Source organism: Nicotiana sylvestris, chromosome 1 (assembly GCF_000393655.2).
Source record: "Nicotiana sylvestris chromosome 1, ASM39365v2, whole genome shotgun sequence".
Taxonomy (NCBI): Eukaryota; Viridiplantae; Streptophyta; class Magnoliopsida; order Solanales; family Solanaceae; genus Nicotiana; species Nicotiana sylvestris.
In genome coordinates this window covers 50,415,193-50,487,281 of record NC_091057.1, presented here as the reverse complement: position 1 = coordinate 50,487,281, position 72,089 = coordinate 50,415,193, and the positions used below count along the sequence as shown (strand labels likewise).

Sequence of the window (72,089 nt, the reverse complement as noted above, 5' to 3'; positions counted from 1 at the left end):
TTATGTGATTTTGTTTTCTTGCTTCATATCAATTCTGTTAGCAACTAAAAAAGTAAAAAAAATCTCCGTATGTGTTGTTTGCTGGATTAAGTGAGAAAATAACAAAGTTAGTAGAATGAGATTGATGGTTGAAGCGTTTGTGTTTGATTTTTCTAAAATTAGTATTAGGGGAGGAATAACTTAACTCTTCATATTTTGGGTTGAGAATTGGATTCTCTGCAAACTAGAAATTGTGATTACTTGAATTACTTTGACTATTAAGTGGCCATCGAGTTGAATTAGGCAAAAAGTTTTAGCTTGTGAGGTTTTAATTTTAGATAATGGGCCAAATGTATTATTTTCGTTTGATTCAATCCAATAAGAACTATAATGTTGTCAACTTCTTACAAACCCATTAATTGTTAAGTTAAGTTTGAACATTAGCCTAAAGTAATTATAATTCTTTTAAGCCTTCTTTAATTAATTAGACTCTTAAAATTGGCTTGAGGTGTGCCATATCAAGTGAGTTATAATTTATGGCCCTCAACAACTAAGTTTAGAAAATACTTTTAATAGAATAATTTGAGGCGTGCCATGCCAAATAAAATCTCAAGACTCATGACCCTCACTTAATTAATTTTAATCCTTAGAAATCGAGGCGTGCCATTTAGTTGAATTTTCTACGGCCCTCGCAAACTTGAAAGTGCGTAGTTGCTTTAGGCACGTAATTTAAATGAATTTCCTTAAACTCGGGTGTGCATTTATGTGACCCAAATCCAAATCTCAACAGTGTTAGATAAAACGCGTCGTGGACCGCGAGTGCATTTATGTGACGTGGTCCAAGATGTGTTTTAGACGACGTTGAATCTTTCTAAAAAATATCTAAATAAAAGCGGCTATAAAGTTAAAATGCACATAGGTTTAAACATGTATTAAAATCAGATAATAGGCCAATAATAACAGTTGAGCGACCGTGCTAGAACCACAGAATCCGGGAATGCCTAACACCTTCTCCCGGGTTAACAGAATTCCTTACCCGGATTTCTGTGTTCGCGGACTATAGAACAGAGTCAATCTTTCCTCGATTTGGGATTCTAAACCGGTGACTTGGGACACCATAAATTATCCCAAGTGGCGACTCTGAATCTAATATATAATCCCGTTTCGATTGTCACTTAAATTGGAAAAAAAACTCCATTATACCCTTCCGGGGGGTAGGAAAAAGGAGGTGTGACAATGGCTTCCAACTCCAAATCATGAACCAGATAGTTCTTCTCATAAATCTTCAACTGCCGCGAAGCATAGGCAATGACCTTGCCATCCTGCATCAATACTGCACCAAACCCTATACGTGATGCATCACAATATACTATATAAGGCCCTAAACCTGTGTGCAAAACCAACATCAGTGTCATAGTCAGAGCTGTCTTGAGCTTCTGAAAGCTTGCCTCACACTCCTCCGACCACCTAAACTGGGCACCCTTCTGGGTCAACCTGGTCATCGGGGCTGTGATAGATGAAAACCCCTATACGAACCGGAGATAGTAGCCTGCCAATCCCAAGAAACTCCGAATCTCTGTGGCTAATGTTGGTCTAGGCCAGTTCTTGACCGCCTCAATCTTCTTCAGATCAACCTGAATACCCTCTGCTGATACAACATGACCTAGGAATGCAACTGAACTCAACTAGAACTCACACCTCGAGAACTTAGCATATAACTGACTAACTCTCAAGGTCTGAAGAACCATTCTAAGATGCTGCTCATGCTGCTCATGCTCCTCCCAACTGCGGAAATAAATCAAAATATCATCAATGAAGACTATCACGAACGAATCCAGATAAGGCCTGAACACTTGGTTCATTAGATCCATAAAAGTTGTTGGGGCATTTGTCAACCCGAATGACATCACCAAGAACACATAATGCCTGTACTGAGTGCAGAAAGTTGTCTTAGGGACATCGGATTCCCTAATCCTCAATTGATGGTAGCCAGATCTTAAGTCAATCTTCAAAAATATCTTGGCACCCTGAAGCTGATCAAACAAATCATCAATCCTCGGCAATGGATACTTATTCTTGATTGTAACCTTATTCAATTGCCGGTAATCAATGCACATTCTCATCGATCTGTCCTTCTTCTTAACAAGCAACATCGGCGCACCCCAAGGTGAAACACTTGTCCCAATGAAACCCTTCTCAATAAAGTCTTGCAACTGATCCTTCAACTATTTCAACTCAGGCGGGGCCATACGATACGACAAAATAGAAATGGGCTGAGTGCCCCGAACCAAATCAATGCAAAAGTCAATATCCCTGTCGGGTGGCATACCCGGCAGGTCTGAAGAAAAAACCTCAGAAAACTCACGAACAACGGGCACATAATCAATAGAAGGAACCTCGGCACTAGAATCACGAACATATGCCAAATAGGTCAAACACCCTTCTCGACCATATGCCGAGCCTTTACATAATAGATAACACTACGGGTAGAATGATCAGGAGTCCCTCTCCACTCTAAATAGGGTAAACTCGGCAAGGCTAAGGTCCCTCTCCACCATATGGGGTCTCTTGTCCGACCCCTGACCACCTCTCTGCGACAGAACCATCTCCACCCTCCTGGCCACATTGGTCGCCTCCTGGAAAGTAATCTCACTCCCAGTCTCCCTAGCCATCTGAAGATGAATCGGCTGAATAAGTCCATCAATGAACCTCCTCACCCTCTCTCTCTCCTTGGGGAATATGACAAGAGCATGACGAACCAAGTCAATGAATCTGGTCTCATACTGGGTAACAGTCATGGAACCTTGCTGGAGACGCTCAAACTGCCTCTGATAGGCCTCTCTCTGAGTGATGGGGAGAAACTTCTCCAGAAATAGCTGAGTAAACTGCTCCCATGTTAAAGCTGGCAATCCGACTGGTCTAGCCAAATAGAAATCCCTCCACCAAATCTTGGCGGATCCTGACAAGCAAAAAGTAGCAAAATCGACCCCATTCGTCTCAACTATCCACATGTTCCTGAGAACCTCATAGAAGCTGTCTAGATAATCCTGGGGATCTTCAGTAGATGCACCACTGAAAGTAGTAGTAAAGAGCTTGGTGAACCTATCCAGCCTCCACAAAGCATCGGCAGACATAGACACCCCATCACTGGTCTAAGCTACCACACCCGGCTCAACTGCTCCAACTGGCTGAACTGCTGGGTCTAGAACTGAGGAGCTACCTGCTCCGAAGTGCGAGTAGCAGGAGTCCGGGCTCTTCCTCCAGCCTGAGAGACGGCTGGTGCTATAGGAAGCAAGCTTGCTTGGGTGACACTCTCCATAAGGCCCACTAGACGGACCAGAGCATCCTAAAGAACTGGGGTAGCAATAAACCCCTCTGGGACCTGAGCTGGGCCCACCAGAACTGCTAGGTCCGGAACCTCATCATCAAAGTCAACCTAAGGCTCCGCTGCGGGTGTTGTTGCCCTGGACTAAGCTCTGCCCCTACCTCGGCCTCTAGCACAGCCTCGGCCTTGCCCTCTAGCACAACCTCGGCCTCGCCCTCTTCCCCTCATGGGAGCTGCTACTGGGGGCTCGGGTTGCTGATCAGTGGATGAGGAAGCGCGTGTTCTCACTATCTACGAATGAACAGAGTAGAAATTCAATTAGCATTGAGAAACCAAACCGCACGACAAAAAAAACAAATGTGAAGTTTTTCCTAGCTTTGTAGCCTTTGGTGGATAAATACAGACGTCTCCGTACTGATCCCTTGGACTCTACTAAGCTTGTCTGTGAATTGTGAGACTTATGTAACCTAGAGCTCTGATACCAACTTGTCACAACCCGAATTTTTTCACCCTCAGGAATCGTGGTGGCGCCTACTCGTAGAAGCTAGGCAAGCCACGAAATATAGAAATTCTAACTCATTCATTTTAATACTTTTTAACCGTTTGAATTAGTAGGTAATCAACATTTTAAATATTAACAATAAACGGAATAAGTGGAAGACTTAAACAGCTAAAAATAACCAAGCCAGTACTACAAGGCCAATATACTCCTCTACCCGGAATCTGGTGTCACAATATTCACGGACTATCTATGAGTACTACATACACTTGTCTGCAAAAAAATACAATCTGTCTCGAAATCTAATGAAAACAGAGTACATAATAATGTAGAAGAGAACGCCAGGCCTGCAAACGCCTGCAGGACTACCTCGGGATCTCTGGATGGACTGAAGGCAAGCTCCCCGAGTGCTACTGTCCAAAAGTTGCTCCGGAATCTGCACATAGTGCAGAGTGTAGCATCAGCACAACCGGCCCCATGTGCTGGTAAGTGCCTGGCCTAACCCCAGCGAGGTAGTGACGAGGCTAGGACCAGACTTCAAATAAATCTGTGCAGTTATATAATATACAACAGAAAAATAATACAGGAAATAAACAAATAAAGGTGGGAGGGGGTACATGCTGCGGGGAAAATATCAAGTCCAGCAGTAATTTAAGAGAGATATGAGGGGACAATTCAAGATCTACAACAAAACAATAATAACACTGTTGCGGCACGCAACCTGATCCCTATCATTTAACGTTGTTGCGGCGTGCAACCCGATCCACTTATATCACTGTTGCGGCATGCAACCCGATCCTTTTATATCACTAATGTTGTGTGCAACCTGATCAATTTATATCACTGTTGCGGCATGCAACCCGATCCATTTATATCACTATTACAGTGTGCAACCCGATCCAATATAACATTGTTGTGGTGTGCAACCCGTTCTATAAGTAGTATTGTTGCGGCGTGCAACCCGATCCATATATTTGTATACTTTTAGCAACAACCATACCAAGAGTCCCGGCAAGGGATCAACAATAAACTACACTATCCCAGCAAGGGATTTGACAGTAAAAGTAAATACGTTCCGACAAGGGAGAAACATCTATAACCAATCTTAACCCAACTTCTACTCATCTAAACTAACACCAATACTCAATCATAAGTAATTTCCACGAAAACAAACTTAATCCTTGCTCAATATTGAGAATCATCAATTAAAGCATCCATAGTATCATTTTAGAACACAACAAATTTCAATTTAAGACTCACGGTCATGCTCAACACCAACGTATAAATACTCGTCACCATGCCTATACATCGTACTCAATAAGAAGAAAATATCAAATAGGACAAAACTCCTAATCCCTCAAGCTAAGGTTAGACCAAACACTTGCCTCAAACTTCCACGGCCAACTCAAGCCTCAAACATCGCCTTTCCTTTCGAATTCGGCTCCAAATCAATTGTATCTAGACATAATCGACTTAATAACATCAATAAACGCTAAACAATCCAATTTCAATGCTTAATTATAGCTTTCCCATCATTCTTCCCAAAATGTCAAAAATTGACCTCGGGCCCGCTCGGTCAAAACACGAGGTTCGGACCAAAACCCGATCACCCATTCATCCACGAGCCCGAATATATAATTTATTTTGAAATCTAACCCCAAAACAAGGTCAAATCCCATTTTTGGTTCTGTTTTAAAATTACTGGACAGGCCTTCATCGTGTTTGCGATAGGCCTATTGCGTTCGCGATGAAACCAACTTAAGTGTCCTTCGCATTCGCGCTAAACGGCTCGTGTTCGTGGAGCTTCAGCTCCCAGATCTTTCGCGTTCGTTTCCATGTGGTCGCGTTTGCGCAGGGTATCGTACCCCTCCCCCTGCCCAGGCTATAAGCCTTCGCGTTTGCGATACCAGGCCCCCGTTTGCGAAGGGAAGACCCCCCAATGCTTCGCATTCGCAACCTGGTTCTCGCGTTCGCATAGAAGGAATTTTCCTTCAACATGAATAGCTCATCGTGCTCGCGAGGGTCCTCCCGCGAACGCGAAGAAGAAAATATTAGCACACCAGGACTGAAAAACCTACAACTTTTTGAGCTCTAAAAACCTTCCGAAACACACCCGAGCCCTCGGGGCTCAAAACCAAACATACGTACTAACTCAAAAACACCATATGAACTTATTCGTGTGATCAAATAGCCAAAATAACATCGTTAACATCGAATTAAACCTCAAAACCACTGAATTATTTCAAAACTTCTTAAAACATCAAATTTTGCATTTAAGGTCCGAATCACATCAAACGGATTCCGTTTCTTACCAAATTTCACAGGATTATCTTAAATCACATATAAGACCTGTACCGGGGGCCAGACCCAAAAATACAGGCCTGATACCAACATATTCTAATCAAAATTCACTTCCAAATCCTTTAAACAATTTCAGAAAATAATTTTCTTCAAAAATTCATTTCTCGGGCTTGGGGCCTCGGAATTCGATTCTGGGCATATACGCCCAAGTCCCATATTTTACTACGGACCCTCCGGGACTATCAATTTACGGGTCCGGGTCCATTTACCCAAAATATTGACCGAAATCAAATTAATTCATTTTATAGTCAAAACTTATCATTTTCATAGATTTTCACATATAAGATTTCTGGCTATGTGCCCGAACTGCGCACGCAAATCGAGGTGATGCTAAAAGAGATTTTTAAAGCCTCCGAATGTAGAGTTTCATTTAAAATGACCAAATTTTAACTTGTTAGTATATGATATCGGATTGGAATATTTATGATTTGGATAGCTCTGTTAGGTGATTTGGGACTTAGGAGCGTGATCAGAATGTATTTTGGAGGTTCGTGGAAGGTTTAGGCTTGAATTGGCGAAATTAGGATTTTGGCGGTTACCGATTGATAGGTGAGATGTGATATTGGGGTTGGAATGGAATTCTAGAAGTTGGAGTAGGTCCATGGTATCATTTTTGATGTGCCTGCAAAATTTCAGGTCATTCGGACGAGGTTTGATAGACTTTTTGATCAAATTCAGAATTCGAAAGTTTTTGGGATTCTTAAGCTTGGATCGGATGATGATTTGATGTTTTGATTTTGTTTTGAGCGTTACGAAGGTTGGAACAAGTTTGAATGATGATATGGAATATGTTGGCATGTTTGGTTGAGGTCCCGAGGGCCTCGAGTGAGTTTCGGGTGGTACACGGATCAATTTTTGAACTTTGGACTTGGTAGTTTTACTGGTTTTTGTTGCAGACATTATTGTTCATCGCGTTCGCGGAGGTGCATCGCGTTCGCGAAGGGTATTTTGTATGATTATGATTTTAGTTCTACGCATTCGCGAGGGGAGATACGCATTCACGAAGGGGAACTAGAAGCAAGAGAGGATTTGTGCTCCGTGTTCGCGAAGTGAGAGCCGCGATCGCGAATGTCCGTTTAGTGGTGCATCGCGTTCGCGAGATGGTCCTCGCGTCTGCATAAGAGGATCTTTGGTCAGTAGCTAATTATGCTACACGAACGCGAGTGTGTGGCCGCGTTCGCGAAGGGTTAAACCTGGGAAGTCAGATTATATTTTAAAAATGAGAGTTTAAGTCCAAAATCACAAAAAGTCATTAGAGAGCTCGGGAGGAGGTGAAACTTGAGGATTTTTTCAGAGAAGCAATTGGGGTAAGTATTCTTCACTCATATTTGGTTTAATTCCATGATTTAGTCTTGAATTTCATCATTTAATTTGAGAAATTAGAGTGGAAATTAGGGAAAAATGGAGGAAAAGTTTGAGAATTCTTTTAGGGATTTGAATGGGCAATTGAGGTCGGATTTTGAGGAATTTGTTATGGGCATACTCGTGAGAGTGTAAGGATTCTATTGATATGATTTTTATCGGATTTAGAGACGTGGTCCCGGGGCCGGGTTTGGCCAATTTCAGGATTTTTTGTATAAATTGGATATTTTCGAGTGGGCTTTGTTCCCTTAGCACATTTTGATGGTATAAATCTGATTTTGGTTAGATTTGGATGCAACTGGAGGCCGATTCGAGGGGAAAAGGTATCACGGGCTAGAGTTTGAGCCGGATAGAGGTAAGTAATGATGTCAAATGTTGTCCTAAGGGTTTGAAACCCCAGATTTCACATCGTTGTGCTATTTTGGGGTAACACACACGCTAGATGATGAGTGTGGGGTCGTGCACCATTGGGGATTGTGACTTAGTCCGTCCCGTATGACTATTTAGCTGCATATTTGATAGGAATCTATTTGTTATAATTGTGTTTTGGGCTAAATGCTATGTTTGGGCCTCGTGCCGACTGTTTTGGACCCTTATGAGACTTTCACTACCTTTCCTCACTGTTTTAACTTAATAATTGTATTCAGTCATGCAACATGTTTTTGTAATTTCCTAACTCAGCCTTATTTACTAAATTTTGACACTATAAATGATATTTGTGCTGAACGGCCTGTTTTACTGATAGTCCGAGTGACTTGTGAGGTTGATGACTGTGAGAGGTCAAAGGTCTGATAGTGAGATTGATGACTGAGATAGACCGAGGGTCTGATTGTGAGGATAATGACTGAGAGAGGCCGAGGGCCTGGTTGTGAGGATTATATATTTATGGATCGGGTTGCACGCCACATCAATATATATATATATATATATGGATCGAGCTTCACGCTGCAGCGGTTATTATATGGTACCTATTGAGCGTGAGTGCTGAGTGTGCGCACTGATTGATAAGAGTTGAGTCATGAGTGACTTAGAGGCTTTCCCGAGGAGCTATATATTCATGCATACGAGTGATGCTTTGCTTGAGGGGCCTGTTTATGAACTTCCTGGTTTCACTCTTCCTTAAAGTGAGTTTTTATTGAATATGTTGATTTAATTACTGGTTTCACTCATCTTTAGACCGAGCCTCTATTGAAAATGTTGAACAAATGCTTTAAACAACTCTCATTTAAACTGATTTTTTTTAAGTTATGAAATGGTTATGAATTTCTGTTTTGCCGAGGGGTTGTATACGAACTATGTTTTTGCTCGAGGGGCCGATTATGATTTTCATCACTTTCACTATATATATATTTCATTAAACCTCTATTTAAAAGGAGAGAAAGATATTTTCCAAAGGATTTTACTGAAGTTGGAAGTTTAACGAAATGATTTGATTTGTATCCTGTTTTTTTTTGGAAATATGCGGTATTCTCTATGGTGCTATGATGTGGTTTACGTGATTTCTTACTGCTCAGACCTTATTTACTTTTATTACTTACTAAGTTGGAGTACTCACATTACTCCCTGCACCTTGTGTGCAGATTCATGTATTTCTGAACCCGGTAGCGGGTGTTGATCGCTTAGAGGCAGAGTCATCGGAGTTTAGCAAGGTAGCTACCCGGCGTTTGCAACACAGCTTTTCTCCCACTTTTTTCATTAGACTGTAATTAGTACATTTTCAAACTTTTTGTTGTATTCAGATTTTAGTAGATGCTCATGACTAGTGATACCCTGATGTCGGGCTTGTGCATTTATTCTACACTATTCTTTTAAATTTACATCATGGTATTATTGATTAATAAATGGTATAAAAATAATTTTTATTAAATAATTGTTGATTCAGGAGTTGTGTCGGCTAGCCTAGTTTCATGATAAGGCCGTCACAACCGGGTCAGTTTTTGGGTTGTGACAAGTTGGTATCAGAGCCTAGGTTATATAGGTCTCACGAGTCATGAGCAGGTTTAGTAGAGTCTAGCGGATCGGTACGGAGACATCTGTACTTATCCTCGGGAGGATGCAGAACCTTTAGGAAAAACTTTTCATTCTTGAATTCTTATCGTGCGTCCTTGATTCAGCTTGAAATGTAACTCTTGAAATTTTTTCCATGCCTTCGTATGTGCGCATGAACGCTCAGTATCAGATGTGCCTCGATGGCTTGTGATTATCTGATCAAGGGGCGAAATGTGATTTCTGTGCGTTGATGTTGGGCCAGTTTGGAGGTCTTGAGGCCGGGTTTTGCCTGTAGCTTGAGCATCGAGGTGCTGATTATGTCAGCACGTGTTTTTGAACATATATGTTCGGTAGTGTCCCTATTAGTAGAAGTGATGGCTGGATGGCTATGTGATGAGTATGTTATGACTGCGAGATGTATTCATACAATTTGGAAGTGACGAGAAGGGTCTGCTGGAGATAGAAGAACTATTAACTGCTTGATTTCCATCTTGATCTGAGGTATAGCCCCGAGTTATGGGTGTGTGAAGAATCTTTTCATGTTTTCTAGTTGGGAAGTGAAGTAGATTTCATGTGGTGATATGAGTTCAGACTCAGGAAGATTAAGTGACTGCATAATGTTTATGCCGGTGGAAGGGTATGAAGATATGCTAGTTTGAGGCGAAAAATGTGGGTTATCTCCTGCAGATTGTTCTGAAGTTTGCGTGATCCTTATGTAGTTTATTGGAAGATCTCTATTACCAGCGAAAGATATGTGTTAAAATTTGAATTTGGTTGCTTAAAAGAGTGGGCTTGACTGTTATGAGGGTGAATGCGAGATTTGCAAAAGATTTAAAGTAATAGATGGTCTGTGTTTTCTGTGTTTCATGAGCTTATGAAGGATTGAGTTTAATCTCACTATGGTATTATGGCAGTAATAGAGTATGTGCGTTAGGAGTTATTGTGTGTTTTGATTTATGGCTTTGAGACAAATGGGAGAGTATGCTATTGATTAATTGATTGCACGGTTATGTGCTATGTTGGTTCCAGTTTGGGGCATATTGGTGAATCAGTTATGACTTACGGAGGTTGAGATCGAGGATGACCCAAATAAAGGTAATTTTGGATAGGGGTCATTTTGTGCTTTATGGGCGTATTAGAATCTAGGGAATGACTTGAGTTGTTATTGGTAAAGGATGTAATGTACATGAAGCAGGAATTTATTTGGATGCATTAAGGTGGGGTTACTTTCTGCAGTACTGGAGTGCTAATGGAGCACAGGTCATCTGGTTTGATTGATCAGTCTAAGTGAGGGTTGAACATAGTGGATGACTCTCGAGAATGGGTCTAATGAGTTCAAGATTTTTACATGTAATCATTAGAGATTTTCAGGTTCTATATTTGGCTAGAAACTGAGGTTTGCATTGGGAGAGTGTCAAGACTCGTGATATTTTTATATCATTGTGGATTCTACACATCAGTATCAGGAAGGTGAAGGTATTGACTTTAGATTTGCAGAAGGTCTTCTCAGAGTGGGTATCTCAACTGTGGTACTTTTGGGGGTGCTTTGGAGGAATGCGAGAGTTTATGATCCTTAGGGTGATGTTATTTTAAGCTAAAGTTTGTGTGGCAAGTTTGTTAAGGATAGTGGTGTACTAGCAAGGAAACATATCAATTTGAGGGTAATTCAGAAGGAACTCGGAGAATTTGGACAGCTTAGTAGTAGGTTGATCAGTAGGGTAACAGATATGATTGGTTCTTGGGTGCTTATGATGCACTGGGTTTCTACAGGTGTTTCGTGGCAATGCTCTTAGGTTTTGATGGTCTGCGTAGCTGGGTTGAGTTAGAGGGATTTAGTTTTGACGATTTGGTATTGTGCAACTGCAATTCGGAGAGTTCTTGATGGTTTCTACCACGGTTAGAGATGTATATTTTCTACTGGCGCGAAGAGTCTGAGATGTATAGTAATTTTCTCCTAGATGGGATTAAATGGAAAGTCTTGGCTAGTTGAGTACATGGTAGTTTGTAATTCGGAGTGGATTATGAAGTTCTCATATTTATCATAGGATGGTATGGTATATGCGGTATGTTGTGTGGGGTTGAGATTGGCAAGTGTAAGGACACGGTTCAGTCTTGAAAGAAAGGTCACAAATTCTTAGATAGCATGGACAGTTTCAAATGACTAGATAAATGATATCACTGATTGGTGTGGCTTGATGAGGGTATACATTTCATAAAGGGTGATGTGTTTGGGTTACAGATGCTTTATTAGTATTACGGTACTATCTTGTCTGATCGACTATTGATATTCAAGGTTTTCTTGGTGGTACATGAGAATTTTTAGAAGTACCCTTTGGGGGATGATCGAGTAGTAGGTATGTGTCAGATATTCGGGCGGTGGAGTTGGGATCAGATATGTGATTCATGTGCTTTATGGATTTGGAGACTGGGAGTTCTCGTGAACAGGTTATTTCACGGTTGTGGACTGTAAAGATGTGGGTAAGCTAGTCAGATGGTAGTATGTGCTATGACTCAGTCATTGTGAACCTTTGGAGGGTTATTTATCTGTTGCGGGTGACCATAGTTAACGTGTGGTTCATTAGTAGGCCCAACATGGATGCGTGCTCTGCACCGGGTCGGGATTGTTGACTCCGAACTGTTATTGTTGAGAGATGTCCCATTCGATTGTTGTTGAGCTTATCTGTATTCTGGAGTGATATATGAGTTACTCTTCTATGTTACGAGGGGTTGTGATTTGTTGGTTATATGCGCATATGGTGCGATTTCATTTGAGCTTTATAGCGGAATTTGAGCGAGACGGGTAATTGGGCGTTGCATGAGTTGTTGCGCATTGGGTATGTTCTTTTGGACTATTATGGCATTGCATCATTTGCTTCTCCATGGTTATGATGATTCACTTTTGGGTGTTAGGTATCAAAGTGTGCTCAGTTGATGATTTTGAGCATGGTGATTTGAGGTGTCTCATGGGAACCAGTGTTTGGATAGGGTTGCGCATTGCGACAAAGTTATGTCGAGCTATGATCCTTCGGGTTGGATTCACGTGTTATGTTCTACGACGTGTGATGGGTTCTCAACATTATGTTGTGGTGGTACTGTCGAGCTTGCGGTACAACTCTCTCATTTGAATCATTCTCATGATTTGAGTATGTTCGGGCTCTTGCTTATTGGTGCGCGGATTGCACGAGTTGTGGTTTTAGATGGTATTGATGTGTCATGTCACTAGTGTAGTTGTGTTGGATTAGATGAGATCGTTGGGGATCTATAATGAATACAAATAGATTCAGTTTCAGCGTGTTGGAAGGATACTATCGATGTTCGGCTCAGAAGTTTGCTATGGTCCTTGCCAAAGGAGAAGGGCTTCACGGATGGTTGATCTGAGGAATGGTTATGACTTTTTACATGTTTCATTTATCATTTACTATATACAGAAGTGTTGGAATGGGGCTATATTTGATAAAATGCTTATTATCGAAATTCGGATGTTTTGAGCAACAACTGTGATTAGAAGTTATCGTTACAAGTGCTTGAGTTATGTGGCATCTCACGTAATTTCACCTGAGGTTGTAGGAATGGGTTATTACAGCTGGTTCGGGCTTATTCAGAGTATAGATGTGAGATTCTGATCTTGTAGATGGTTTCAGAAGTGGAAATGTGTTCTAAGGTTTATGGGCTAGGTTGGATTGGGAAATTTCAGTTACATTGTGTTATCAGACCTATATGAGATAGGGTGACGTGGGATCACCCCCGGGTATGTGTATGTAAGGTTACACAGCGATTTGATGGTTTTCGGAACAACTCTGGGCATGTTCGAGGACGAGCATATTTTTAAGTGGGGGAGGATGTAACGACCCGACCAGCCGTTTTGAGTTTTTGCTTGTTGCTTTCCAGTTTTCAGGCACGACTAGCCCCATGTGATATATTATGACCTATGTAAATCGTCGGTTTTGGTTTTTAGGGTAATTAGAATGAATTTTGAAGAACAATTCTTAGTTTGAAGCATAAAAATTGAAAGGTTTGACCAAGTTTTGACTTGTTAGTATATGATCTCGGATTGAAATTTTTATGATTTGGATAGCTCCGTTAGGTGATTTAGGACTTAGGAGCATGATCGGATGTATTTTGGAGGTCCGCGGAAGGTTTAGGCTTGAATTGGCGAAATTGGGATTTTGGCGGTTTCCGGTTGATAGGTGAGATTTTGATATCGGGGTCAGAATGGAATTCTGGAAGTTGGAGTAGGTCCATGGTATCATTGTGATGTGCTTGCAAAATTTTAGGTCATTCGGACGAGGTTTGATAGACTTTTTGATCGAATTCGAAATTCGAAAATTTTTGGGATTCTTAGGCTTGGATCCGATGATGATTTGATGTTTTGATGTTGTTTTGAGCATTCCAAAGGTTGGAACAAGTTTGAATGACGATATGGGATATGTTGGCATGTTTGGTTGAGGTCCCGAGGGCCTCGGGTGAGTTTCGGGTGGTAAACAAATCAATTTTTGGACTTTGGACTTGGCAGTTTTGCTGGTTTTTGTTGTAGACATCTTTGTTCATCGCGTTTGCGGAGGTGCATCACATTCGCGAAGGGTATTTTGTGTGGTGATGATTTTCGTTCTATGCTTTTGCGAGGGGAGATACGTGTTCGCGAAGGGGAACTGGAGGCAAGGGAGGATTTGTGCTCCGCGTTCACGAAGTGGGAGCCGCGATCGCGAAGGTCCGTTCATTGGTGCATCGCGTTCGCGAGATGGTCCTCGTGTCCGCGTAAGAGGATCTTTGGTCAGTATCTAATTATGCTACGCGGACGCGAGTGTGTGGCCGTGTTCGCGAAGGGTTAAACCTGGGCAGTCAGATTATATTTTAAAAATGAGGGTTTAAGTCCAAAATCACAAAAAACCATTGGAGAGCTCGGGAGGAGGTGAAACTTGAGGAGATTTTTAGTGGAGCAATTGGGGTAAGTATTCTTCACTCATATTTGGTTTAATTTCATGTTTAGTCTTAAATTTCATCATTTAATTTGAGAAATTAGAGTAGAAATTGGGGGGAAATAGAGGAAAAGTTTGGGAATTCTTTTGGAGGTTTGAATGGGCAATTGAGGTCGAATTTTGAGGAATTTGTTATGGGTAGACTCGTGAGAGTATAAGGATTCTATTGATGTGATTTTTATCGTATTTCGAGACGTGGTCCCGGGGGTCGGGTTTGGCTAATTTCGGGATTTTTGGTATAAATTGAATATTTTCGAGTGGGCTTTGTTCCCTTAGCACATTTTGATGGTATAAATCTGATTTTGGTTAGATTTGGATGCAACTGGAGGCCGATTCGAGGGGCAAAGGTATCGTGGGCTAGAGTTTGGACCGGATAGAGGTATGTAATGATTGTAAATGTTGTCCTGAGGGTTTGAAACCCCGAATTTCACATCGTTGTGCTACTTTGAGGTGGCGCACACGCTAGATGACAAGCGTGGCGTTGTGCACCGTTGGGGATTGTGACTTAGTCTGTCCCGTATGACTGTTTAGCTGCGTATTTGATTGAAAACTATTTGTTGTTATCGTGTTTTGGGCTAAATGCTATGTTTGGGCCTCGTGGCGACTATTTTAGACCCTTAGGGGATTTTTACTGATATTTCCTCACTGTTCTAACTTTATACTTGTACTCAGTCATTCTATATTTTACTATTTTCATAACTCAACCATGTTTACTCTGTTTAAACACATTAAATGATATTCTAAATTGATAATTTAGGCTGAGCATCATGTTTTACTGTTGCCCGAGTGGCCTTACTCAGTCAGAATCTCATAAGCCACTCGGGCAACAGTAAAACATGATGCTCAGCCCAAATTATCATTTTAGAATATCATTTAATGTGTTTAAACAGAATAAACGTGGTTGAGTTATGAAAACATTAAAATATAGAATGACTGAGTACAAGTATAAAGTCAGAACAGTGAGGAAATATCAGTAAAAATTCCCTAAGGGTCCAAATAATTGGCACAAGGCCCAAATATGGCATACAACCCAAAACATGATGATAGCAAATAGTTTTCAATCAAATACGCGGTAAAACAGTCATTCGGGATGGACTAAGTAACAATCCCCAATGGTGCACGAACCCACGCTCATCACCTAGCGTGTGTCACCTCAATATAGCACAATGATGTGCAATCCGAAGTTTTATACCCTCAGAACAACATTTATAATCATTACTCACCTCTACCCGACCCAAATCTCTAGCTAGCGATGCCTTTGCCCCTCAAATCGGCCTCCGGATGCTCCAAATCTAACCAAAATCAGTGCAAAATCATCAAAATATGCCAAAGGAACAAAGCCCACTTGAAAGAAATTAAATTACAACGCAAATCTTGAAAATGGCCAAACCCGACCCCCTGGCTCATGTCTCGGATTCCGATAAAATTTACATCAATAGACTCCTTATCACTCCCCGAGTTCATTCATATCAAAAACATCAAAATCCAACCACAAACGACCCCTAAAATCCCAAATTTTAGGTCTCCAATTACAAGCCCTAGTTCTTCAATATTATGCTTAAATTCCATGATTATTTAGGTAGAATTCACATTACAATCGAGTATTAAGTCCATAGATCTTACCTCCAAGTGTTCCCCTTGAATCCCTCTTCAATCCTCTTCAAAAAGCTCCAAAATCGCTCAAAAATGGTGGAAGTTAGCCCCAAAATCGCGGACAAATGGCTATTCGAACATTCTACCCAGGCATTCAATCCTTCTTCGCAAACGCGGTCAAATCCTCGTGTTCGCGAAGCACAAATTGACGTTGACCAAAATTTCCTCCTTCGCGAACGCGTCTGACCTCTCGTGAACGCGATGCTTCCAAACTCCAATCCTTCACGAATGCGGCTCCCCTTCTCGCGAACGCGATGCTCAATGGACCAGTCCTTAGCAAACGCGGGACCTCCCTCACGAATGCGAAGGCCAAATCTTCAGCCTGATCTGCTAACCCTTCGCGAACGCGAAGGCCAATTGTCTACAACATCCAACAATAGTTTTCTGCAGTTTTTCACAACATGAAATGGTCCGATTCACCACCCGAAACTCACCCAAGGCCCCCAGGACCTCAACCAAACATGCCAACATATCCCATAACATCATTCAAACTTGTCTCAATCTTCGAAACGTTCAAAACAACATCAAAACACCAAATTCGCATCGGATTCAAGCCTAAGAATTCCAAAATCTTCTAAATTACGCTTTTGATCAAAAAGTCTACCAAACCACGTCCGAATGACCTGAAACTTTGCACACACATCCCAAATAACACAACGAAACTACTTCAACTCTCAGAATTCTATTTTAACCCCTATATCAAAATCTCACCTATCAACCGGAAAACACCTAAATTCCAATTTCGCCAATTCAAGCCTAAATCTACTCCGGACCTCTAAAACATATTCCGATCACGCTCCTAAGTCCCAAATCACCTCCCGAAGCTATCCAAACCATCAGAACTCACATCCAAGCCCTTTAACATACAAGCCAACATCCGGTTAACTTTTTCAACTTAAGCTTCCTCAAAAGAGACTAAGTGTCTCAAACCTTACCAAACCTCTCTGAACTCGAGCCAACCAACCAGGTAACACAAAAATACAGCTGAACAAGTCAATAAGAAGCAGAAATAGGGAAAATAGAGTGGTAACTCATGAAACGACTGTCTGGGTCGTTACAAGAGCAAAGTAAAAGAGAGCAGCAATTCCACCACTGACACCCATTAAAAAGCTTTGAAGCTTTGAATTCGAATTTGGTTTTTCGAAAAATATTATTTGTTTAAATTGGGTGTTGTTGCAAACAATTGGGAATTCTCTCTAAGTCTCTCTCTATCTCTCAATCCCTAATTCTAGTAATGTAAATCAAAGGAAAAGAGAGCAGCAATTCCATTATTGACAGCCATTAAAAACCTTTGAAGCTTTGAATTCGAATTTGGGTTTTCAAAAACCATTATTTGTTTGGATTGAGTGTTGTTGCAAATAATTAGGAATATTGTTTGGAGTTTATATCTCAATTTTGAGGGTGTTTGGTGAAGATTAGACTTGATTTTGGCTGAATTTCAGATTGAAACTTGAAGAAGAAGAAGAAGAAGAAGAAGAAGAAGAAGAAGAAGAAGAAGAAGAAGAAGAAGAAGAAGAAGAAGAAGAAGAAGAAGAAGAAGAAGAAGAAGAAGAAGAAGAAGACATGATATACATTATACTGCAAAAATTATAGTAAAGTTATAGTAAATTTAAAGAAAAATTGTATTATGTTGTTTAGATATATATTTTTTATTTAAATATTGTATGAAAGTTGAACAATATTTGTATAAAAATTATATTTAGGTTGTATGATATTGTAGTTGTATATAACTAGGTAGAAATAATGTACAAAAGTTGTAGATAAGGTGTATAATTGTAACGACCCGGCCGGTCGTTTTAAGAATTAACACCCCGATCCCCTATTAACTGCTTTCCCCATGTTTGTTTCTACTATTTTGATTTGCCGGGATGCTTGGTTTTGAGTTTCAAAGAGTTTTGGGACACTTAGTCCCTAAATGAGAGCTTAAGCTTTAGAATTTGGACCGTAGTCAGAGCGGTGTGAAGACAGCCTCGGAATGGAATTTTGATGATTCCGTTAGCTCCGCTGGGTGATTTTGGGCTTAGGGGCATGTTCGAATTGTGTTTTGGAGGTCCATAGCTTATTTAGGCTTGAAATGCCGAAAGTTGAATTTTTGAAATTTACGGTTCCATAGTAAGATCTTGATATCGGTGTCGGAATGAAATTCCGGAAGTTGGAGTAGCTCCGTAGTGTTGAATGTGACGTGCTTGCAAAATTTCAGGTCATTCAGACGAGGTTTGATAGACGTTTTGATCGAAAGCGTAATTTGAGAGTTTTTGGAGTTCTTAGGCTTGAATCCGATGTTAATTTGGTGTTTTGATGTTGCTTTGAGTGTTCCGAAGGTTGGAACAAGTTTGAATGATGTTATGGGATATGTTGGCATGTTTGGTTGAGGTCCCAAGGGCCTCAGGTGAGTTTCGGATGGTTAAACGGACCAAATTCTTGTTTTGAAAGTTGCATATTTCTTTAGTTCTGTGTTGTAGAGATTTGGCCTTCGCGTTCGCGAGAGGACACTCGCGTTCACGAAGGGATGTGGCGTGAGGCAGGAGAAATTGCCCTTCGACATTCACAATATTGATCCCGCGTTCGCGAAGGGTATGGCATAGTGTGCATCGCGAACGCGAGTCAGGTCCCGCATTCGCTTAGAGTATTTGGGGCAGCTGGGATCCCAAGATCTTCGTGCTTCGTGTTTGCGTAGGCGGAGTCGAGTTTGCAAAGTCTTGGAGAGTTTGAGCATTATGTTCGCAAGGAGGTGTCCGCTTTCGCGAAACAGGAGTTGAATTGGTCGGTGCTTTTGTGCTTCGCGAACGCGAGGTAGTGGCCGCGTTTGCGAAAGAGGAAATGTCTATGCAGAAACTTTAAGTTAAAAAACGAGGGTTTATTCCATATTTTCATAAAATCATCGAAGAGCTCGGGAAGAGGTGAATTTGGAGAGGAATTTCAAAGGAGTAATTGGGGTAAGTATTCTTCACTTGTCTTGGGTTAAATTCCATAATCTAGTCTTGCTTCTTATCATTTAATTTGAGAGTTTGGGGTAAAATTGGGAAAAAATTGGAGAGTAAATTTTGGTGATTTGGAGGGTCATTTGACGTCGGATTTGGATGAATTTGATATGGGTAGACTCGAGATGATTGGGCTTTCTAGTTTTGTGAATTTTACCCGATTCCGAGACGTGGACCCGAGGGGCATTTTGGTCATTTTACCTAATTTCGCGTATTAGCTTAGAATTTGTTCGTAGAATCAGTTACTTGAAGTGTTATTTACATTATGCAATTGAATTGAATAGATTTGGGCCAATTGGAATCAAGTACTCGTGGTAAGAACGTGGTTTCGGGTTGATTTTGAGCCAGTTCGAGGTAAGTGGCTTGTCTAACCTTGTGTGGGGGAAACTCCCCTTAGGATTTGGTATTGTTGATATTTAAAATGCCTTGCATGTGAGGTGACGGATGCATACTTGTCTTAATTGTTGAAAAATCCAATTTTCTTTAAGTAATTTTAATTGTGTTCTTTTCCTGTTTATATTACTTGTAATTTAAGCATGTTGTTAGCTTAGGGAAGCATGTCTAATTGCCTTAATTGCTTTGCTTGCTTAAACTGCCTTATTTGGATTATGTGCAACATGCTAGGCTAGAACCACATGTTTTACCTTGGTATGGAATTTGAATTTAATTATGTATTCTTCGTGTTGTTGTTGTGTGTTTACTTTGGGACTACGGGACGGTATCCCGGTAGATCCCCCCTGCATATTTACTTTGGGAATATGGACGGTATCCCGGTAGATCCCCTCCTGCAAATTTACTTTGGGACTACGGGACGGTATCCCGGTAGATCCCCTCCCCCTTGTATTGAGTATTTATATTTGGGACTACGGATCAGATTTCCGGTAGATCCCCGTGCATTATGAGTTGGACTACGGGACTGCACCCAGAAGATCCACTGGATATTTATATTTAGGGACTATAGGACGGTATCCTGGGAGATCCCCGATTGTTATCTCTGTGTTGAGCTGTACTCCTTTCCGTGATTATTTTGTCTCTATTATAGTTGTTGTTGTTCTTTCTATTCTATGTTATTTCTTACTGTTGTACTTAATTATACTGTCTTATTCTATACCATTATACATTGTATTTTATTTAATCTCAGTAGGGCCCTGACTTTCCTCGTCACTACCCGACCGAGGTTAGGCTTGGCACTTACTGAGTACCGTTGTGGTGGACTAATACTTTTTCTGCGCATGTTTTTTATGTGCAGATCCAAGTACTTCTACTCAATCTTATCATCCTTAAGGTGAGGCGCTTCTGTAGAGATTTCGAGGTATATCCGCCGCGTCCGTAGACCGAAGAGTCCCTTTCTATCTTTCTGTAATAGTATATCCCTTCAGTATTTTCCTTTTGTTAGACATTTCTGGAGTTAGAGCTTCTTATGTATCTCTTAGCTTGTGATTCATGGGGTTCCAGATTTTGGGAGTGCTAGGTTTAGATTTTGTACTGTTATGTGCCAGGAGGCATCTTAAAGACTATTTTATTTTGTTATTTCGGTTTTATTTTTCGCAATTTTTTCCTTTTTCGCATTTGCTAGGCTTACCTAGTCGTAGAAATTAGGTGGCGTCACGATAGTTCATGGAGGGCGAACTGAGGTCGTAACAATAATATATAATTAGTTGTATGAAATTTATTTTTACTATATATAAATCAAATACAGAATACACAAAAGACATATTGTATAAAATTTGTATAAAAATTATATTTAAGTTGTGTGATATTGTAGTTGTATATAACTGGGAAGAAATAATATATGAAAGTTGTAGATAAGTTGTATAATATATATCAAGACATAGTGAGTTCGATAAAGTTACCCGTTATTACACTAAATTTTATTGAATTTAACTTATGTACACACTGATAGTCTAACAGTTTTTTACCTTCCATTGCAATTTAACTTGTTGAAACAAGTTAGCTGTTATAGCTTCCAGGTAACTAGTTTACTTGTTTTATGCCTTTACCTATAATTATCTCTTTTACACCGTCGGTGTATATTAGTAAAATTTGTTTCTCTGATCAGGTCTATATTTTATTAGTAGTAAGAATAAACACTTACACGATCTAGCTTGTTAGTAAGGTTGGTGATTTCTGCATTCTGCTTAGCGAGCTCATCGTGAATGCTTCTGCAACCGGTTGCAACTTAGAGTGAGCCACGTCTAATCATTGATTTATTATGGAGTTAAAAAATATTTTAAAAACCTTAATGAACACTTGAATAATAGTGATAAGCTTTTCCAAGTTAATTAAGGAAATGGTATCTGTTTAACCAAAAATCTGAGTCTTTGGTCAAAGCTAAAAAGAAATTCGGGTTACTGATAATCAGCAGACGAAAATAAAATACTTTTGAGAATGATGGTAAAACAGCAAATAGTTTTGTATTTCAATGAGTTCCCAATAGTATTCCGTGTCCTTACAAATGATGATACTTCTTCCTTTTATAGGTAATTCTAGGTAAAGGAATGAAGCCTCAGCTTTAATGATATAATTATGAGTAATAAATGATATTAAATAAGCCGTTATACAATCATTCCTATTAAATACCAATTTTCTAACGTATCAGGTATTTAATAATGAATTTGGACTCCTTTCTGTCATCAGATCTTTGTCTTTAATGCCTTCTAATCTGTTGGCTGTAAATGACTTGAATTGGTACGAGACTCGTATCTGCACTTCGTCTCGTGCCTATTTAAATTCCTCTTCCCGTGACTGTCTCCATCCGTGCCTCTTAGTCAATTGTTGCGCTTTGACCATTTAACCAAACCACGTGTCATGCCACGTCATCTTTAATATAAACTCAGTTTTTTCCCAATACAGATAGTCCCCCCACTTTCCATTTATTTATCAATTAAATAATTGGGAAATGGATCTTCATAAAAAAGGAATTTTCGCCACAATTAATGCTTATGACAGTATTAACGCCTCAGTAGTCTTTTCCATTTAATGTTCTGCCCATGTGTCATTTTCTGATTGATTCTACTATTTACACCCTTTTTCAAGACTTCTTCATTCTCACTATTCACGAAGTGATAGTTGCCTTTATTATAGGCTTTCCATCATTACACTTCTAAGTTTGACGGTTCCCATTATATACATAATTTTTTCTTCCTTTGTCTTCTTCACAAATCTTCAGCAAACATTTTCTTCTTTATTTCTACTTTCTTTCGACTTATCTTTTCTAACAATGTCATCTTCAAACTCTAACCGTAAAAAAATTCCGATTCTAGACCAATTCCCCAACGCCCTTATTAGACACAGAAGAGGCGGAGGAGGTAGGCTTCGAACAGGGTTAGAATCTACTCGAGGCGGCTCCTCTGGTTCTTCTTCAAGGAGTTCTATCTCAAAGGCCCCCTCTTCTAGAAGTAGAGAAATTCTTGATTCTTCTCAAGAACCCTTAGTTGATGAGATAGTTCCCAACGATTTGTCTTTTGAAAGTGACAAAACGTCTCTTCAAAAGCAAATTGCAAATTTGGAAAAAGCTGATATTTATCCTACAATAGTAACCGAGCTTACAATCCCCACCATAAGAAGAGATTGTAACTGGAAGGATAGTCTTCGAATGTCAATTCCTTCCCCAAATCAGAGAATTTCCTCCTTTAGAAGTGGGTATTCTTTTGTTTATACTTACCCCTTCACTTTAGGTTTTAATCCTCCGATTGACCCAGTTATTCTTGATTTTTGCCGTTTCTTTACAATTTGTTTGGCCCAAATCGGTCCCCTAGTGTGGAGAACAGTGGCTTGTTTGAGATACTTATCTTCCAAAGCCAATGTCAATTTCACCTTCTCTCACCTCATTCATTTATATCACCCTAACTTAATACGCCATGGGGTTTTTACCTTAACTGCAAGGAGCAAAAAAGTTCTGGTAAATCCTGAAGATGACAAAGATCGTGGATGGTACATCCGTTACGTTGCTGTTCGTACGGTGGACTTGATTGGAGAAACAAATATTCCCTTCCCTGAGAAGTGGAATTTTGCACGTAGGTTTCCTTTTACTTACCGTACCTACTCTTGAGAATTTCAAAAGAAATTTGTTTTTAACCTCGTCTCTTCTTGGTTTTTTGTAGCAACCATGGGAGATGTGGAACCTATTCCCAACTTCCGTGGTTGGGTAGACTCACTTTTGAAGATTGCTTCTAGGGAGCAAAGAACTTGGAAATCGATTTCTTCCTTACATGGCTGGAAGGTGAAAACACATGGTATGCCCCTTTTTATATGTTTTTTTACATGTTAAGCATTTTTTCCTCAATTTTGATCATGTATATCCTTCCTTTAATCAGGATTTGGCGTTAGAGGAATGACGGCTGAAGTAGTTATGGCCATTCGCATGTCTGCTAATGCTGCTCTTGATTTGGATAAGGCTCGAGCCTTGCTACCAAAAAGGAAAGCTATAAAAGAAAGTTCTGAAGAAGAGGAGGGTACCTCCCTAATTACCAGGCCAAGGGTCAGGAGGCGAATAATCACTGATGATGAAATTGAAGACACTCCTGCTCGAACCTCAACCACCGAACCTGTTTTGATTCATTCTGACGAGGACACCAAACCAAGAGATAATAATGAGTCAATTCAGCATCTTTTTTATAGTGGTTTCGAGAGTGGCGAGCTCGGCCCTGTTTTTGATGAAGCTCCTCTTTCCTCATTCGTTCCTATTTCCTCTATTCCACTGCCAACCGTAAGTATTTCTTTACCAGTTTTGACGGCTTCCGTTCTTTTGCCAGTTTCTACCGCTCCTATGTCTGTTCCCTTAGTAATTTCTACTACACCTGCTTCCATTCCTGTTTCTGCATCTTTTCCTTCCATTCCTTCCATTGCTCCTCTTCCCTCTGTTCATCGTACAGAGACGGGTTCTAGCAGTGGAAGTATGACTATGAGAAGTGCAGTAGCCTCTTGAGAAAGACTGGTAGAGCCGATGTTTGGCTCGAGCCCCTAATTGGAGATATTGAGAAGAAAAAGATGGAGAGCCATAACTGCTTGACTCTGATGAATGAAATAGTTCATTCTACTTTGAAGGTATCTTTCCTCTTCTTACCAACAAGTTTTTTTTTTATCTTCAATCCCTCATTTCTGTGAGTCTCTTAGAATAACCTCATTGGTATGGAATTAATGGAAAGAATTTCCCTCATGGAAAGAAAAGCCCGTGAGTCTGAGAAAACTGTCCACGAGGCCGAAGAAATTGCCAGGGGAGCCCAGCTTGAAGCAGTCAATTGGAAAGAATAGTTTGAGAATGCTCAAGGGACCATAGAGGAGTTGCAAGAAAATAAAAACCGCCTGGAGCAACAAAACTGTGGTTTGACTTCTGAACTGGCAACTGCCAAGGCTTCTTCAAGCCAATTTAAAAGAGACAAAGAGCTTTTGGAATGCTCTTTGTCAGAACAATTATCAAAGGCTAGTGAAGAAGTTAGGGAACTTAAGGCACTTTTGGCTAAGAAAGAAGAGTATGCAGGAGAGTTAGTGCAAAGCTTGACTCAAGCTCAAGCTGACTTACAGACCTCCTCTGACGAGATTCATGCCTTGAAGAGTTCTCATGCCTCTCTTGAAGCTTCCCTTGATTCCTATTTAGCTGAGCATCAAATCTTGAAAAACGATCTTGCTTTGTGGGAAAAGGAATATGGACTTCTGGAGGAGAACTTCAACATAGAAGTGAGTTGGGCTTTCCTAAAATCTCGCCGTGATGCTTTGACGGAAGCTGCTCAGGAAGGCTTTGACTTGCAGTCTGAACTGGCCAAAGTCGTAGATACCATCGAGAAAAGTCAACAATCTACTGATACTCCTTCTCCTGTACTTGAAGTTCCTGGAATGGAAGAACTTTTAAATGAAGAAGTGGCTACTGCAGCAATTGGGGTTGCAATTCCTGCTCCCGAGGGTGAAACTTCTGATGTTCCAAACCCTTCAATGACTAGCTGAAAATGAAATTGCTGTAAGGAATCTTTTGATGAAGTCCCCATTTATTATAATGGGGCATTTGTAAAAAACAAATGCTTTGTTGACTAAGTTTGTACTTAGTTTTTTTTCGACTTTTAAGAAGTTTTATCGGTACTTCTGTATATTCTATTCTTGCCTATTTATCTAGGACTTATGGAATAACTTAGCATTTTTATCCTTTTAAAATGCTTTATGATTCTTCTCATGGATTATCAACATGAGGCTTATAAAAGAGGGCCCTTTTATTTTATCGACACTTAATGAAGAAGACGTCTCAACTTCATAATGGTGTTATAATACGATGAAAGAAATAGGAATACACACGTTTTGTATGAAACAACTTTGGCAAGTTTTTATTCATAAACTTTAACAAGTGTTTGACTATTACATGTATTACAATACATCTACAACTTTCTCGTAACTGTTTTTCTTGTAACAGATTTGTACATAACATAGAATAAACAAGGTTTTTCTTCATAACCTGTTTCAGTACATAGTCATGACCCTATCTTTATATATTAAGAAGGGTTTGAGAGGTGACTTTGTTTATGAGTTTTGAGAGATGCGTAACTTTTACTCAACACTTGTCTCTTTGTGGCCGACTTTTGTTCGATATTCGTATCTACATTTCTACACGTATCTGTGTACAATATTGTAGTCCCCCAAGTGTTTGAGCGGTGAAATATGAAGCCTCGAGCACTTGTTTATTTCTTTTACTTTGGCCCTTTTCCTGAAACAGAAAGATATGCGGGACTCGAAAGTGAGATTATAGATGAAGACTGTCTAACTCATGTGTATTTCCATCAGATTAATTGTAACCCTGGGCTAGGAATTTAAGAATACTCCATTTTGCCTTGCAGGTTGTGACTCATCATTTGGCACGAGTTAGGGTATTTTGCCTAGCATCTAAAATCGTTAGTAAAATATTAATAATCCAAGAGAGAAATTTTAACATGGTGATACCTGACCGTAGGTACTTTCTCAAAAGTAATATCTTTTTAAGTGGACGACATTCCAATGTGAGGGTAAAACTTTGCCGTCCATTGTCTCCAACTGGTATGCTCCTTTTCCCGCAATGTCACGGACTTTGTACGGTCCTTCCCATGTTGGACTTAGCTTTCCTGAGTTAGCAGCCTTTGCAGATTGGAACACCTTTTTAAGCACGAAGTCCCCAATTTTGAAAAATCTGAGGCGTGCTTTCCTATTGTAATATCGTTCAATTACTTGCTTTTGTGCTGCCATCCTTATCAATGCAGCTTCTCTTCTTCCTTCAAGTAAATCAAGGTTGACCCGCATCTCTTCATCATTAGATTCCTCCGTTGCCTGATCGTACCGTGTGCTTGGCTCACCTATTTCAACTGGAATTAAGGCTTCCACACCATAAACCATTGAAAATGGTGTTTCTCCAGTGCTTGTTTTGGTCATTGTACGATAAGCCCATAATACTCCAGGTAACACCTCATGCCAATTACCTTTTGAATCCTGTAACCTCTTCTTCAAGTTGTTGATAATGACTTTGTTAGTAGATTTCGCTTGTACATTACCTACTGGATGGTATGGCGTATACGTTATCCTTTTGATCTGCCAACTTTGAAGAAATTCTGTGATTTGAGCTCCAATGAATTGTGGTCCATTGTCACACACGATCTCCTTTGGTGCTCCAAAGAGGCATATTATATTTCGCCATATGAAGTCTTTAGCTTCCTTCTCTCGTACCTGTTTAAATGCCCCTACTTCTACCCATTTAGTGAAATAATCTGTAAGTACAAGTAGAAACTTTACCTGACCTTTTGCTTGTGGAAGTGGACCTCCGATATCCATTCCCCATTTCATAAAGGGCCATGGGGCTATAACAGGATGTAGTAACTCAGCTGGTCTGTGCATATTGTTGTCGTACCTTTGACATTTATCACATTTGGACAGGAAACTGGTTGCTTCTTCTTCCATCTTAGGCCAATAATATCCTGTGCGAATTAATGTTCTTACCAGTGACCGTCCCCCTGCGTGATTCCCACAATGTCCTTCGTGCATTTCTCTCATCACATATTCTGTTTGAGAAGGTCCAAGACACCTTGCTAGTGGTCCACCGAACATCTTTCGATAAAGATTTCCTTGATATAAACAATATCGAGCGACTTTTTTGCGAAGCGCGTGAGCCTTTCCTTTGTCATTAGGCACGGTACCATGCTGTAAAAAGGCAACAATTTCATTTCTCCAATCCCATATTAAATGATTAAAATTTACCTCGTTTTTATCAGATTCGAGAACGGAATGAAATAAATGTATGACTGAAGCATTTGTATCGTTTGCTACGTCCGCTGCAGATGCGAGATTTGCTAAAGCATCTGCCTCTACATTCTCATCTCTTGGGATCTGCACTACTTTCCAAGTTTGGAATTGTTTTATTAACTCCCGTACCTTTGCGAGGTACTCTTGCATTCGCGTCTCTCTGGCTGTATAAGTCCCCAGCATTTGATTGACCACGAGTTGAGAATCACTCTTGATTATAATCTGTGTTATGCCAAATTCTCGCGCCAATTCTAAACCTGCAATTACAGCCTCATACTCTGCTTCATTGTTAGTTATAGAATGACATTTTATAGCCTATCTTATAGTCTCACCCGCAGGTGGTACAAGGACTATTCCTAGGCCTGCCCCTTTTACATTAGATGAACCGTCAGTGAATAAAACCCAAGTCCCCGAGTTTGCACAATTAAAAACTAGTAATTCTTTTTCTACTTCTAAATGCATCCCTGGCTAAAATCAACCACGAAATAAGCTAATACTTGAGATTTTATAGCGGTCCTGGGTTGATAAACAATTTCATGTTCACTTAGTTCTATAGCCCATTTTGCTAATCTTCCTGAAAGTACGTGTTTATGCAAAATATTTCGAAGTGGAAAAGGAGTAACTACATTAATGGGATGACATTGAAAATAAGGTCTTAATTTTCTAGATGTCATGATCAAAGCTAATGCTAATTTTTCTAGCTGTGGGTATCGTGTCTCAGCTTCCAATAAGGACTTACTTACATAATAAATATGAGATTGTTTACCTTGGTCCTCACGGACTAAAACAACACTCATCGCGACTTCAGATACAGCCAGATATATGAGAAGTTTTTCCCCCACCTTTGGTTTTGCCAACAACGGTGGTTTTGACAAATAAGCTTTCAAATTTCTAAGGGCTTGTTGACAATCTTCATTCCATTCAAAATGATCTTGCTTTTTGAGTGCAGAGAAAAACTTAAAACACCTTTCTGAGGATTTGGAAATAAATCTCCCCAAAGCTGCAATTCTTCCCGTTAATCTTTGTACTTCCTTTTTATTAGTAAGGATATCAGGGATTTCTTCTATTGCTTTGATCTGAGAAGGATTCACTTCAATACCACGGTTAGAAACAAGAAAACCCAAAAACTTACCTGATGCAACTCCAAATGCACATTTTTCTGGGTTGAGTTTCATATTAAATTTTCGCAAAATTTCAAAAGTAATAGATAGATGAGAAATATGATCATGAGATTGCTGGGTTTTGACGAGCATATCGTCTATATATACCTCCATTGTTTTCCCTAAATGTTCTTGGAACATTTTGGTGACCAACCTTTGATAGGTTGCCCCAGCATTTTTGAGACCAAAGGGCATTACTTTATAACAGTAAGTCCCCCTGTCTGTGATGAAAGTAAGTTTTTTCTTCATCACCAGGATCCATTTTAATTTGATTATATCCCGAGTATGCATCTAAAAAACTTAAAAGTTCATGACCTGCGGTTGCATCAATTAGTTGGTCTATATGTAGTAAGGGAAAGGAATCTTTTGGACAGGCTTTATTTAAATCGGTATAATCCACACAAACATGCCACTTACCATTTTTATTGGGTACGACCACCGTGTTAGCTAACCAATTAGGATACTTTACCTCACGGATCGATCCGATTTTTAATAATTTTTGGACCTCATCCTGAATCACCTGGTTCTTGAAAGCACCTTGCTTTCTTTTCTTTTGCTTTATTGGTGTGAAAGAAGGGTCCTCATTGAGTTTGTGAGTCATCACATCCGGTGGTATCCCTGTTATATCAGCGTGGGACCAAGCAAAGCAGTTTAAGTTAGCTTTTAAAAATTCGATTATCATACCTCGCATGTTTAAGCTTAAATTGGCCCCAACATAAACCTTCCGTTCAGGCCATTGCTCAAATAATATCACTGCCTCGAGCTCTTCAATTGTCGTTTTGATGCTTTCATTTTCTTCAGGTTCCTGAATTGTGTCAGGCCTTGAGTCCAAATTCTGTCTTTTCTTGTTCAGCTGAAGTTTGATCTTTTTTACCTTCAACTGTTTCCTGTAATTGCTATTTTTCTTTATTTACGGTGCTCGTACTTGTTACAGCGTTGACACTTCTAGCCATCTGCTGATCCCCACGAATTTGGCAAATTCCCCATGGTGATGGGAATTTAATAACCTGATGTAGAGTTGATGGGACAACATCCATATCGTGTATTCATGGTCTCCCCATGATCATATTGTAGGCTATTTCCATATCAACTACCTGAAATTTAGTTTCCTTAACAACACCCGTAGCAAAAGTTGTTAGAATTACCTCTCCTTTTGTTACTACACTTGAATTGTCGAAGCCTGACAAAGTGTGCGCCTTGGGTATCATTTTGTCTTCAACTTGCATTTCCCGTAGTACCCTTAGTAATATAATATTTACAGAACTCCCTGGATCAATCAAAACTCGTTTTACATTAGTATCATGTACAAGTAAAGATATTACCAGTGCGTCATTATGTGGAGTTGTCACTCCTTCGGTATCTGCGTCATCGAACGAAATACTTTCATTTTCAAGGACCTGCCGCACCCGTTTCCCGTGTGTAATTGTTACCTTAGAAACCTTGTTGGAGGCTGTGTAGGTTATGCCGTGAATATCTTCTCCCTGCTTATGACATTCACTGTCCTCTTGGGTGAAGGAGGTTGTGGTGGCTCTTGCCTGTTTTTCATATAAGCTTGTTTTCCTTTCTCGCTAAATAACTCAGTGAGGTACCCTTGCTTCAATAGATGATCCACTTCACTCTGCAAGAATCTACATTCTGAAGTTTTGTGCCCGTGATCATTGTGGAATTCGCACCAATGATCTGGATTGCGTCTATTTGGATTTGACCGCATCTCTTTTGGCCACCGTACCTTATCTCCCATGCTTCTTAAAACAGCTACGAGCTCGGAGGTAGAGACATTAAAATTATATCCGCCGAATCGTGCCTTTAAACTTCTGTCATCATCTCGTGATTCTTGTCTGTTCCGATCATTCCTGAACTTTGAAGAAGAACCAGAGTCCCTGTTCCTTGATTTTTGATCACTAAATATAGTCTGAAAAACACTAATATAGTCTAAGGAAGATAAGAGGGAGAAGAGCAAGGCTACGATCGTCATGCAGCTACCTTGCCAACTCCGAATATCCACGACGGATGGAAGAATCAGCGCTCGCTATCACGTCTAGCAACCCCTGGATCTGCACACAAGGTGCATGGAGTAATGTGAGTACGCCAACTCAGTAAGTAATAAAGGTAAATAAAGACTGAGCAGTAAGAAACACGTAAATCCACGTCATGAAATCTTAGTAAGTACAACATGCTTTCAAATCAGTATATAAGTCAAAACATCTCGTTTAAATTCCAATTTCGGTAAAAATCATTTGAAGATATTTTTCAACATCTTCAACAGAGGTTCAATGCAATTAGAGTAAAAGTGATGAAAATCATAAACAACCACTCGGGGAAAATTTGTATTATAAACCGCCCCTCGAGCATAACATCACTCAGAATCAGCCCCTCGGGCAAAACCTCACAATCACTCGTAATCATCCCCTCGGGCATAACATGAATCAAGAACAGCCCCTCAGGCAACATCATATCACTCATTCAGGGTACCCGCGCTTACTGGGGGTGTATAGACTCCGAAGGGGCTCCTACAGCCCAAGCGCGATAACAAGCCACCTCGTGTCATAAATCAATCAGGCCATCAGTCTCTCATAATCACAAATCAGTAACATTATGCTGCGGCGCAGCTCGATCTCATAATATCCTCACAACACATGCCCTCGACCTCACTCAGTCAGAAACCTCTCAAGCCACTCGGGCTATCAGTAAAATAGGGTGCTCAGCCCAAAATATCATTTTATGCATCAAAACAGATTAATAAGTATTGAGTTACGAAAACATTAAAACATAACATGATTGAGTAAAGATCTTAAGTCAAAACAGTAAGGAAACAATAAGAAAAGACCCCTAAGGGTCCAAACAGCTTGGCACGAGGTCCAAATATGGCATTCAACCCAAATTATAGAAATTTGTTCTAAAACACAAAAGTATCATACAGTTTCTAGTCAAATACGCAACTTAATAGTTGCTACGGGGGCAGACCAAGTCACAATCCCCAACAGTGCACGCCACACGCTGTCATCTAGCATGTACGTCACCTTAAAATAGTAAAACGATGTGAAATCCGGTGTTTCATACCCTCATGACAAGATTTACAACCATTTCTTACCTCAAACCGGACAAAACTCTAACCCGCGATGCCCTTGCCTCTCAACTCGGCCTCCAAATGCTCCGAATCTAACCAAAATCAGTATATTATCATCAATATACTCTAAAGGAATGAATTCCGCATGAAAATTATCAAATTAGATAAAAAAATCCCGAATTTGGCTCAAACTCGGCCCCCGGGCCCACGTCTCGGAATCTGATAAAAATTACAAAACTAGAAAGCCCATTCAATCTCGAGTCTACCCATATCAAATTCATCAAAATTCGATATCAAATGGCTATTCAAATTCCCAAAATTAACTCTCCAATTCTCTCCCATCCCCCTTCCCCCAATTTTCACCCCAAATTCCCAATTTAGATGATAAAAATCAAGACACAATCATGGGATTTAACCAAAATCAAGTGAAGAACACTTACCTCAATCATTTATCTGAAAATTCCCTCTAAAATTGCCTTCTCCCCTGCTCTCTATTGAATTTTGGAATTATGAACTCAAACCCTCGTTTTTGAACTTTAAACATTCTGCCCAGATGTTTCCTCTTCGCGAACGCGGTACTGCCCTCGCGTTTGCGAAGCACAAGCTGCTTCAGACCAAAAGTTCCTCGTTCGCGAACGCGAGGACCTACTCGCGAATGCGAAGCCTTAGCTGGCTGACCCTACGCGAACGTGGAACAGACCTCGCGAACGCGTAGCCTTAAGTCCTACACCTTCGTGAACATGGGAGCCACATCGCGAATGCGAAGAACAACTCAGTTGCCCCTCTCAAAATCCCTTCGCGAACGTGAGAGCCCTTTCGCGAACACGATGAAGGAATTCTCTGCAACAAAATACCAGAAAATATTCCAACTTCCAAAACCAAGAATTGTCTGTTAACCACCCGAAACTCACTCGAGGCCCTCAGGACCTCAACCAAACATGCCAACACATCCCATAACATTATTCAAACTTAGTCGAGCCTTCGAATAACTCAAAACAACACCAAAACACCAAATCATCCTCGGATTCAAGCCTAAGAACTTATAAACTTTCAAATTTCCCAAACGACGCCGAAACCTATCAAATCACCTCCGAATGACCTAAATTTTTGCACACACGTCACAAATGACACTACAGACCTACTCCAATTTCCGAAAATTCCATTCTGACCTCGATATCAAGATTTCCACTGCCGATCGAAAAATGCCAAATTTTCAATTCCGCCAATTCAAGCCTAATTCTACCACAGACCTCCAAATTACGTTCCGAACACGCTCCTAAGTCCAAAATCACCTAACGGAGCTATCCGAACCATCAGAATTCACATCCGAGATCTTCTACACATAAGTTAACATCCGGTTAATTTTTCCAACTTAAGCTTCTAAATAAGAGACTAAGTACCTCATTCCACTCCAAGACTACTCCGAACCTGAACCAACCAACACGATACGATGAAATACAATTGAACAACACATAAAGAAACAGAAATGGAGAAAATGGGACTGTAACTCATGAAACGACCGATCGCGTAGTTACCATAGTAATAAGTCAAATGAAAAGTTCAAGTGAAGAGGTGGGTAGTAAAGTGAAATGCTCTTTGCTAATTTATCCTTAATAAAATGCATAATGCTATAATGATTTATAAAAAAAAATAAAAAATTGCAAAGTCACATTTGAGTGTTGAGGTCCAACTCATATGCTATAATGATTTATAAAATAAAAATAAAAAAATTGCAAAGTCACATTTGAGTGTCGAGGTCAAACTCCACAACCATGGCGGGAGCTTACAGCACTTCACCATGTTTCGTTCGACCTCACGCTCTCCTTTCAAGGAAACCTCTTTTGCTAGCATGTGCCGTAATTACACCGCGCCCAAGAAAACTCACAAAGAGAAAAAACTATCTCCGTCCAAAAATACTCAAAACCCTAACTAAACCCTACATAAACCCCCGAACTGAACCAATAATAAGTCCCCTTGAAACCCCAATTCAACACACCCACATTTTGCCTTCTGACCAAGTCACTGGAGACGAGCTGAAACTGCCGGAAAATCAAAAACCCCGGCTGCCGGAAGTTTCAGAGCCCGCCGGAGTTGTTAATGACACTGCAGGTACTTTCTATGAAACCCCACTTCAACAAACCCACATTTTTTCCTCCGACCTAGCCGCCGGAGACGAGCTGAACACGTCGGGAAATCAAGAACTCCGACTGTCAGAAGTTTCAGGCCCTGCCGGAGTTGTTGATGCATCTGCAGGTACATTTTTCTAAAACCCCTGTAGTGAATTTTGATGATTTATGCTATAAAAGTTAAAACTTTTAATACCTTAATGGCTGTAAAAACTGAGTTGTTGATGCAACTACAGGTGTCTTTACTAAAAGCTCGTTACTGAAATTTGGGTTGTGGGTAGTTGGAGCCTTTGTATTTCAAACGGTTTGTGCTGTTTGGGTACTTGGTTCAGCTGATTATAGTGGAAATAATGGAACTTCGGATCGTAATGGCTATAAAAATGAAGTCCTGGATTTGGAAGGTAAAAGTAAGCACAAATTGAGAATGTTTGTGAATGGAGACGGAAAGCAAAATGGTGAAAATGGGGGTATTGTATTTGTGGATGAGACTGAAATGGAGAAAAAGATCAAGGAAATTCGACATATGGCAAGGGAGGCAAGAGAGAAGGAGAGGTTGGAGACGAAGGGAAGTAACGTCGATGAGGAGAGCGAGGATGGAGAAGATAGTGATGTTAAAATTGGAATAAAGAAGGAAGTTGACGAACGATTAATCAAGATGAGAAAGAGACTGGAGAAGGGTAGCGACAAGCAGCCTGCAAATTCTGTTAATTATCCAAGGGTGGATGTTGATAAAAATGGCAGGAAACATGGTGTTAATTTGGATGAGAAAGAGCTTAATGCTGCTTTAATATTTAAAAGAAAGCATAAAATTAGAGATTTCGGCAGTAAGCCAAGTAATAAACCAAAGGGTTTTGTGCTCCCTGAACATCCAAGTGCTGGTACAAATGGAGAAAAAACCGTGGAGGGCAACACTGAAGTACTGAAGAACGGAAATGGAGAAGGTGGAGTCGATGTGTCAGGCGATGATGAGGTAGACCTGTTCACCCTTGATTCTCACAGAGGTGCTATCATGAATTTTGGTGAAAGCATAGAGAGAAAAGAGAACACTGAAGAGGCAGAATCCGAAACACCTGTACAGATGAAGAAATCATCCGAAAACAACCTGAGGCGGGAAAAAGGAAGGTGTATTAAAAAAGTTGAAGGTGGAAAAGTTGATGTTGTCAAATCTGTCAAGAAGAACTCATTGGAGACGAGAGGGCGGAAGAAAAAAAGAATTGCATCAGACTTGGAGGAATCTGAACCAGGAATCGGTAACATTCTAAAACCCTTTTAACTGGCTTCATTTTTATGTAATGACACGCTTTATCGCTGCCCAGGGTTTGTATCTATTGATTACCTTCTGAAATTGTACTTTATAGTGTTACACCTTTATGTCTTTCACCTATTGAGTAACTGCTGAAAAACAATGAGAGAAATCTTGGAACCAATTTTGTCTCTTGTTACACTAGTTCCTGTAATCAGCGAGAGATGCATTTTAATGTACTGCACTGTTTGGTTGTAACCTACAGATATTTCGGTAGATAGAAATAATGGGAGCAGTTTGTTTGAAGCTGTAGACTCAAAAGAACCAATTCAGGAGACAGGAACTATTTCAAATACTGGAAACACTTTGGTTGAAGTTGTGGACTCAAAAGAATCACATAGTATGAAGAGTACTACAACAATGAACGGACACAAGAAGTCAAATCGAAATGGAGCTTCAAAGATGGAGGAGGTTAAGGACCAAAAAGTAGTGAAACCAAACGGGGGTATGAAATCAGGAAATGATACTGACTTGTGGTGGTTCAGTCTTCCTTATGTTCTTGTATGTATATGGATCTATGATCACTTCTTACTTGTTTGTTTTCGACAGCTTGTATTCCCACTATTTGTGGTTCTAAGTATTGCAGCAAACTTGGTGATGTCAAAAGAAAAAAAAAAAGATCTGAGCTCTGTTTAGATTTTGAAAGGTGGGAAGTCTGGGAGGAAGCCAATTTATTGAACTGAAGCAATGTGCTGTTACTGCAGTTTACTTGAACTTGGGATCATTGCCTTGTCTCTCTCTCTATCTTTTTTTTTTTTTTTTGGGATAACTGTGATCCTTGTCTTATCATGTGAGAAATATTTATCAGATTTTATGTAGCATCGTGCTAGAAGTGCTTTAACCAGCCATTTTTATCTCCCTTGCATATTGTATAACCTTACCCTCTTTCTTTGGTTGTTGCTCTCCTCAATAATTTTGTTTCATATATTTCACGGATTCCCTTACTGAGGCACTTGCATATTTGTGTTAAGATCAGAGAACTTTTCTAGTTGGTATATTGCTGACATCCGGTTGTTTAAGTACCAATAATTCAGTATAGCAAGAAAGATACTTGACAATGCTCTTGTGTGATTCATTGACCTTATATTGGATATTCACAGTCAAAATTTATATGTTAATGTGTTTTGAACGGACAAATCTTAATCCTATGTCAGATAGATTGCTTTTTGTTTCCTGTCCTGTCTGTTTCCAATTTTCCAAAGTCTGAATAAATGTGTTTGCTGTGGCTTTTGCTTCATGCTTCTGTTACCAACGTGCATGTTAATATGCAGGTTATTCGCATGAGGAGAGGTCATGAAGATGAAGGACCAGAAGGATTATTTGCCATAAAAAGTAGCTCTAATGCGAATGGTAGCTCATCTCATACAGTTGCCTTTGAAGATCGTGGTGATGCCACCAATTTTTGTTATCTCTTGGAGTCCTTCTTTGACGATTTAGGAGACTTCAGTGCTGAAATTGTCCCTTTTCCTGTTAAAGTAAGAATATTAAGCTTGTCTGAGTATCTTTATGTTATTTCCATGTATTGCATTCTATTCCAATTGCATTTTGAGGACCTTATTAATTTTTTGATAACAACCACCCTACTACCCTTTCAAGGACTATTAGTACTGTTGAAAGTCCACTAAAGAAAAGTTGGTTAATTTGTTACTCCGCAAGAGTGACAGTATCTATGAACGTGTAACTGAATTTTCAACTTGTGTATATACCATGATATTTTTTAATTCTGATCATTCACTTATTAAGAAGGCATAAAATACTTATATTTTCAGGAACTTATCGAGGCAGTTAGATCACATGCTATGAAGGCAATCGTTGTGAAGAAGGGGAAACTGAAGCTTTATGCTGGACAACCATTAACTGATGTTGAGATGGCCTTGCGCTCATTGGTTGAACCAGAATAATCTCTGTTGAAGAAGAATAGATCCTTTGTCTCTCTAGAGAAATTTTGGTGATATCTTGGCATCTATGCTAATGAGATTGAAGCTGCCCGTCCTTGATTGCAGCAGATACAAGAAATGAGGGTCTCTCTATCTTATCAATGGACCAACATATGGCATTTTATCTGTGGGATACAATCTTGTTTTGCTTCACTTGAAAAATCATTGAAAGATCAAATAGAGCTTTTCATTTTCTTACTAGGGGCTACCCTTTTTTCTGTCTATTTATGAGGCTTGGAGAACTCATGCACAATGTGCATTTGTTGAGAATCATCTATGTAAAACATACACACAACGCCACATTATTTCTGTGCATATAATTAAACGGTTTTCCCTTTTATTTGTGGTTGTACTTTTCTATTGCATCATTGTTGGGTGAGAAAACTTTTGCAGCGGATTGCTAAGCTGAAAGAAGATTTCAATCATAGTCATTGCCAGCAAGCTCTGTGAACTATATTTCACGAGGCATTGTTTTTATCATCAGCATTTTTAGAGTTATGTGATCTTTGCTTGTGGTCGAAAAAAATGAAAAATAGAGCCTATTTATTTGAGTGAAGTTGAAAAGAAATGAATATTTTAAGTTCAGTTGAACAAAAGTATTTGGTGCAGTTGAAATTGTTTTTGACATGAACCACTTTGGAAAAAATGTTGAAGACTTGTGAGTGAAAACTATTATTTCACTTAAATTACTTCTCAAACGAACTTTTGGGAACAAAATGATAATACATGAAGTTGCAGCATGCTGCTGCTTCCTAGGCTCACTAAACAAGAGCTTTTACTGCTATTACTCTGTCTTTTGTAAAGTCTACTAGGAAGAAACAATTTTAACCATGGCTTGTGAATGAATAGCTGGAAGATTAGACTGGCAAAAGTCTTGCCATGTCTCTTGTTTCTGCTCTTCATTCTCTGTTAATGCCTCGTATACTGAAACCACTATACTTCTAGCTGCTTCTCTTGCCTCGGGGAGTCGATCATTGAGCAAATTTACAGCAATTTGAACCAACGAAACGAATCCAAACTCCTCCATTCCATTCCGTTCCTAGAATAGAAATGCCAACCGTTAGTTTGTGTTAGCAAAATGCTGCAACAGTTACATTCTGGAAAGAAATAAGTTGTAAGTTCAAGGGAATGTATAAGTTCACCAACCATTTTAGAAACACAATCTGAAATTGAGACTGCAGCTTTTGCTCTGATTCTCATGTTGGAATGTTTCACATAGGTGTGAAGCTTATGGAGCAAAGGAAGAGGAGTCATTGACTCCACCATTGCCTTGAGCGCCTTATCTGCTTCTTCACAAACAAACCTTTTGTCTTGAGAAGCCTTCAGCAGCAGCTGCAAAAGCTGTAAAAAGCCATACAATCCAATTAAATTATCATTAGACAGTCACTAGAACGTTACCAACTCGATAGCTCTGACAAGATCCTTAAGGGCAGATACGTACCACGTTTTCAAATGCATCAGAAATAGGTGATTCGAATAACTTATCACCAAAAGCTTTCAAGATATCAGCTGAAGCCATGACAGAAGTCTTGCAAAGAGCACTTCTTGGATTTTTCATTGCCTTAACAATCACCAACATAACTTTGTCCCTAACATTGCAAAACGACATAAAAATAAGTAAAAAAGAAACCACATCTCTCATCCCAAAATTCAAACACCTAAAATCAAACAACACAATTCCCATAAATTCAATAGTGAACTTACAAAATTGGCAGCAAGAGAGCAGAGTGAAACAACACAAATCGCCTCGTATCATTCAGTGAGTGACAAATTTCCAACCAATCTTTAGATTCCAACCCTTCAACAAGTCCCTGAAATTTACAAAAGAAAAATTCAATCAATGGTAATAAAATCTTTAATTTCAAGAAAGAGAGAAGAAACAACAAGAGAGTTCCCCCCACAAGCAGATCCGGGATTTAAACTTTATAAATTCAGATTCAAAATTCTACGACATCATGTCTAATTTACTGGTTCAAATATCAAATTGATTATTTAGTGAATCTTTTAACGCGTATATATGACGTGGATGGGGTATAGATTTTTTACACCATGGGGTAAAAAATTAACCTACAACAATAGGTAACTATAAACTATTTCTATCAATCTTGATATGATAACCTGAAAAATTGTGTGAAAACCTGTTGTAACAAGTTAAATTATACTGAAAGTGTAAAAAATCTTTACATTGATGGTGTATATAACTTAAATCCAGAGAAAAATAGAGTTACCTGGATTTTGCTATCTGGGCCGGGAATAGGTTCAAGATTTTCAGATGGGATGTAATCAACGGTGGAATCTAGCACAGGAGCCTTGTTTTCATCATTGACAACAACTTCAGACTGTTTCTGATTATGATTTACTGCTGCTATGACTTTTGCTTGTTTTTTGGGTCTTTCAAGTGCAACAGGGAGAGCGTTATCGAGAGATCTGAGTGCCATTTGAAAATTCAGATTTTTTTCCCACACTTTTTCTTGGAATGTTTTTTGAGTTTTGGAGAATGAGCAAGAGAGTGATTTTATGAATGGGATTTGGAGTTTGGGGGTAATAGAAAAAGGAAAGATTGTTGCAACGGTCAGTTTTGAATTTGAAAAATCAAAGAAAATGAAAAGGGATAATAATGAAATTACTATTAGGAGATAAGAGAAGGAGGGAACGGTCACCTTCTGTTGGGTTTTGTGACAAAGAATCCTAAATAAACGTTGATTATTTCATTTTTCATTTTGAAAAGTAAAGGCGGGATTCCTTTTTTTTTTCCCGGAAAAGGGCCAAAAATGTCCTTGAACTATTCGAAATAACTCAAAAATATCCTCCGTTTATTTTTTGTACCAAAAATATCCCTGCCGTCTATGTTTTGGACCACAAATGCCCATAAACCGTTAGTCTTGCCATTGAAGCTGACATGACAGTCCAACTAGGTTAGATTTGCTTACATGACCATCCACCTAAGCAATCCAGCATGATAAAATTATTTTTTCGAAAAAATTATTTTTCCAATTTTTTTATTAAAATACAAAATCAACATTTATTCCCAAAAAAGTAAAAAATATTCGGAAAAATTATTTATTTTGGATTTTTTTTATTAAAATACAAAATAAACACTTATTCCGAAAATAGTAAAAAAAAATTAAGAAAAATTATTTATTTATTAAAATATTATATATAATATACAAAATAAATTATTTTGGAGCGTGCTTTAATATATTGTTCCGGAAATTTGTTACTTTTTTCGGAATAAGTGTTCGACCGTGAAATTTTTTAATTTCACTTAAAGTTAAATTTTGGAATTTTTTAAAATTTGAAAACTCCAAAAATTATAAGAACTTCAGATGAACCAATTGATACTTATAGTAGAAGTGTGCCTTTTGTGAAGCTATAACTGATAAGTATCTAAAATTTTAGATCAAACTAATCATAAATTCACAAAAGAAAACAATGGAGTTTTTTAATCAAATCATAAAGCCAATCAAGAATAATTTTTCCGGAATCTTTTTACTATTTTCGGAATAAGTGTTGATTTTGTATTTTAATAAAAAAATTCCGAAATAAATAATTTTTCTGAATATTTTTTACTTTTTTCAAAATAAATGTTGATTTTGCATTTTAATAAAAAATTTCGGAAAAATAGTTTTTCCGAAAAAATAGTTTTGCCATGCTAAATTGCTTAGGTTGATGGCCATGTAAGCAAATCTAACTTAGTTGGACTGTCATGTCAGCTTCAATGACAAGACTAACGACTTAGGGGCATTTGTGGTCCAAAACATAGACGGCATGGATATTTTTGGCACCAAAAACAAGCGGAGGATATTTTTGAGCTATTTCGAATAGTTCAAGGACATTTTTGGCCCTTTTCCAATTTTTGGTCCTTATATATATAAGCGGAGGATATATATATATATATATATATATAAGGGTTCAAAATGCTCCTAAACTATTGAAAAATGTTTAAAAATACCCTTCATCCACTTATTGGGTTAAAAATACCCTTTCATCCACCTTTTTGGTTCACTTACGCCCTTTGACCATTAGATCAATGCTGAATTAAAAAAAATTACTTAAAAAAAATATTTTGCAAACTAATCCACAAGTAGTCCACTAATTTAGTAAAGTCTTTTTTTTTTCAGTTTTTACAAAAAAATATTTTTTTCATTTTTTTCTAGTTTTTTTAAAGCAATTTTTTTGTAAAAACTGGAATTTGTTTTTGTAAAAACAGAAAAAATTGTTTTTAATAAAATATTTTTGTTTTTTAAAAACTGAAAAAACTATTTTAAACAAAATATTTTCGTTTTTGAAAAATATTTTTTTTTTCAATTTTTTCAGTTTTTCGAAAGCATTTTTTTTTGTAAAAATTGAAAAAACAAATTTATAAAAACTAAAAAAGAAAATTGTAAAAATTGGAAAAAATATTTTCGTTTTTTAACAAAATATTTTTGTTTTTTAAAAACTGAAATATTAAAAAATGGAAAAATGAAAAAAAACTGAATAAATGAAAAAAAAATTTAAAAAAAAAATATTTTGTTGAATTGTTTTTTTCAGTTTTTAGAAAACAAAAATATTTTTGATAAAAACAATTTTTTCTTCTGTTTTTACAATTTGTTTTCCTGTTTTTACAAAAAAATGCTTTAAAAAAACTGAAAAAAATATTTTTTTTAAATATTTTTAATTTAGCATTGATCTAAGAGTCAAAGGGCATAAGTGAACCAAAAAGGTGGATGGAGGGGTATTTTTAGCCCAATTGGTGAATAAAGGATATTTTTAAACATTTTTCAATAGTTTAAGGGCATTTGAAACCCTTTTCCGTATATATTAACAATGTATACATAGTTTACATTATTTATATAGTTTAACATGTAATAATAAATTATTACTTACTAGGTTATATTATTGTTTATCAATGATAAGATTTACTTATAATTACCTTATAGGTAATTTAACTAGGAATGAATCATTTATTTTGTGTTGGTTTGCGTAAAACTAGAATTTGAATCTAGTTTTCGAATAAATGTTTTACGATATTTCTAACATTATCACTTAGTAAAACTTATTTTTTAGGTTTTCATATGGTTACGTTAATAAAATAAATTCGACCAGAGATAATTTAATGCCATTAAACATATTATAGAATATTAACTCCATATTTTATTTTATTTTGTTAAAAGAAATTTTATTCAGCCAAGTAAATATATTTATACTACCTGCTCATTGGACTCTTAAGTCAGAATCAATCAAAAATAACCAGAAGAAAGCACTGAAGACAATCACTACGAGTTATTCACTACTAGGGGGTGGGGACGGGCTAGGATGGGTTGGGCGGGGAGCGAGTTTTGGACGAACATATTTTAGTAACGGTGCACCGAAACCCGGTTAGCCCGGTCACCCGTTAACGGGTTTTTATCGGGCTATAGTCCGGTCCAGCCCGATTTTCATTACAATATTTTTTTTTAATTTTTGGACCGTTGCCAACGGTCAAATTCAAAAATGACTGTTGGGCAACGACCTTTTTTTTTTTGCAGAAATGGCCATTTTGGCCTTCCCCCTTAAGTAAATAGCCCCCACCCCTAATAATTGATAAATTACAATTTTAACCTTTTAAAAACTATAAATAGCCCTCATTCTTCTTCATTTTTTCTCACAATTTACTCTCTTACTACTCTAATTCTCTCTCAATTCTCTCTTGATAATATTGATTATTGCTCTTAAATTCTCAATTACTTATTATTTCAAGTTTCATCAAATATTTAGTTTAGCCACTATAAAATTATTATTATCAAATATCAAGTATTCAAGTGAAGTGTGATATCAAGTATTAGTCTATCAATTAAGTTTGATATCAAATTTAGTGCGGCATCCGAGTACACTCGTTCCATCTCTTTCTCTTCTTTGGTGTATATTTTATTTTATTATTTAGAATTCTTAATTTAATTTACTTAATGAATATATTAAGAGCAACCAAAAAAGCGTGCACTAATAGGAGTGGGTAGTAGTAAGAGTAAAACTTCTAAAAAATCAAGAGGTGGTGCTGGTTCTTTTAGTAGCTTTACACATATTTCTGAAAGTTCACCTGGAAATTTAAATGTGGATTATGAGCGACTTTAAGAAAATTATGGTATAGATGATGATTTAAATGATAATTTAGATAATATTCAATCACTTGATAATCTTGAAACACCACCAGCTACACCTGGTAATGCTAGTCAAACTCAAAATATTAGGGGTAGAGGTCGTGGTAATACAAGTAGGCATCCCCTCCCTATTAAGAGGAATCGAAGATTAAGAAGTAAGTGTTGGAATTTTTTTGAAAGACTAAAAGAAGATAAAAGTTATGTAAGATGTAAAATTTGTAAGAATGTTTATAAACATGAGACCGGTAAGGGAGGGGGAACGGGTCAACTTCGTAGGCACATGGTAGAGCACCACCCTATTGCATGGGGTACTGATGAGGAAGATGGACAATAAAACCTTAACTTGGGTACTGGCGGTTTAATGGGTAAATACGATATTAAGAAAGATCGGGAAGAATTAGCTAAAATGATTATTTTAGGTTGTTTACCTTTTAGTTTTGCTGCTTCACCATATCTTGTTACTTATATTTAAAGAATTTATAACCCTTTGTTTAAAGGTATTCCTAGAAGTACTTGTAGAGCTGATATCTTTAGACTTTTTGGACAATATCAGACATATATCCGTTATTTGTTCGCCAGTTTTTCTTGTAGAGTTTCTCTTACTTGTGATATTGGTAGTGCTGTAAATGAAAATGATTATTTGACTGTTACATACCATTGGATAAATGATAATTTTTGTATGCAAAAACGTATTATTGCTTTTAAATATAATGAAGATCAAAGTCATACTTATACATTTATAAGTAACACTATCCATGAAGTTGCTATATTTTATAATCTTGTAGAATTTTTTTTGTGTATGTCATTTGATAATGCTACTAACAATAATGCTGCTATTACAATATTAAAATTGCATCTACATCCACCACTTCCTGAAATGTTTCATGTTAGATGTGCATGTCATATTTATAATTTAATTGTGAAGAGTGACCTTGAATTATTTAGAGATGAGATCACTTTAGTTAGAAGAGTTGTTGGATTAATTCAAAAAAATAATAGAAGTGCTAGATTAAATGCATTTAAGGAAAAATTTGTACAATATGGACGAAAACCAAGACTCATGCCTGAAGAAATAGTTACTAGATGGAATTATATATACTTATTTATTCTTAAGATTTTGTTATAAATATAAAATGCCTATAACTGAAGTTGCTAATTCTCATTGTGCTGATCCTAACTGTTTGTTAACATCTAGAACTTGGAATGTCATTGAAAATGTTGTAAAATTTTTACAAAATTTTATGTGGCTACACTTGAGTTTTCTGGAGCTTATTATCCTACTATTGCAAATGGTTTAGTTCATATTGCTGAAATTTCTCTTTTTTCATAATTTGAAGAAGAAAGAAGGATATACTTCTATTGTTGAATCTATGCTAGATAAATTAAAAAAATATTTCTACCCAATTCCCCCGATTTACCTAATTGGTGCTATTTAAACCTTTCTATCAAAATGGCCATTTGTCGCCAATTAATCATTGTTTTATATGCTTATATGGATATTGGACCAACTGAAACTCCTGATATTGAAACTTGTATTTCTGATTTACACAAACATTTACAAACTTTATATAATTATTATGCTAACATTGTTGATGCTTCTGCTGCTGTAGATGCAAATATTCCTTCAAGTTCAGTTTCAACATTTAGGACCGGAGCTTTGGATGATAATGATGATGTTGAAGATTATTTGATTTGGTCTACACTAGGAGAGCATCAACAAACCAGTAGCAGGAATATTGATGAACTCCAATTTTACTTGCAAAAGTCATCAGAGCCCCACATAAAGGAATTTCTACCACTGGGTTGGTGGAGGAGCAACTCAAATTAATTTTCTGTTCTTTCGGCCATGGCTCGAGACGTGCTAAATGTGGCAATTTCAACAGTCGCATCAGAGAGCGCATTTAGCCAAGCAAGGCAGTAACTAAGAGATACCCTTCATTCATTGGGCAGCAACGCTTTGAAAATTCTAGTGTGCTTCAGAGATTGGATAATATTAGAACGGCAAAATCAAGGGCATGAGGAGGTATATGAAGCGGAGGACCAAGAAATTGGAGATATAATAGTTTATGGTTCCGATTCAAGCAATGCCGAAAACCAAGAACCTCATGTTGACATGGATGAACTTATAAACATGATGCAAAACATGTGATGTACTCTTTCTTATTTTTTATAATTGTTGTAAACTTTTAATTTGCAAGTTCAAAAATAAAAAATCAAAATAGAACTTGCAAATTAATTTGAAATATTATTTATTATTCAATAAAAATATAAAATGAAAGCCTTCGGAGTTTGATCATTACATATTGCCTATTGGTCTTATTAAATAATTTTTTGTAGCCACTTACTTAAATTTCAAATTTCAAATTTAAAACTTTAAACTTCAAAGTTTAAAGTTTAATTCTAAGCCTTAAAAGTTTGCAAACACTTAAGTATTAATAACATTGAATAAGAAAAACAAAATATACTTTAAAAAAAATTTAGCCCGGCCTTATCCGGACCCGTTAACCTGAACCCGGACGGGCCCAAAAAAACCCGAAAAATCACAGCGCGCTAACAGCCCGTAAACCCAACCCACTAACCAGCCCGGAACGATAACCGGACAGGCTGCTTTTTTTCATTTCCAGCCTGGAACAGCCTGCCCGTTAAACACCTATAGCATAAACTTAGCAGTTTTCTATAGCTACACAATTGTGTTCTAACTAGGGATAACAATTTGGCCTACACTGTGAAGTTGTAGAGCTTGCCTTCAGTTTATCTGTTTTGTCCTTGTTTTTCTATTGATATCTTCTGTTATTCCTTTTCTGTCGGACATGATAAACTACAGTCGCGAATAAAAATCCAAATACTGCACCTTTTAGATTCCTACTAGTCACCCATTTCCACAACCAAACCACTTTTGCTCCCCCTTGTTCGATGTTCTCTTGATTCCTATCCGTGTCACTAGCTTCTTCCAGATGTAATTAATAAAAGTAGCAGCAGTTAAAAAATAGATGAGAGTGTGTTTCTTCCAAGTCTGTCGAGCATAATACACATGCAGTTAGTACTTGTTACCCCAATTTTGTTAGACAATCAACTGTAAAGTCTCAGTTGTACTGACATCTATAAGATGGACTGGTGTTTTGGAATTAGGCCTTTAAACATGTAATATGGACTAATTGGCCTTATAAGAAATTGATGATTTTTTCTTTACTGTAAAATCCAACTCATTCTTAGTTGGCAAATAGGCATGTGCCTATAAGAAAGATGTGCTTGGCAGAGATTTATTCTTGGCCACCAAGTTTGGATAAGTGGCGGAGATCTCTTGCAAGTTGGCAACTTGTCTTTTGTGAACTTGAAAGACTTAGTTCAATTTCTCCTATAATTACTGTTGCTGCTCTCCTTTCTTAAACACACCAACAATTCAAGAGTCTTTAGTATCTTGTATTTCTCTCCTCCCGTATTGAGAGTATTTTGTAAGAGAGTTGACTATTAGGAAACACTTGTGTGATCCTTTTCTTTGGAGTGATCTTGTGATGTTATTCTCTCGAGGTTATTTGGGACTAGTTAGAGTATTTACTCTAATTTTGTACTCTCTTTTGTATCTAGTTGGTATAGTGAAATTGTTCCTCTCCGCTTGTGGACGTAAGTCTCTTGACTGAAACACGTTAAATTTTTGCCTTCTTTATTTACTTGAATTAGCATTATTATCAACTTGCATTATCTTTGTTATTGTTATTATAATGTTGTTTGGCTAAATTTCGCACTACCCGAGTTCCCGATCCTAATAAATTGCTATTAGAGCCGGATCTAACTGGGTTAGTTTCAATAGCCAATATGAATCTAACAAAGACTTGTATTGATAAATTTGATCGAAGTGCAAACTTCGGGATGTGACAATTAAATATGAAAGCTATAAATTCAGGACGTTTTAGATTTGGCACTGCAAGAAAAGAAGAAGAAGCTGGATAAAATGATGGACGATGAGTTTGCCGTAATATACAAAAATACAAAAGCAAGTATTATTTTAAATTTCTCGAATGAGATTTTGTGTGAAGTTGCAGCAGAAAGCTCAACCAAAGTCATATTGGAAAAGTTGAAAACCCTATATATGAAAAAAAAATAGTAGATAACAAGCTTTATCTAAAGCAAAAACTCTACACTTTTCGTATGGTTTAAGGTACCTCTATACTTATACATTAAATTGATACTTTTGATTCTATTCTTATGGATTTAAGTAACATAGATGTTGAAATCAAAGATGAGGATCAAGCTGTATTATTGCTTATTTCCCTACCCTAGTCGTTTAAGCATATAAGAGATATTATGCTTTATGGAAAGGATAATATCTCTTATAAAGATATCAAATCTATTTTGTAACTAAAAGAACGAATAGATAGATATATTACTGGGAAACTAGCGGGTACCAACGGGAAGGCTTGTTTGTAGGAGGTAGATCCAATAAGAAAGATTCAAGTAGTGAGAGACCTAAATCAAGGTCAAAATCTAGATACAAAAATGTCATGTGCAAATACTGTCATAAGAAAGGCCACATTATTTCTGAATGCTTTAACTTGAAAAACAAAGAAAAACATACAGAAAAAAATGAGCACAAAAATACTGATATTGCCGAAGCAAGTGTAGCTGCTGATGAGACTGAGGGAACTATTTTTTTAGCAACTAATAATAGTTTCAAATCTAACAATGAGTGAATTTTAGATTCGGGTTGTTCTTATCATATGTGTCCCGATCGGGATTATTTACCACATATGAAACTATTGGAGGTGGAGTTGTCTTGATGGGCAACAATGCTGCCTGCAAGGTTATTGGAAAAGGTACAGTCTGAATCAAAATGCATGATAGTGTGGTGATAACTCTCACCGATGTTAGACATGTTCTTGACTTGAAGAAAAATATCATCTCTTTGGGCACTCTAGAATCTCCTGGGTGCAAGTACACAGGTGAAGGTGGAGTTCTGAAAGTTTCTCATGATGCTCTTGTGATCATGAAGGCACGCAGATCTGGTACGTTGTATACTCTATTGGGATCTACTGTTACAGGTGTTGCTGCAGTTTCAAAATTAGATAAATCAGATTCGGACATCACCAAATTGTGGCATATACGATTGGGGCATATGCGTGAAAAAAGTCTTTCCATCCTCAGCAAAAGAGATCTCTTGTGTGACCAAAGTACTGAAAATATGGAGTTTTGCGAACACTGTATATTCAGGAAGCAGAAAGAGTTAGCTTTACATCTCCATCAATTCATAGAACAAAAGGTATTTTGGATTACATTCATTCAGATCTTCAGGGTCCTTCACGTACCCCGTTAAAAGGTAGTGCCAGGTATATGTTAACTTTCATTGATGATTATTCAAGGAAAATTTGGGTTTGTTTCCTGAAAAATAAAAGTGATGTTTTCTTAACTTTCAAACAATGGAAAGTTTTGATTGAGAAGCAAACAGGAAAACAGGTTAAGCAGTTTAAAACAGATAATGGCTTGGAATTTTTAATGATGAATTCAATGAACTTTGCAAGAATGAAGGAATTTCTAGACACCGTACTGTGAGAATGACACCTCAACAAAATGGTGTGACAGAAAGGATAAATAGAACTCTTTTGGAAAGGGCTCATTTCATGATTTCAAATGATGGATTGACAAACGCCTTTTGGGCAGAAGCTATCTCTATGACTTGTTATATTGTCAACCGTACTCCTTCTGCACCCTTAAATTGTAAGACTCTAGAGGAAATATGGTCAGGTACACCTGCTAATTATTCTGGTTTAAAGATATTTGATTGTCCTGCATACAAGTATGTAAATGATGTAAAATTAGAGCAAAGGGCTAAAAGGTGCATTTTTCTTGGGTATGCATCTGGGGGTGAAAGGATACTGACTATGGTATCCTGATCCCATGACACCAAAATTTATAATTAGCAGAGATGTAACCTTTAGTGAATCCTCAATGTTACATTCCAGAAAAGAGTCTTCTACTTGTAATACAGATAAAGAGAAGAGTACACAGAAGCAGGTAAAGGTTGAGATTGACATTCCTTCTGATCCAAGCTCATCAACTTTTGAGCAAAACACAGTTGAAATTCCTGAAGTTGAGCTAGAAGCTAAAATTCCTGAATATGATACTCCTGAAGTTTAACCAAAATAAGAGGAGTATTGTATATTCAAACATAGACCAAGAAGAGAAAGTAAACAACCATTAAAGTTCGGAGATTATGTTGCATTTGCCTTTTCAGTTGCATAGGAAACTGAAGAAATTGGAGAACCATTAAAATATTCAGAAGCAGTTTCTGGTGCTGATTTAGCCAAGTGGATGATTGCAATGAATGAAGAAATTGAGTCCCTCCACAAGAATGGTACTTGGTCTCTTGTGAAGCCGCCATCAGGAAAGAGAATTGTTGATTGCAAATGGGTCTTCACGAAAAAAGATGGCATTCCAGAGTTTGAAGATGCAAGGTATAAGGCACGATTAGTTGCAAAGGGCTGTAGTCAGGTACAAGAAATTAATTGTAATGATATTTTCTCACCTATTGTTAAACATAGCTCTATTCGTGTCTTGCTTACCTTAGTTGCCATGTATAATTTTGAATTAGAACAACTTGATGTTAAGATAACTTTCTGACATGACAAACTTGAGGAACAAATATACATGCATCAACCTGAAGGATTTGAATTTGAAGGAAAAGAAGATCATGTTTGCTTGTTAAAGAAATCCTTGTACAGATTAAAATAGTCTCCAAGACAATGGTGCAAGAGGTTTGATTCCTTTATGTTGGGTCTGTTGATACCCAATTTTGCCCTCATATTTTTTCAAATAGTATATATACTTCCAAAATATCATTTTGCGTCATTACTTAGTTTACATAATCTATACAAGCATTTTCTATAATTGTTCATAATTTTTAGAGCTTTAAAATCCATTTTATTGCATCTAATTACTTGAATTTACTAATTATTCCTTTAAATTATTCTTGTGATGACCTAATCATCTAAAATTATTATTTGCATCAATAGTAAATGTCTCAAATATTTTTTACTTCATTTTATATAATTATATTGGTATTTTAGGCTATCTACACAATCTTGCAATAATGCCCTACATTTTGCAATTTATTGCATTTGTCATTTTATTCAAGGTCAAAATAAGTTTCTACATTTTTTAATCTTCTACTATTGTTTTAAAGTATTAAGTTGCATAAATGGAATTTTATATATTTATTTAAATATTTTTATTAAATTATTTTCCTTTTAATCTCTTATTTAAAAGCTGACCCAATTTTTGAGCTATTTTCTGACCAAACAGACCCAAATCCCTGGACCAATCCTCAAGCCCAACCCCAAGCGAGCCTGCCCAATCCAAAAACCTGATCCAGCTCATTTTAAATCTCAGTCGTTGATCAAAATCGATCAACGGATCAATACACCCCACTCCCTTTCCTTATATCCCCATAACCTAACCTTAATCCCCATTTTCCTAAAGACAACCGCCTCTATTTTCTCTGTTGCTCTCTTCTCCTTCATAAACCCTACCCGTTACACCCTCTAATTCTCTCATATTCCGACCCTGATATGGAATCCTCTTACGATTTGCCTTCCATATATGCTCCATTTCTGTGTTACTTACACGATTTTGGTATTACCTAGTACTTGTCTATTTTTTGCAAGTACCAGACCTGAAAGTATGTGGAAATCATCTTCAATCTTCAATATCTAAACGGCACTATGTCTATATACGTTCATGGCAAGGCGATATGAAGTCGATTCACCAAATCATCGGTTGAATCTTTGATTTCTATCAACTAGGGGTTACCTAATTTTTTCCCTAATCTGATTTTTAATTAATTCTGCATGTTATTATTTCCTTGTTTATGTTTGATTTTACAGTGTTTCCTTGTTCGTTTTCTTGATTTCTACTACTATATAAATCCCTCCCCCATTTCCCTTTGAGACAGGCTCTAATCACCAAATTCACTAAAAACTCAAAGTTATCACTCTATTATTCTCTCTTTCTCTTGTTCTATACTTTGGCCTTGGACGGCTGAAAGCCAAGGCCACCAGAATTCGATTATTCAACCTTTCTTAGTGCGAGCACTGCCCGAGGTTTATTTGAATCCCTTAGGAACTCTGACGCACTAAGACTCTGGGTTCTACTACTCTTTGTTGACATTTAGAATATTATGGAGTTTGTTCTTTCTTGCTTGTCTATTTATCGATTGATAATTGGTAAGTTTCCTTGGCTTTTGCAATTTTATTCTCTTGTGTTCATGTCTTGCATATTCATACCTTTGAAATTTTGTTATTCAATGTATTTCTAGGCCATCTCTATGTGCAACCTTGTTGGTACTGAATTTGTTTCACGATCTAAACTTTTAGTATTTGAATTTGTCTAAAATTTCCAGTTCTGAGACATGTTTATTGTACATGCTTAACTTGAATAATTTGACTCTCTTAAGCTCGTTTAGCCTAGCATACTTGTCCCTAAATGTTTATATTTGCCGCCTAGCATGAGTTTGTTTCCCTATTTTTTTTTCTGAATTCCTGTAATGACTGACTCGTATCTATAATGTGTTCCAATCTATATTAGGACATTCATTCTAGCTATGAACTGCTCCCATGCTTTTTGTCACTCATTATGTCTTTGGTTTGCTTAATCTTGTATCCCCCTAGTGACTAGTTGGGACCGTTAGAGTAACTATCCTAAATTGTACTTTACCCCTATAAAGTTTGATACTGGTGTGCTTTATTGATGTAAGTTGGCATGTCTGTTTTTCTGGTATTGTGATAGATACTTAACACGACCTGGATCTCTAGGCTTTAAATCCTTTAAGTTATTACTCTATTTTGAACTTATCTGATATTATGCAATCTAATGTTTATCTTATGATCTCAGAAAACCTGATTCCCCTAACTCTCTCAATATGTTTTCTACCAATATGCTATCTTTTGTTAAGTGTTTGAACCTGTAATACCAACCTTTCCTCTAAGTCTTGTTGATTCTCTTAACGAGCATATTTTGTGTTTAAGCATCTCTGCTTCTAAAATACAAGTGCACTTCTTCAAAATTCTATCACTTAATCATTGTTCTCTCACTCTCATCTGTTATCTATACTGTTCTGAATCTATCACCCTTGGCTGGCTGAAAGCCAAGGCCACCAAAACTCTCTCTATTGACTTCCCTAGTGTGAGAACTACTCGGGGTCCATTGGAGACTCCTGTGAACTCTGACACACTAAGATTTGGGGTCCTTTGGCCACTCTCTTTGCTGGTGGAGCTTAAGCTGTCTCTGGGGTCATGTGTAACTGTTTGGCCTGGCATGAGTTCCTCTATGACTTTGGTCTGTGTTGATAGGCATAGTCTCCTATTTGAGAAATGCTTGGATCTGGGCATGTTGTTTGCGAGCTTGTGAAGGCCCAGGCAATACTGGGTATCTTCTTTTGGGCATGCTGTTAGGCCTACTGGTGTTCCTTATGTAATATTTATACTTATATTCATTATCTGGTCTGTAATAATTTTATAATAAACAATCGGGGTGTTAGTAAAATTGGGAAACAGGTATATTATAATGTTTGCATAAAAAGGTTGAAAGCATGCCTATAGGATTTATATGACTTACTTATATTTTATCCAACCTGCCATATATGTTGTTTAGTTTTCATGTACACTAGCAGAAACCATGCCTATAGGGAATCACACACTCACTCAACTTGTTTACTATACCCTATGCTATGTGTCATTAGACAACATGCCTATAGGGAACCAATGTCAATAACTGTCCTTCAATTTGTGCAATTGCAGTATGTTTACTAGAAAACATGCCTATAAGATTGTATTAACTTATGTTCTGCTGATCCTCATCTAGATATCATGTCTATAGGGTCTTAATTGATTAATTAGCTACTGTTATATCTATTGCTCGCCTAGAAAACATGCCTATAGGAACGAAGTGTTATAGAATCAGTTTCAACTGCCAACTCTTAGAAATCCTGCCTATAGGATGCTATTACACGTCTAGAAAGTTTGCTAATAAAATCAAACGCGGGTAACTATTTCAAGCTTTCAAATGGCTTTATTGCCTCATTTAGAGATTATGCCTATAGGATTTGTAACACCTATAATCTGCAAATTTGTTGTTCTATACAATAACACTGCTTGTACACTTAAAATCATAATTACATAGAAACCATGTCCATAGGCTTAATGACTCTTATTGGCTTCAATTCTGGAATTGTCTATTGCCTAATGTAAAATCTGCCTGCGTACGTTAGTCTTTATGTGTGGAGGCTAACTTGGGCCTTTAACTGCCTTTACGTGAAGTCCTACTTATTTTAAATGTCACTTAGTTTTATCATTTTGAGCAACCTAAGTAAAGTCTAGAACCACCCAAATAGAGGTCCAATGCCTCCTAGACCATGGGCATGGGACGGGTAGTGCACGCATTGGGTACGACTTAGAATTGAATTAAAGCGCCTTTAGGTAAACAACTTTAACATAGTAATTGGGTAGTAGGAGATGATTGTTTGTGCCCGCTGAATAATATGAGTAACTCCCTATCTTAAGGGAGTTGCAAAATATTATTTATGTTGCACGGGGTGATCCTTTAGGCTAAAAAACTTAGGACCCCTTTCTTTATACACTTAATCGTATAATATAGACCATCATAGTTATATCCTTGTAGTCCTTAAGATTTATATCAATCCTCATTGTGTTATAATAAAACTCTTTGACCTATTATTCTCTTTGTTTATGTGATCATCTTGCCTGATTATAATCCACATAGTTTAAGTTCGGCCAGGACCCACAGTTATGGATCTCTAAGAGTGCCTAACACCTTGTCTTTGAGGTAATTTGAGCCCTTACCCGATCTTTGCTGGCGTTGACTAGTAAAATAGAGTTATCTGCATAATAAGTGCCCTAACGCACCTTAAAACCGTTAGGTGACAACTCTTCTTCTCTTAACACTCTATCTCCCACTAAAAAAAGTTGTCACATGTCAAAACTCGCTTGTGCGAGAAAATGGGGCACGACAGCATGACGACTCTGCTGGGATTTACACTTAGGCTCTTACCACAATGAACTCGGCTTATGTGATTATTTTCTTTGTTATGACATGTACATCCCTTCCCCGTTCACCTCTATTTGCTATGACTGCTCTTCATTGCTCTTCCTTTTGTTTAAGACTGTTATATCATGCCTCTTCCATCCCTACTCCCTTACTTGATTTATTACGTTCTCGCATATACTCCACGAACTAACTTTTTCCTTTTGTCTTTCTTTTCCATATTTTTCATGTTTACCTTACTGCTGTATTTACTGCTTTTACATATTTATCGTGCAAATACTTGACAATGTGTTATTATCTCTATAAAAAACATGCTCCACATCATACTCCACTCATGTCAATTATCAACATAGCGGCGCTTAATGAGTATCCACGCTCTTCCAAAATTACCCTTTTTTAATCAAAAAGGCTTATTTGCGGTAAACTAGTCAATCAGCGGTGCAGTCGACGGTCCTGTGCCTTTCCCTCTCAAGTTGTCCACTTGAGAGTATTAGTCTAGACCATTCTAGAAACCTTACTCCAATATCAAATGTACATGCATCATGTTAAACCTAGTACGAGTTAGAACATTGTTAACTTAATGGCCCGCTAAGATAAGCCTTGTCCCAAAGTCCGACGGGATTTTTACAATCCCAATGGATACTATCATATTATGTGCATTATTTGGAGAAAAAGTGCCAATATGTTGATCATTATTTTGTAAGTGGTCAAATCTGGAGGGGGAAAGGGCTAACTTTATTTGTTTACAAAAAATGAAGCACGAAGTCCCCAGGTTCGGCATGGTCCAAAACATCCCACCTCTACTACTTAACTGGTGGAAAACCTCATGCCTTGCGACAAGAATCATGTGAGAAGGGTACTTGGTGACTTGCCATGTTTGCTTAACATCCGACCAAATAGGACATTGATTGAGGCCACTACCATGTTCTGGGACGAGAAAAGGGCTGTTTTCCGCTTTGGTGACATAGAAATGACTCCTCTCCTAGAAGAAATAGGAGACTTCATCAAGTTACCGTGGGATATTCCAGGGTTATTATTGCCAGAGAATCGCACCCCTCGTGGTTTTCTAAAAATGCTAGGTTTCAAGAAAAATGATGAGTTGCTTTGTTTGACGAAATCATACATCCTATTTGAATTTCTTTATAAGCGTTATGGGCATAGTAAGTCGTATCATCTTCATCATAAGGGACTCGCCATTACTCTTTTGGGTTGGACGGACCGCGAGTTTATGTGTTTATCGTCTGCTTCTTGGGGTTGTTGATATTTCTAATGAAAGGGGGAAGGATTCATACTCATCTAGCCATGGTCGCTAGAACATTGATGAAAGGCATCGAGGAACAGACTTATAACATCATCGCCATGATCTTAGCTGAAATGTACCGCACTCTAGATCGGTACAAACAGGGATTCGGGCACTTCGAAGGTTGTAATCTGTTATTGCAAGTTTGGTTATTAGAAAATTTCTAGAGGGTAGAATATCGCCAAGAGCTTCTGCGACGACTGCTGGGTGACTACATCGCTTACCATCATCCAAAAAAATGACATTTATCCCAGACAGGTTTGCACAGCCTGGAAATGCTGCAAGTTGGGTGCATTTCTTCAGCAATCTGACAGACGAGCAAGTACATTGGATGTTTGAATGGTTTCCTAGCAGTGAGTTCACCATCAGGCCAGGAGAAACTACTCATCTGGTACTAATCGAGTTGAGGGGCATATATCCTTATGCTCATATAAGGGTAATGAGACAAGCGGGAAGAAAACTGGTTATACTTCGGGTTTCCACTTTCCAACATGGTCCAATATAAAACAGATTTCAAAAGGGACGTCATACTGTTCAAGTTCGAAGCATAACATATGTGGAACCAGAAGATAATTATGGAAAAAGAAACAATTGAGCCAGACAGGTATCATGCTAGTCATGTGTACTTCTATCCATCATGGTTGGTAGACGATATAGCAGGTGACGTCAAGCCGGGAGTTAATATAAAAACAAGATCATAGATGCTGCTGCTGAGGCACAGGTCAAGTATAGGAGGCTATGCAAAAGGGTTTTTGAGTTTGAGGCTAGACATCTGGAACAACACAAAGTGGATATGGAAGCAATCAACGAATGGAAGGAAATTGCCACCAAGTCAACAGAGAGATTGGAATATATGGAACAAGGATTGATGGATCTTGAAGGGAACATGAGAAAAAGGCTTTCAGATTGTCAAAACATGGATGGCAGTGAAGGAGGGCATCTAGCGAAAGCTACTTATTATTGGATATGCGCGACCTGGGGAACCTGATTGATGGAGTCAAGAAAGCCAAGCATGGGGAAGGTCCTTCTGGAACAAAGTAGATTAGAATATGATGTTTTTTCACTGCTTTCTAGCTTAGTTTTAGAATTCGATTGTAATAAGGACAAGTGCCATTAGTGATTTTTACCATTATTGTCGATTTAGTAAAGGTTTGACTCATTTTCATATTAATGAAATGATGCAATTATTGGCATCAAGTTTTCTCTAAGTTTATGTGTTGCTTAGGCCTACCTCGGGCACAACAAGGTCACCAAATTAGGACGCAAATTATTACATGATTTTGCAAAGCATGTTTAATATTGCAAGCATTCTTTCAATGCCCTTTACTGACTTGGTTACCTTTTGCTTTTTCTTTCTTTTGATTATTCGCATTCCCCAAGGTTGGTTCGTGTATACTGGCATCGTCAGCATATCACACTAGATCCAGAGGTCCTCCACCTCCTCCTCCACCAAGAAATCCTAAAGGCAGAAGCAAAGTGAAAGGAAAAATGGATGATTTGAGCGGTATTAGGAAAGATAACACTACTATGGCAGAAACATCGAAACCTCAGATGGCCAAAGTACTCCGGCCCAGAATGAACTGGTCTTATGTTTGGAACGAAAAATCCTGGAGCTAAAAGGAGTACTTGAGCATGTCCGAAACTTAGAAGACCTCTCTCTCACCCTGAACATCCTGATATTAACCAACAAAATCCAAATACCCAAAACCCAGCACCACCCCAAAACACACAAAACCAAAATTCACTGCCAAATCCTGCTGCACCACACCAATACCCCGCACCTCCTCAGAACCTTAACCCTCCACCAGTACCTTCTCCTCAACAACACCACCATCACCTAGCTCAATACCCGCAAACTACCACTTATCATACTCCCCAGAATGCACCACAACATACTCCTGATCCCCAAAACTCAACCAATGACCACCCTTATGCCCAGATTCTCGGAGTTCATCAAAGCAATCCCATATATTTGGAAACTTTACCCCATACCCTGCAACAAACCCTATACATATCTGAATCAATCGAAAAAGACCTACTCATTAAGAACATAGCGGAAGAACTCAAGAAGTTCACTGGCAGAGTTCAGAGTGTCAAAGAAGGAAAGGGCATTGAAGGTTTGAACTATGAGGACTTGTGCAGTCAGCCAAATGTGGAACTGTCGGAGGGTTACAAACCTACCAAGTTCAAAATGTTTGATGGAACTGGTGATCTAAAAGTGCATCTGAGGACATATTGTGACAAACTCGTAGGAGTGGGCAAAGATGAACAAATTCGCATAAAACTATTCATGCGAAGCCTCACAGGAGATGCTTTGTCTTGGTATATCAGTCAGGACCCAAAGAAATGGGTTAGTTGGGTAAGCATGGCGTTAGAGTTTATGGAAAGATTCAGGTTCAACATAGAAAATGCACCAGACGTTTTCTACATTCAAAATCTCAAGAAGAAACCAACAGAAACTTTCCGCGAGTATGCTTGTAGGTGGAGATTTGAAGTTGCGAAAGTAAGGCCAACACTTGAATAAAGAACAAATGAATAAGTTCTTTGTCAGTGCTCAAGACCTGCAATACTATGAAAGGCTGATGGTTATTGAAAATCATAAATTCTCTGACATCATCAAGTTGGGAGAAAGAATAGAAGAATGGATTATGAGCGGAATTGTGACAAATTTCGAGGCATTGCATGCCACAAATAAAGCCTTGCAATCAGGAGATATCTCAAAAAAGAAAGAAGTGGGTGCTGTAATGGTGATCCAGGGTCCTAAGTCTCCTCTCACATACCAAACACCTTCCTCTACATACCAAACGCCTCTACCCACATACCAACCTTCACCCCCAAATACTTATACCCTGCTACCACCTACTATGCCTATAACACCCAACCCGCATATTAGCACTCACCACCATCGGCCTGCCAAAATTACCAAAAACCAAGACCAAACTTCGACTGTAGACCACCTAGACAATACACTCCAATCGCTGAACCTATAGACCAACTACATGAGAGACTAAAGATTGCTTGTTATGTCACTCCCCCTCCTGCCGTCGCTATGTAAATTCTTCTCAGTGGATTAAACCAAACAAGATATGTGCCTATCATTCAGGCATGAAAGGACAATACCATTGATGAGTGTCGCACACTGAAAGACAAGATTCAGATAATAGGCAAAGGAAGCTGCACCAAATGTTCGTAACAATCCTCTCCCGTACCACATAGGTGAGGGAGTGAAAGTGATAGAGACTGATGAGGAATGGGGTCCAAAGGGGTCAATAGGACTCATCCGAGAAGGAGATGATCCTAAAACATCTCCAGTCACCCTCACACCCATTGTGGTACAAACCCAAACACTGTTTGAAGTTGAGGTAACTACACCCTTCACTGTGATGGTAGCTCCCACACCGTCCTACAAGTCTGATGCTATCCCATGGGATTATGTTGCGGAAGCAAGGAGAAAAGCAAAAGCAAAAATGGAGGAAACATGTGTGGCACAAGGCATGACTAGAACTTGTAGGGTTTATACACCTGAGCACCTAGGAGGAACAAGCAAAGAAGCTGCATCTAACCCGTGTGTTGTTGAAACTGGCTGTGATGACCTTTGGAGAAAGGTACAAGCGAGAAAAACTTTGTTGTTGACCACTTGAACAAAACTCCCGCTCAGATATCCATCTTGTCACTATTATAAAACTCTGAGACACATAGGAATGCCTTTATGAAAGTACTAAGTGAAGCTTATGTACCCACCAACATCACTAGTGGGGAGATGTCCAACATGGTCAGACAGGTATTGGAGAGCCAGAAAATCACCTTTCATGAAGATGAGTTACCACCAGAGGGACTGAGTCACAATAGGGCACTACATATCATAATGCAATTTGAGGATAAGTTCATCGCTAGAGTCCTGATAGTTGGGGGTTCAAGTCTCAACATATGCCCACTGACTACTCTGAAGAGGTTAGGTAAAGGCCTGCAGGAGATACGAATGGGAAGCATGAATGTGAAGGCATTTGATGGATCTCAAAGAGCCACCATCGGAAAAATCAACCTCAGCCTACAGATGGGCCCTACCTGGTTTGATGTCGAGCTCCAAGTGATGGATATATCTGCTACTTATAATCTATTATTGGGATGACCTTGGATACATGCCGCTGGGGTAGTGGCTTCAACTCTGCATCAGGTTGTGAAGTTCGAATTGAATCACCAAGAAGTAATTATTCATGGAGATGGAAGTAATCCTATCTACACCAATCAGAACGTTCCAGTCGTCGAGAATAAGAAGAAGATGGGTGGAGAAACATACCATCGCATTGAGCGCGTCAACACAATTGAAAAAAACAAAATGGTGGAGCAACAAGATAGAAAGCATACTGCTATGGGCAGGGTATGAACCTAGCAAAGGTCTCGGCAAAAACCTCCAAGGGATCACCAAACCAGTACAGCCGAAGAGTCATGGTACAACTTTCGGGCTTGGGTATGAATATACTTGGCAAGAATACCAGGATTGGTCGCCTTCATAGCGTGGTCCTTATTATCCACTGGAACAATCGATACCACATTTGCACCAAACATTTCATCAAGCTGACATGATGTGGGAGTCTGAGGAAGATGAAGTCTTAGCTGGCATGAGGAAGTCATTTCTAGATGAAGAAGATATGGATTGCAGTGCAATAGTTGAGTAGGAGGAGGAGGAAGACTTTACCATTCAAATCGTGGAGAAAGGAGTTGTTCTCAAGAACTGGACTGCTGCACCATCCCGGGACCATCGAGTTCCCGGGTAGCCTGGCTAATTGGCATCAATTATTTTAAAAACAATTTTGAGCATTTAAGATATTTTCAATATTTTGTTTTGGACGTATTTTGTTTTGAAATAATTGCTCGAGTCATCGAGCTGTACTTGTTGACGTTTTCAAGATTTTATTACTGCATTGCTATTTTTCGTATTTATTATTATTTTTTATATTTTCTGTTTACAACATTATTATTATATCCCGATGAACCTATGACTGTGACATGTAGTGAGACAACGCAATATAAGGATAGTGATTCAGAGGATCTAGAAGATGATATAATACCTGAGGAAATCGTCAGAGAAGTGGAAAACTTTGAAAACAAACCTAAGTTTAATTTGGACGAAACTGAGATAGTTAACTTAGGGGATTCCGAAACTGTCAAGGAAACACGCATAAGCATTCGTATGTCACCGTTAGAGAAGGAAGAGTATGTCAGATTCCTAAAAGAGTATGACGATATCTTTGCATGGTCCTACAATGATATGACTGGCTTGAGCGCATCCATAGTGGCTCACAAGCTACCTACCAATACCACGTGTCCACCGGTAAAGAAGAAGCTCAAAAAGTTCAAGCCGGTTATGAGTTTGAAGATAAAAGAGGAGGTCACCAAGCAAATCAAAGCCAAGATTCTTAGAGTGGTTGAGTATCCGACTTGGTTGGCCAACATCGTGCCAGTTCTGAAGAAAGATGGGAAAGTCAGAGTGTGTGTTGATTACCGAGATTTAAACAGGGTGAGTCCCAAAGATGATTTTCCGTTGCCCAATATACACATACTGATCGACATCTGTACCAAGCATGAACTCCAATCCTTGTGGATTGCTTTGCGGGATATCTTAGATCTGGATGAATGAAGAGGATGCCGAAAAGACAGCCTTTATCACACCATGGGGAATATACTGCTATAAAATGATGCCGTTTGGTTTGAAGAATGCTGGGGCCACCTACATGAGGGCCATGACGACTATCTTCCACGTCATGATACACAAGGAAATAGAGGTGTACGTGGATGACGTTATCATCAAATCCAAAAGAAGTACATATCACATAGCAGACTTGAGAAAATTCTTTGATCGGCTTCGAAGGTACAATCTGAAACTGAATCCTGCAAAGTGTTCCTTCGGAGTCCCTGCTAGAAAATTATTAGGATTCATCGTCAGTCGCCGTGGGATTGAATTAGACCCGTCAAAGGTCAAAGTTATCCAGGACTTTCCACCTCCAAAGAATAAGAAAGATGTGATGAGATTTTTAGGGCGTCTTAACTACATCTACCATTTCATAGCACAATCAACTGTGATATGTGACCCGATCTTCAGGATGCTAAAGAAAGATGTTGTAACAAGCTGGATTAAAGAATTCCAGAATCAAGTAGTATTTATCTAAACCACCCGTTCTAGTCCCACTAGAACCAGGAAGGCCTTTGCTACTTTACTTGTCCATATTGGAGGGGGCTTTTGGTTGTATTCTAGACAACATGATGAGACTGGAAGGAAGGAGTAGGCAATATACTATCTGAGAAAGAAATTCACACCTTACGAAGCCCAATACTCTTTGCTGGAATGCACTTGTTCTTCTTTGATGTGGATATCTTAGAAGTTGAGACATTATTTCTGTGCATACACCACATATCTCATATCAAGGATGGACCCGTTGAAATACATCTTCAAGAAACCCATGCCTACGGGTAAGTTAGCAAAGTGTCACGACCCAAAATCCATTAGTCGTGATGACACCTAACCCACCCCGCTAGGTAAGCCAACTAATAACTATCCAATTTCAATAATATTAAAAAGACGATTAAAAAAAGGAATTAGCTGAATCTTATACCTTTCCCAAGGACTGGTAGTACAAATCATGAGCTTCTAAGAATAGGGTTTACAAAGCTGATATGAACTAAAAACACTTTCTGTTTGAAAAGTACATAAACAGAGTTTCAAAATCTAAGGCTACCATGAACAAGAGGCAACTACAACAGGGACGCAAGTACACCTTCCAATCTAGCTCCCATCGAACACATGCAACATCGACATCTGAAATCTGCACGCAATGTGCAGGAAGTGTACTATGAGTACAACCGACCCCATGTACTCAATAAGTAACAAACCTAACCTTAGGTTGAAAGCAGTGACGAGCTGGAACATAGGTAGGGTCCGACACCAATAACCAAATAGCAGTTCATAAAAGTGTAAAGCAAATAAATAAAGAAATGGCTTAGGGATAAAGAGCTCAGCCTTTTTGTAGTTTTCTGAAAACAGTTCCGCTTTTCAAGTATAATAGTGAAAGCCCAAATCCTTTACTGAAATCGTCAAAAATATGCGTAAGTTTGAAAATTGTAACTTTTCCCAAAAATCCCTTCAACAGTAAATATGATATTTCATTTTCTTTCTAGATAGAATGTGTGAAATACCTCTCTATGTCCACATATCAATATGTGTAAAAAGTCATGAATGATGTGATACCGTACACCATGAGGAAAATACATCTCTATGCCTGTATGTCATGTGCATGTCAAAATGCGATGCGACTTAGTAATAAAACCATATGCATACTCTCAGAGTATCAATTCACTCAGTCCTCCCAGTCACTCAGTCCTCACAGCTACTCAATCCTCCCAATCACTCGACACTCGACACTCGCACTTAGTAGGTACCTGTGCTCACTGGGGGTGTGCAGACTCCGGAGGGGCTCCTTCAACCCAAACACTATAATCTGCATGGACAACTCACGTGCTGCACGGACAACTCACGTGCTATAGTATCAAATCAGAACATGGACCTACTGGAGGACTCAAAACACATAACAACATCGAAATAACGAATCACACCTCAATTCGAAATCATTGGACGTACTGGAGGCCTCAAAACACATAACAACAACGAAACAATGAATCACATCTCAATTCGAAATCACTGAACTTTGAAACCTCAACTTTCACAACCGATGCCGAAACCTACCAAATCACGTCTGATTGACCTCAAATTTTGCACACAAGTCACATTTGACATTACGGACCCGCTCCAACTTTTGCAATTGGAATCCGACCCGGATATCAAAAAGTCCACCCCGGTCAAACTTTTCCAAAATCCCAACTTTCGCCATTTCAAGCCAAATTCCACTACAGACCTCCAAATCACGATCCGAACGCGCTCCTAAGTCCAAAATCACCCAACGGAGCTAACAGAACCATCATAAATCCAATCTGAGGTCAATTACTAAAAAGTCAAACTTAGTCAAGCCTTTCCAATTTGAAACTTCTAGCTGAGAATCATTCTTCTAAATAAATTTGGAATAACCTCAAAACCAAAACCGACGATTCACATAACTCATAATACATCATATGGAGCTACACATATCCTCAAACAACCAAGCGAAATGTGCCTTTATTCCCATCCCGCGTAAGAACATAGGTTTTTTTCCCTCAGTTTCTGCTCTCCTTGCTTTAACTAAATGCTCGAAATGCCCGGTCGGGTCATTACATCATCCCCCACTTAAACATGCATTCGTCCTCGAACGTGCCCAGAGTTATTCCAAAAGCCATCAAATCACTGTGTAACCTTACCATGAACATACCCGGGGGTGATCCCACGTCATCCTATCCTATATAGTTCCAATAACACAACATGACTGAAATTTCTTAATCCAACCTAGCTTATAAGTCTTAGAACACAATTTCCAACATTTGGAATTTTTTATAAGATCAGAATCTCACATCTACACACTGTGTAAGTCTGAGCAAGTTGTATCAAGCCATATCCGTAACCCAAGATGAAATCACATGATATACCTCAAAACTCAAATACTCACAACAATAATTTCTAATCACAGTAACTGCTCAAAACAACCTAATGTCTGTAATAAACCTCTTATCAAACAAAGCCTCGTTCTAACACCTTCATATACTGCTAATGATGAAAGAAACACGCAGAAACTCATAACCATTCATCAGATCAATCATGGAGCTCCCTCTCCTTCGACAAGGACTATAATAAATTTCTAAGCCAACTTTTGATATTATTCTTCCAACCACGCTGTAATCAATTCCGATAATATTCATTCTAGGTCCAATGACCCCATATCATTCAACATGACCACTCTAGTGACATGACACATCAATACAATCTAAAGTCACAACTCGTGCCGTGCACAATTAAGCAACATTCCAAATGTACTCAATCATGGAAAAATGACTCAGACGAGAGAACTATCTCACAAGCTCAATAGGTACCACCATAATGCAATGCTAAGAACCTATCACACCCCGCTAACCAAAACATACAAATCTAACACAAAGGATCATGCCTCATCATAACTCTACTATATTGCGTGACCCTATCCAAATACTGGTCCATGGCATATACCTCAATCCACCTTGCTCAAAATCAACAACCATGCAAAATTCGACATCAAGCACCCAAAGTGCATTGCCATAACCACGGAGAAGCAAATGACACAATGCCACACAAAACCCGAAAGAGCATAACCAATACGCAATCAATCATGCAATACTCACCTCACTCAAATTCCGCTATAAGGCCCCAATAGAACTGCACCATGTATGCATATAACCAACAAATAACAACTCCTCGCAGAATAGAATAGTAACTCATAGATCATATCAAAACATGAATGAGCTCAACAACAACCGAATGGCACATCCCTCAACCATAGAAGTATTGAGCCAACTAACCCGACCCGGTGTAGAATACACATCCTAATTGGGCCTACTAATGGACCCCAAATCAACTCTGGTCATCCACAAATCGATAAATAACCCTTCGAAGGTCTACAATGGCCTAACCATAATGCATACCATCCTCTGACTAGCTTTGGCCCCATTTTCACAGTCCACAACCACAAAACAATTTTCTCCTGAGAACTCCCAATCTCCAAATCCATAGAATACACGAATCACCGTATCTGATCTCAACTCCACCATCTGAATGTCTAACACTTCTCCAATACACGATCATCCCACAAGGAATACTTCTATAATCCTTCTGTGCCACAAAGCATAATTTGAATATTAGTAGTTGATTAACCCGGAGGGTGCCGCAATAGCAATGAAGTATCTATAAATCAAAACACATTGCTCCTTCTGAAATGTATACTATCATCAAGCTATACCAGATAGTAATATAATTTACCTAGTCATATGAACTGTCCATGCTGCCTAAGGACTCATGATCTTCCCCTTCAAAACTGGTCCGTGACCTTATACATGCAAATCTCAATCCTACATAACAACCGCATATACCATGCCATCATACGAAAAATTCGAGAACTTTGTAATCCACTCCGAGTCACAAGAAACTACATACTCAATTAGCCAAGGAACTTCCATTTAATTTCATCTAGGAGAAAATCACTATACATCACATGCTCCTCATGCCAATCGGGAATATCCTCCTTGAACCGTGGTAGAAACCATTGAGAGATTTTTGAAACTCATTTGCACATAATCAAGCCATCAGATCTAATTCTCTCTAACTCAAAAGCATCACCAAAAACCCAAAAGCATCACCATGAGACACCTATAAAGACTAGCCACACCATAAGCAACAAAGAACCGATCATATCCATTAATGCGCAGGTCTAACATACTACCAACTTGTCGTAATTTTCTGAGTTCATTCCGAATTGCCTTCAAATTGATACTTTTCCTTGCTAGAACACTACTAACCTTAACCAAAACTTACCCCACTAACTTTATCATAGAACCACACCACCCTACAGCTCATAAGTCACTGAATTCCCTCTTAAGTATCCCATAAATACTACAACCAAAATACTTACTCTGAAGAGACTTCCTGCGAACCTAAATCCATTACCTTCACCCTCCTGATGCTGATATGTGAAATCCATAATGATATAGAAATGCCACAAGTTTTGACACCATCCAATGTAAATCTCAGTTTCTAGCCAAATACACATCCTGAAGATTCCCAATTGTTACATATAAATCTGGAATCCATTAGAACCATTCTCGAGAGTCATTTACTCTGCTCAAATCTTAATTAAATTGATCAAACAGACCGAACGACTTGTGCCCCATTTGCACACCAACCCCCTAAGAATTAATCCACACTTCTAAGCAACCGAGTGAATCCCTACTCCATGCTCATTACATCCTCTACGAACAACAACTCAATCATTCAATATTTCCCCATATACCCACAAAACATAATACAACCCGTCGATAACAAACTCCCCCACTTGGCACAAAGCCAAGGAATAAAGTATCTAATAACTTACAATACCCATACTATGTTGCTGCCACAATCCTACATTGAAATTCAACTAAATCATTCATAAGCTGACGTAACACAAACCATCTAATATCTTAGATCATCTGTAATTCTCGCATTCACCCTTGTAACAATCAAGGCAACTCTCATAAACGATCTAAACTCAAATTAAAACACATATAATTTATTGGTAGAAGAGGACTCACTACAAAACAACATAGGGATCACTCAAACTCAGGACACCCCATAGGAGATAACCCACCTGCTTTGCCTCAAATTAACATCTCTTTATACCCTTCCACAGTCATAACTATTACACAATCACTTAATCTTCCTGAGTTTGAACTCATATCACGACATGAAAATCTACTTCACTTCTCAAATAAACAACATGAAAAGATCCTTCAAGACACCTATAACTCGAGACTATATGTCAAATCAAGAAGAAAATCAAGCACCAAATTTACATCTCAATCAAACTCTTTTCGTCACATTCAAACAATCTAAACACTTTCCACAGTCACATCATACTCGTTATATAGCCATCCAACTGCTCATCGAGCCACAAATTCCACTCATAGGGACGCTACCTGACATATAAATTCAAAACCACATGCTCACACAACCAACATCTCTACGCTCAAGCTACAGTCAAAACCCGGCCTCAAGTCCTTCAGATTAGCCCATCATCAGCATACCGAAATCATATCTCGCACCTCTTCCATAGAATCACAAGTCATCGATAAACAACTGATACCGAGCGCTCATGTGCGCATACGAATGCGTGGAAGGAATTCAAAGGATTTTGCTTCAAGCTGAATCGATGCCGCACGATAAGGAAATAAAGATGGGAAGTAGATACTAAATGTCCTGTAGCCTCTCGAAGATAGGTTTGGACGTCATCATACCGATCCACAAGACTCTATTAGATGCTTGCTCATGACTTGTAGAACCTATGAACCTAGAGCTTTGATACCAAACTGTCACGACCCAAAATCCACTAGTCGTGATGGCACTTAACCCAACCCGCTAGGTAAGCCAACTAATAACAATCCAATTTCAACAATATTAAAAAGTTGATTAAACAAAGGAATTGTTTGAATCTTATACCTTTCCCAAGGATTGGTAGTATAAATTATGAACTTCTAAGAATAGAGTTTACAAAGATGATATGAACTTAAAACACTTTCTGTTTGAAAAGTACATAAACAAAGTTTCAAAATCTAAGGCTACCATAAACATGAGGCAGCTACAATAGGGACACAGGACACCTTCCAATCCAGCTCCCATCGAACACAGGAACATCGACATCCGAAATCTAAATGCAATGTGTAGGAAGTGTAGTATGATTACAAACGACCTCATGTACTCAATATGTAACAAACCTAACCTTAGGTTGGAAGTAGTGATGAGCTGGAATATAACCAAATAATAGTTCATGACAGTGTAAGCAAATAAATAAAGGAATAGCTCAGAGATATAGTGCTCAGCCTTTTCGTAGTTTTCTGAAAATAGTTCCGCTTTTCAAGTATACCAGTGAAAGCCCAATTCCTTTACCGAAATCGTCTAAAATATGCGTAAGTTTGAAAACTGTAACTTTTCCCAAAAATCCTTTAACTAGTAAGTATGATGTTTCATTTTCTTTCTAGATAGCATGTGTGAAATACCTCTCTATTCCCACATATCAATGTGTGTAAAAAGTCATGAATGATGTGATGCCATACATGATGAGGAAAATACATCTCTATGAATGTATATCATGTGTCTGTCAAAATGCGATGCGACTCAGTAATAAAACCATATGCATACTCTCAGAGTATCAATTCACTCAGTCCTCCAGTCACTTAGTCCTCACAGCCACTTAATCCTCCCAATCACTCGGCACTCGGCACTCAGCACTAGCACTCAATAGGTACCTGCGCTCACTGGGGGAATGCAGACTCCGGAGGGGCTCCTTCAGCCCAAGCGCTATAATCTGCACGGACAACTCACGTGCTGCACAGACAACTCACGTGATATAGTATCAAATCAGAATCTGCATGGACAACTCACGTGCTATAGTATCGTTATCAGAATTCGAATGGACAACTCATGTGCTACACGGACAACTCACGCGCTATAGTATCAATATCCTCACAATCAGGCCCTCAGCCTCACTCAGTCATCAATATCTCCAGTCTCTCGGGCTCTCAATATCATGAAACTAGCCCAACAACAATGATATGATGTATCAATAAATAACAATTGAGACTAAGATATGATATGAAAGCATGAATATGATTAAGTATGAAATAACAACGAAATTTGTGAGGCGACAGCAAGAAACGACCACTATGGGTCCTAACAATATCATCACAAAGCCTAAACATGATATCTTGCATGATTGACAGCTCAATTCAATAATCACATGGTGAAAACACAGATATCCACAATCTAAGGCCACTAAACGGTGCTAGGGAAACAACGAAGTCAAAATTCACAGGGTGCACGCCCACACGCCCGTCACCTAGCATGTGCATCACCTCAATACTAAACACACAACACATAATTTGGGGTTTTATACCCTCAACACTAAGTTTAGAAGAGTTACTTATCTTAAACAAGCCAATTCCAAAAGCCGAGCAAGCCACGCGACGATTCAAGAATGTCATCACGCGCGTAGCGACCTCCGAATAGCTCAAAACTAGCCAAAAACAACTCAAATACATCAGATAAAGCCCAAGGAATCAATTGCAATTGATAAAGATCAAATCTAAATCAAATCCCAAATCCGGCCAAAAGTCACACCTGGGCCCGCACCTCGAAATCCGAAAAAACTCACAAAAGCCGACAACCCATTCAATTACGAGTCTAATCCTACTAGTTTCACTCAAATCTGACTCCAAATCGGTGTTCAAAACTCAAAAATCATATTATGAAACTTTAGGCCAAAACTCCCAATTCCCTCTTTAAAATTCCTCAACTAAGAGATAAAATCGAAGATAGATTCATGAAATATGACCAAAACTGATTGTAGAACACTTACCCCAATCCTTGTGATGAAAATTGCTCCAAAATTGCCCCAATCCGCACTTGAAAATGTAAAAAGGAAGCCAAAATTGCAAACCCTTGTATTTAACATTCTGCCCAGCACTTCCGCATCTGCGGACACATTAGTCACTTCTGCAGTGCCGCTTCTGTGACATAACCTCCGCTTCTGTGGAATCAATTGAGGACACGACCCTCACACCTGCGGACATCATACCCGCTTCTGCGACATCGCAGGTGCAAGCCACCATCCAGACCTGCAAAAAGCCTTGCTCCTACGCTCCATCACTTCGTACCTACACATCCGCATATGCGCCCAAATCTCCGATTTTGCGATCTTCCTCACCCAGCACTATTTTCGCTCATGTGACCACTTCGTCGCCTCTGTGACCATCGCTCCTGCGCATACCAACCACAGGTGCAGTCGCACGAGAACCAGCAATAGCAACATTGAGGAAAATGATCCGAAATCAATCCAAAACATGCCCAAGCCCCTCGAGACCCCGTCCAAACATACAACAAGTCACATAACATAACATGGACCTACTGGAGGCCTCAAAACACACATAACAACATCAAAACGATGAATCACACCTCAATTAGAAATCACTGAACTTTGAAACCTCAACTTTCACAACCGATGCCGAACCCTACCAAATCATGTCCGATTGATCTCAAATTTTGCGCACAAGTCACATTTGACATTACGGACCTACTCCAACTTTCGCAATTGGAATCAAACCCCGATATCAAAAAGTCCACACCCGGTCAAACTTTTCCAAAATCCCAACTTTCGCCATTTCAAGCTAAATCCCACTACGGACCTCCAAATCACGATCTAGATGTGCTCTTAAGTCCAAAATCACCCAGTGGAGCCAACAGAACAATAAAAAATCCAATTCAAGATCAATTACTATAAAGTCAAACTTGGTCAAACCTTTCCAATTTGAAACTTCTAGCTGAGAATCATTCTTCTAAATAAATTCCAAATAACCTGAAAACCAAAACCGATGATTCACATAAGTCATAATACATCATACAGAGCTACTCATGCCCTCAAACAACCGAGCAAAGTGCAAATGCTCAAAACGACTGATCGAGTTGTTATACAAAGTGGCAAATATTACTGAGTGAGTTTGACATCGTCTATGTAACTCAGAAGGCAGTTGATCGGGTCCAACCCTATACCACTAGTGGTCGATGCAGCTTTTACCCGAAAGGCCAAGATTGATATCCCCAAGGAGCTAATATTAATTGGGAATTGGATTTCTATCCAATCTATCTATGCGCGTTGTTCTTAATTGCACTTCTAGCCATGCTTGGTTTTGTTTCTATTCTACTTTTAATGCTACTGAATGCTGAAAATAATCTAAGTACAATATTTTTGTAGGGTTTTTCTCAATTAATAAAAAGCACTATGGAAGTGACTTACACCTAGGTGAGTATCTAGTGGGGTCTAGAATTTAAGACAAGCTTGTCATAATGGGATCATGATATAACCATTGCACATAATTAATCACTCTATACCTCTCGGCAATTTGAGTAACTTTGCCCTAATTGGCTTTCTTAAGCCCAATTGGGTGTTCAAATAATGCAAGAAAAATTAGCCAAGTCGGGTATTACTATCTCTAGGTTTAATCCTTTAATTGAGGCTATCAATCTATTGAATGCACCCTAATTCCTTGTTATTCTAAATTTCCTAGACTTAGTCCTTCTTTCTCAAGAAGAGTCTAAGTCATGAAGGCATGAATTAGTATTTGCAACCACCAATTCTACAATTAACGCATGAAACAAGCTAAATATCACTAACCCATAAACAATTAAGCCCTAAAATTGAAGACCCATTAAATACCCACATTAGGATTGGGTCACAACCCTAGCTAATGAGTTTAGCTACTCATAATGAAGGTAGAAATCAAAGATGAAGATGAAATATAAGCCATAAAAGTTGATTACAAGAATAAAATCTAAGAATAATAGCTAAAGATGTTCTAAAATTACTCTAATTAGTAAAATACGGCTGTTCACGAGCTCCTCAAAATAAAAGATGACCTAAAAATGTGAAAAAGATCTATTTATACACAACTGAAATTTTTGGACAAAAATACCCTTACGGAGGTTCCGCTGTTAGCGCAATACTGAGCGCCTCAGGCGCGGACTGCGTTCTTCTCTTTTGTGCTTGGTCTGGACTTGATTCCACTGGGAGCGTAAAAATGACCAACTCAGATTGGGCTTTAATTGCGTCCGCGTAAAATGTTTGCGGGCCGCGTTTTTCATTTGAGCTCAAATTTCTTGGCCTCTGAATCTCTATTTTTCCCTTAGTGTAATTTGTATCACGACTGCGTCAAGTATTCCGCTGCCGAACTATTTCACTGCGGTCAGCGGTATCGGTTGTACTCCAAAATGCCTCATCTGAATATTAATTCCGCTATCAGCGTAATTGTGGCGGCCCCAGCGGTGGACATTCCGTGGTAGCTCTTTTCCTTCGCGGTCAGCACTTTTATATTAGCTTTGAACTTGTGCAATTTTAACTCCTTCATGGGTTGGTTATGGCTTTCTTGCCTCATTTTGACCAAACCCTGCAAACAAGCACAATAAGT

The 72,089-nt window shown here is 38.5% G+C and overlaps 3 protein-coding genes across 4 annotated transcripts; 2 read left to right on the top strand and 1 right to left on the bottom strand.

The window, feature by feature from the left end:
• The first annotated feature begins 33,333 nt into the window (after positions 1 to 33,333).
• Positions 33,334 to 37,305, top strand: LOC104217651 (uncharacterized). 2 transcript variants are annotated; one of them, XM_009767950.1, is made up of 5 exons: positions 33,334 to 33,852; positions 33,962 to 34,975; positions 35,234 to 35,529; positions 36,300 to 36,503; positions 36,798 to 37,305. In XM_009767950.1, exons 1-5 carry the CDS (start codon positions 33,372 to 33,374, stop codon positions 36,927 to 36,929), a joined length of 2,127 nt encoding a protein of 708 aa, XP_009766252.1. In that variant the 5' UTR covers positions 33,334 to 33,371; the 3' UTR covers positions 36,930 to 37,305. The 2 variants fall into 2 exon arrangements, with proteins under 2 accessions (XP_009766252.1, XP_009766253.1); XM_009767951.2 differs by lacking the exon at positions 36,798 to 37,305 and having other exon boundaries at positions 35,234 to 35,473; positions 36,300 to 36,437.
• A 259-nt stretch (positions 37,306 to 37,564) lies between these two features.
• On the bottom strand, positions 37,565 to 39,578 carry LOC104217653 (uncharacterized). The gene is made up of 5 exons (XM_009767952.2): positions 39,194 to 39,578; positions 38,670 to 38,776; positions 38,407 to 38,554; positions 38,112 to 38,306; positions 37,565 to 38,004 (listed from the first exon to the last, which is right to left on the bottom strand). The coding sequence occupies exons 1-5, from the start codon at positions 39,401 to 39,403 to the stop codon at positions 37,774 to 37,776; spliced, it is 891 nt and encodes a 296-aa protein (XP_009766254.1). The 5' UTR covers positions 39,404 to 39,578; the 3' UTR covers positions 37,565 to 37,773.
• Positions 39,579 to 56,424: 16,846 nt separating this feature from the next.
• On the top strand, positions 56,425 to 57,957 carry LOC138870055 (uncharacterized). The gene is made up of 3 exons (XM_070147582.1): positions 56,425 to 56,454; positions 56,814 to 56,993; positions 57,373 to 57,957. The coding sequence occupies exons 1-3, from the start codon at positions 56,425 to 56,427 to the stop codon at positions 57,955 to 57,957; spliced, it is 795 nt and encodes a 264-aa protein (XP_070003683.1).
• Positions 57,958 to 72,089: the final 14,132 nt, after the last annotated feature.

Bases quoted from the DNA above. Each gene is read 5' to 3' on its own strand.
- LOC104217651 (XM_009767950.1), top strand. From the start codon at position 33,372: ATGGCGGGAGCTTACAGCACTTCACCATGTTTCGTTCGACCTCACGCT. The intron at 33,853-33,961 runs GTACATTTTTCT...ATGCAACTACAG, and splicing joins AGTTGTTGATGCATCTGCAG to GTGTCTTTACTAAAAGCTCG. The intron at 36,504-36,797 runs GTAAGAATATTA...TTATATTTTCAG, and splicing joins TTGTCCCTTTTCCTGTTAAA to GAACTTATCGAGGCAGTTAG.
- LOC104217653 (XM_009767952.2), bottom strand. From the start codon at position 39,403: ATGGCACTCAGATCTCTCGATAACGCTCTCCCTGTTGCACTTGAAAGA. The intron at 38,777-39,193 runs GTAACTCTATTT...TGTAAATTTCAG, and splicing joins GCCCAGATAGCAAAATCCAG to GGACTTGTTGAAGGGTTGGA. The intron at 38,005-38,111 runs GTTGGTGAACTT...TTTCTATTCTAG, and splicing joins CAGATTGTGTTTCTAAAATG to GAACGGAATGGAATGGAGGA.
- LOC138870055 (XM_070147582.1), top strand. From the start codon at position 56,425: ATGGAGTCAAGAAAGCCAAGCATGGGGAAG. The intron at 56,455-56,813 runs GTCCTTCTGGAA...GCATTCCCCAAG, and splicing joins GAAAGCCAAGCATGGGGAAG to GTTGGTTCGTGTATACTGGC. The intron at 56,994-57,372 runs GTACTCCGGCCC...CCTTATGCCCAG, and splicing joins CGAAACCTCAGATGGCCAAA to ATTCTCGGAGTTCATCAAAG.